Genomic DNA, 70,155 nt, shown 5'->3' with positions numbered 1-70,155 from the left:
TGAGCTGGACTTTGTATACATCTGTTGATAACAAACTGATTGAATATATTAAGGTGATTGGGCATTAGTTTGAACAACTAAGAATTTTTTTTTTTTTTCTGTAATTCTTTATAAACTAAAATTAAAAGACAAATTTCATTCAAATTATAGGGTGTTTAATAAATAGCTGTTAGTTGATAACTTATAGCTGATTAGGTTGGTGGATTTCACTAATTGGTAGCATTAGCTTGTTGTAGAAAGATATTTGATAAATTAGTTGCTAGCTGATAGCTTATCACATGCAAAATGACTTTTTTCAAAAAACTGATCGAAAAAATTGATTTGAGTAGTTTTTTGAATTCTAACATTTTGAGACAATAAACTGTTGTAAAAAAACTAATTAATCAAACACTTATTTGGTTATTTAATCAAATCAAACAACTAATAATAATCAAATAAATCAAAATTAACTAATAAGCTAACTAGGTTATAAAACTAATTTGTATAATTAGATTAGGACTACCAACTTTTTCATAAATTAAAGAATGAACTTTTTTTATGACTGCCAAATTATTGGAGCATTGAATGTGGTATCCAGCGCCTACGTAGTTAGGTCTTTAAATTAGTTTCACGTGGAACTGCGGATAAATTAGGCATATTAATAGTCATAATTAAAACGTTTTGGTAAAGATAATGATATTTTTTTCTTGGCCAAACAACAGTTAATATAGAATTTTTTTAAAAAAAAAGTAAATATAATATTATTCAATTTTATTATGGAGATAAATATTTATTTGGATTTTAAACTTTTGGTTAAGGTACATAATTTCATAATACAAGACACAAAAACTCACAACATAAGACATATACATGCACCAGAGTTCATAATACACTGTGAACCTTGGTCCATGGTATAAAGATCGGAAAGACCGTCTCACATACAAACTTGCCTAAAAGTTTTTAGTAATAACTAGAGTTTTGTTTAAGGAATGCTTCAGAATTTTTTGAATATAAGCTTTTAAAGTTTATTATTATTATTTTTTTTTGGAAATGTATTTATTGGTCATATTTTCATATATTTATTAAAATTAAAAGTTCCTATCTCATAGTTTTTGGGGAGTGCGTTAAAGTTTTTTAAATATTATTTTTGAATTTTAATTAATGTTTTCTTCTTCTTTTTTTAAATGTATTTTGTCATTTTTGTTATACATTTATTAAAAGATTAAAAGATTGTGTCACTAAAAAAATATACAATATTCAATTAAATTTTGGGTTACCTCCTCCACTAGCTAGGCTAGTACCAAACAAGCTAACGGCTCTCACTATGAACAATTGTCAATTTAGACCGTTCTCAATTCCCTTTAACTTGAGATAGTTTTCACTTTAGACCGTTATCAATTCCTTTTGAATCTTATCAAACACCAAGTATAGCTCTTACTTTAAATTGCTCTCAATTCCTTTTGAACATTATCAAATATCAGAAAACCCTCTTCCTGGTAGCCATTTCCTATCACGTATTGACCTCTCAAAAAGAGCACCAATAATATGACATTCAAGTAAAAACTCTAACTCCACCATAAAAACTATGTCAATAGTAAAAATTTAATCTAATTTAAAGACTACTTCACACAATCTCTTGTGAAACTGATATATGATCGTATTATTATTTTTTTTCCATCATAAATTTTGCTGAAATGTCAAAGGCTTTGTAGAAATGTTATAATAAAGTAAATTTATTATGACAGAGAACATTAAAACAATACTGTCATTGCAATATTATAGCATGTTGTTATAACACAGTTGGACATATGTCGTTGATAGCAATAAATACAAGACAGGACTACTAGCCGGCTGCCTGCAATTACATTCAACTATTATTTTATGCGATATGAACAACTTTTATTAACTAACACTTGGCTATTTACAAAAAAAAAAAAAAAAAAAAAAAAAAAAAAAAAAAAAAAAAAGTCTCTAGTGCATAAGTGTGCAATAACATTGGAGTGTTTGGTAAATAACTGTTAGCTGATAGCTGTTAACTGATTGGGTTAGTGAATTTAACTAGTTGATAAATAACTGATTTGGTAAATAACTGTTAGCTGATAGCATTAGCTGATTATAAAAAGATGTTTGGTAAATTAACTGTTAACTGATTACATATATAATGACTTTTTTCAAAAACCTAATCGAAAAAATTGTTATGAGCAGCTTTTTGAATTTTGGTGTTTTAGAGCACTAAGCTGTAATAAAAAGGTAATTAATCAAACAGCTAATAGTGGTCACTACTGCATAAGTGTGCAATAACATTGTAAATTATGAATGCTATAATAGCAGCCTATGGAGTATTGATTGTATCTAAACAACAGGAAAACAGAGCAGCATGGTTTCTTTAATTCACAATAATTACAAGAAACCAACCAATAAAAAGTGATGTGATTTCCTCTAATAAAAGCAGGAGCCCCAACATTTTAAAACTTCCAACTAACATCAACTACTTGCCCTTCAAATTCTTAAATCCCCATAGGTTGGTTCACTCAAGGTTTCTCCCTATCAATCACAGCTAAACAACAAAATTTTCTGAGTTTTAATTAACAGGTAGTTGTAAGATTTAGGAGGTGAAAATGAAAGCAAACAGAGCAGTTGTTGTGGCCGTTGCATCTGCTGCTACAGGTACTGTGATTCTGGCGGGAATATGTTTCTGGTTTTTCTATAGATTCATGATGGCTCGGCACCGCAGAAAGAATATGTTGGGGTCAAGTTTTCGTCGAGAAAATTCTGGTTCGGTGACTCTCCAAGAGTTCAGGGGAGTTGGTGTGAAAGGGGTTATTGTGGATGATAATGGGTTGGATTTTATTTACTTGAGACGGTTCGATAATGGACAGGTTACGAGCTGTTTTTCAAAGATATGGGTGAATCCCATGGAAGAAGAAGAAGAAGAGGAGAAGAGGGTAGATGGTAGAGGAGAGAAGCCAACAAGTGTTCCTAAGCACATTCAAGAAGCCCCATTACTTCAACATCAAACCAATTTGGACTTTGCAAAAGAAGAAAAGGCTTTAGAGGAGTCACCTTCGCGTGTCAAGAATGTTCTTCCCCAGCCACCGCCACCACCACCACCACCACCTCCGCCACCACCTCCACCCCCAACGCCACCTCTTTCTCCGCCAAAAAGAATTGCCAAACCTCCAGCAATGCCAGGGAGAACAAAGCCTTCCGCTCCACCTCCTCTGCCCCTGTCCTTGAAGCCACCTGGAGAAAAAGGAAGCAACCATGGTAAAGAACAAGCTTCAACAGAAGGAAACGCAACACAAAACTGTGAAATCCAGATCAAACTGAAGCCACTGCATTGGGATAAGGTTATTACTAATGCTGATCATTCATTGGTATGGAATGACATTAACAGTGGATCTTTCCGGTATGTGCTTATTTCAATAAAGATTTATCAATCCTTTTTGATCATTCGCGTGGAAAACAAACAGTTGTTTTAGTATATTATTTCTTAACTTCTATGCCTATATATCAGATTTGATGATAAACTTATGGAAGCTCTCTTTGGGTACAATGGCACTGATTCTCAGAAATCCCCTCAAGGAACAAGCTCAGGTGGTGCAAAGCCTCCACCTTCTAAAATCTTCATTCTTGATCCTCGGAAATCACAAAATACAGCAATTGTAATCAAGTCTCTTGCAATCTCACGCGAAGAAATCCTTGATGCCCTACATGAAGGAAAAGGACTCTGTGCTGATACCCTTGAGAAACTCACCAAGATTTGCCCGACAGAAGAAGAAACAGTGAAAATACTCCAATTCCATGGCGACCCATCCAAGCTTGCTGATGCCGAGTCTTTTCTCTACCACATCTTGAAAGCAGTCCCCTCTGCTTTTACCCGCTTCAATGCCATGCTGTTCAGGTCCAACTACGATCCAGAGATTCTTGGCCTCAAGGAGACTTTGCAAACGCTTGAACTGGCCTGTAAAGAATTAAAAAGCCGTGGAATTTTCTTGAAGCTTCTGGAAGCCATTCTCAAGGCTGGTAACCGAATGAATGCAGGGACTGCTAGAGGAAATGCTCAAGGGTTCAACCTTAACTCCCTCAGGAAACTTTCCTATGTGAAGAGCAATGATGGGAAGATAACTCTACTTCACTTTGTTATTGAGCAAGTGATTCGATCAGAGGGTGAGCGTTGCTGTACCAATCAGAAAATTACGGTTAGTGGACATGACCAAACGGGCAACAACACAGATGAACAGAACTCAAGTAGAGACTGGGAGTACCTGGCACTAGGACTGCCAGCATTGAAAAGTCTGAGCACTGAATTCTTGAATGTAAAGAAAGCTGCAGCCATTGACTACAATACTTTCATGACTACATTTTCCACCATAGAAGTCCGGGTCAATGACATCTGCGAGCTTCTGACACACTGCAGAGATGGCGAAAGAACAGAATTCATGCAGGTGATGAAACAGTTTGTGGAGGAAAGCAACGAGGAGCTTAAAGTTGTGAGAGAAGAACAAAGAAGAGTAATGGAGCTGGTGAAGAGAACAACAGAATATTACCAAGCAGGATCTTCAAAGGATAAAGAAATGCAATCGCCACTTCAACTGTTTATTATTGTGAAGGACTTTCTGGAAACGGTTGATACTGTTTGTGTTGATATCACTAAGAAATTGCAGAGGAAGAAGGTGGCGGGCGCTGAATCTTCCCCACCATTGTCTCCTAGACTGGGAACCCCCATGATGTTCAAAAACTTGGATGCATTTTTCACACCAAAAAATCAAGGAACATTATCCTGTGAATCAGATGATGACTTCAGATGAACAATCATGCTCATGTAGAATTTGATTAAGATAGTGGAAATAGAAAGTCTGTGTAGTTCTGACTTCCAATCATTGTAAGTTGATATAATAAATTCAAATTTTGAACATCACCCCATGCAAAATTTTGAACACTATTCTTTGGCTGAAGTGTGCATTGAGCAAAGAAAGCTCAAGCTCCTTATCTAAGGACTAAGGCATCACCTGTTGGTTCAACCCTCTCATTTAATATCATCTGTGACATGGATCCAAGTTTTCTGACCTAAGCTAAAACTTTACTTTTATCATAAACCTTCCACCTTAGTACTAACAATTACTGAATCTATGTATGAGCTGAATTCTCAGCTGTCCCACCCAATAGAGGTGCCTACAATTCAGCAAGAAAATTAGTCACTGTGTCCGACGGTGAAACCCTGGGTACACCCCCCCCAAAAAAAAAAAAAAAAAAAAAAAAAAAAACAGTTCTATTGGGTGTGGCACACAAAGGAGCAGTTGAACACAAATCGCTGGGTAGTCCTTGTCCAGTTTAAATTAAAGGGCAGGCATAGTTAAACTTGGGGAGTCAGGGTTGATATAGGATTCATATAAAAGGCAGTTATGCCATAAGGAGAAGACATTCTTCTGATACCAAGCCACTGCCTGTGTGGATCAAATATTCAAATGCAATAGAATACCCACAAGTGGGATTAAAATTGGCATCCCTATGCAAGGGAATGGTGTCAAGACATAATTGCCATTGAATGAAACTCTTACTATGTTATTAAAAAATAAATAAATAAATAAAACAGCCGATCAAGCAAATCTGACTACATAAAACTGAAGAATTCCTTTTAAGATACAGATCATCATGAATATTAAGGAAAGGGAGAATGGAAGCGAATCTAGAAATGAGAGATAAACAAGTAGGAATAACGGTTAGGGAATCAAATACAGTAGCAATGTAAAGCCCTTTCTGTGCATGCAAGCCGAAAAAATAATGATATTTTACACTAGAAGTGTTCAAATTTTGGCCATACAGCCACAAAGATGAATTTCTATGGTCTACTCAGAATTTTTTTTTTTTAAAAAAAATCAAAACAAGAAAAAAAAATATTAAGGTCACTAGTTTAGTGTTACAAATCATCAGTGTTGTTTTAGGGTGGTGGTTGCCAATTTATAGACATAAAAGAAATCAAGCAATATTATAAAGATGATGGTTGCACAATAAGTTGACTAGGTGTGTTTCTTGTATGTCCCCCACAAATCTGTTCACTTTTCTATATATAAGATTCTTTTTTTTCTTGGTACTTCATTGAAGCCACACAATGTACTTCATGCCCAAAAGCAAGCAAAAAACACAATAATTGTTAATGCAGTGTCATCTTCTTTTATATATTTCATTTTAAGGTGAAAGGGAAGTATATATGTACACGGGCAAAACATAGACTATAGTTAAAACAATTTTAACATCCATTATCTATGAAATTAGATCCAAGAGAAATTATAAAATACAAAACAATCAACCACCTTAATAATTGATTCAAAATTTGATAGTCAGGCAACAAAGTGCCAAGGGCAACAAGGGCAATTTCCTTGTAATCAAATTCAATGTACTCAATTTCTATACCTCCTTACCTCTAATTCACATAAGAGTTTACTATATCTGCACAGGCACCCCAAATATGAACCAACAAGAATAATTCCCTCTAAGCTTTCAGAATCGTGTTCCTATATCAACATTTAATACTAGTATGAAAGTGTCAAGAGTCTAAAACAAGTAAGAACGACTCAGCTACAGAGAAAAAGATATCCAACATACATATTCACGGAGAAGACTCTTCTTTAGGACTTCTATATCATGCTAAAAGAACGAGCCAATTGAGATTTAAGGCTGCCTCCATCCACAACTGCCTCTCCCTCGATAGGGTTACGGTCATACTGTTTCCTGCAACCAGGACAGCGCCCATCCTCCTCAAGAATCCTCTTGTGACAGAAGAGGCAGAGTTTAAACCCGCATGAACAAGGGATAAAACTTGTATCTGTCAAATCCAAATCTTCAATGCATATTGGACAAGAAGTGGGTACTGATAAATTCTTTTGAAGCCATACTGACCCTCCAGAAATATGCCGATCTGAATTCAATGGGAAGCTATACTGTTTGGGCAAACTGGGAAGATTGTGAGGGCGAAATGCATCATCAGCCCTCCATGCTTGGTAATTCACATGATGTCTGGGTGTCAATCCACCACTCTTTTCAACATTCGAAACTAGCTGGCCCGAGAACTCTGTCTGAGATATTGATTGCACAACATTATAATTTTCCGGTGCTGTTGAATCCAGACTAGGGTTATGCTGCTCCTGCTTCTCATCTGTGGCAGCCAAAGCATCAGCAACAGCCTCCCAATCATCCAAGCACCCATCATCCCCTTCCTCATCTTCACTCATGCTCCCTGAACAACACCCTCCGCCACCACTGCTGCTGCTGCTACTCCGGCTGCTGCTTCCAGTGAAGTTAGTCCCGGAATCATTTCCTCCCATGATGCTACTGGTATAGCTAGTGGGGCTGTTAGCAGGTGAATCCAAGTCGCTGCAATCGCGCACCAATCCATCATTATATTCCCCCACCCTAGTCTTTAACTCTAACTTCCCGATTGATTGGACCCTCTCATTCACAACTTCCACCCTACTACCATGAGTCTCCCCACCACCATTCAGCTCCTCTTTAGGACCTTTGTTCTTCACTATAGAAAGACCCGATCACAAAAAGAAAGGAAAAGGAACTCAATTAAAATAAAAATAAACACCAAACAGATACAAAACCAATGAATTAACAATAATTGAAACTATATAACACAATAACTAATTTCTTAATGCCTGAAAATATAATAGAAACTTGTATACATTCAAATGAAGAAGAAAGATTCTTGACAAACCTTGAGATAGCCACTGCTCGCGACGAGCATCAAGCTTGCTCTGCTTCAATTTTGCCAAACGATTACTCTGAAATTTTTCAAAAAGAAAAATGTACGGTTTACAAAAAAAAAAAAAAAAAAAAAAAAAAAAAAAAAAAAAAACAAGAATTGACTTAATCACATTGGAAATGTAAATAGACCAAAAATACGCACTAAATAACTATCAGCGTAGACAAAGAAATATAAACTACCCTCTTTTTCTTGGAAAAATCGTTGGGGCTAGCAGAAGCAATGGGGACCAAAGCATTGGCGATTGAATCGGAAAACATGGCTGCCACAACTGAGTCGACTCGGTGAATCGATGGAAAAACCCTAATTTGATCGGATTTAGAACTCAAAATATTGCGAGATAAAAACAATGCCCGATTTAGAGAGAGAGGTGGGGGATAACGGAACTGGCTCAAAAACGAAGCCTTTAACTAGGTGAGTATATATTGCGATTTTGCCCTTCGTTTTACCATATATTTACACCTGGCCCACCTGCTGATATTTTTTCCATGACAGCATGGAAATTTGGAAACGGAAGATAGAAAATAATATATGACCTTCCTATTAATAATTAGTAAAACTTTTATCAAGTGTCGTAATTATATTGATATAAGAATAGTCGTTCTTTATCTAGCTTGATTAGTGTGGGGCTTAGTATAGCGGTTCTTTTATCGCTAGATGTCATAACTAAATGCGACAGTGTAGTACAATGATTCTAGGGGCAATGCTCATAGAAATTGGGAGTATTATGTACAGTATTACTCAAGAAACTGTGAAATAGAAAATGAAAAATAACTATTTTAAAAAATATTGTTAAAATGATACATAGAAGAAATGTATAAATATAAAAAATTCAAAAAAATTGTCAAATAGGCCCTCGAATTTTAGCTGAAAAGTCAATTAGTCTCATCAACCTTTTAAAGGTGCAATTACACCCATCAACAATTCATTTTGATGCAATGAAGTTCAAAAATAGGTAAATGACATGCTATCACAGGTCATTAGGAATCCGACCACCCTCCAACAAAAACTTCAGGCAAAAAAGGTGACCCGCGACCGGTGGTCATGGAGAAAAACCAAGGTTGCCTTCTCCGGCGAGAAGGCGACCTTGGTTTGGGTCGCCTTCTCGCCGGAGAAGGCGACAGTCGGTCACTGGTCACTTTTTTTGCCTGAAATTTTTGTCGGAGGGTGGCCGGATTCCTAATGACATGTGATAGCATGTCACTTACCTATTTTTGGACTTCATTGCATCAAAATGAATTGTTGATGGATGTAATTTTGCACCTTTAAAAAGTTTAGGGGGCTAATTGATTTTTCAACTAAAGTTCGAGGGCTTATTTGACCATTTTTCCAAAAATCGGCTACATTTGTAAATATTTGTTCCTAAATATACATAAATATTAATTATCTATTATTTTAATGATTACGGTTATAACATTTAAAATCGTGAGTCTTTAATGCAAGAAACTTAATTGGTTCCTATTCAATTTTAGCCAGATTATAATTATCTATATTAAGATTTGTGTACAGACACGAACAAAAAATATAAAAACAAATAAAATGTAGAAAAATAAAGGAACCAGGCTGATACTCTTTGATTCGTGGAGTCTCTCCGTGGGTTAGAAAAGTGAAGACTTGCTGGAACGTTGATTCCAAGATTCTTACCAACTCAGGAGATGTGGAAGCTTGAGTGTGGTGTGATTGATTAGGTCATAGTTGTATGTAAAATAAATACAGTTGAGTGTAATCTTTTGTGTGCATCTAGTGGAGTTGGGTTTCACTTTTGAGTGACGCCGCAGACGTAGGAAGAAGTTGCTCTGAACTATATATGTAATCATATTGTGTGTCCATGTTTCCTTTATTTTTCTGCATTTTATTTGTTTTTATATTCTCTGTTTGTGTTTGTGCCTGACACAGGTCCTAATACAGACAACTAATATGGCTTAAATTGAGTAGGAATCAATTAAGTTTCTTGCATTTAAGGGTATTGTTATCTTTTCATAGTATGCGTGCCTTCTTCCTCACAAAGACGAGTATATATGCTGATAAAACCTAAATGAACGCTAAAATTCATATTTGCTATTCTCTCTTAACCTCTAAGAATTGTTATCCAACAAGGCAAAATATTTGTTCTTTCCTCCATCTTCAAGGAGGCGAGAATACACATATAGTGAGTTGATTACTATTCTAAATTGTTAATGTGACTAGCAATTGACTCTACAAGCATCTTGGACGAATGATAATTCGAGTGGAAGTTATTGGAAGTGTGCAAACTAAAATGTGAGTTTTTTTATTTTATTTTGTGTTATTGTTTTTAGTAAACAAAAATAAAGAAAGTTTTTTTTTTTTTAGAAATTTTGATTCAATTTTGGAATTGTATGTGAGGACTGGGGAAGAACTTTGTGGTTTTGCTAGATGGTATAATCCTCATATGTGCGCAAGGTCGAGGACAATTATTTTTGGGCTATTGAGTAGGGTCAATCGAAATGAATTGAAGAAGAGATTGCAAGGCTGAAAATGATGCTAAAAGCTTGTGCTAAGGTTGATGGCCAAAGTAGCAATACTGGATAGGGGAATGGTATTAGGATATAGTTGTATTGGTTTTAGCTATGCATTCAACAAGGTTCCTATGTTGATGTACCTAGGATAAACAAGGTTCCTGTATTGGCTGCTAGATAGTAGTGGTTATTGTAAATAGGGGTGAGCATCAGTCGGTTTCGGTCGATTTTCGGTTAATAACCGAAATAATCGAAAAATTCATGACCTTCGCATAACCGATCGAAATAACCGACGGACATTTCATAACCGAACCGATCGAAAACCGAAAATTTCGGTCGGTTTCGGTCGGTTATTTTTAACCGAACTTAATTACCTAACATGCTGAAATTTCTTTAAAAATTTAGTCTAAACTCAAAATTTTAAACACTAAAAACACATTACTAGTTAAAATAGTCGATCATATAAGAATTTCAAAATCATATACCCAAAGTTGCAATGTCCACACTCCAAAGTCCAAACATAATCTTAAAATTTAAAGTACAAAATAAAAGATAAACTGTAAATTTTAAACAGAATATAATTAACAAATTAAATTTGCATAGTGCATACATATATGTTTTGTAGTAATTAAACAGAATATAATATGTTATATATGTTTTAAACAAAATATAATATGTTTTTTTTTGGAAACAAATATAATATGTTTAGCTACATGCATGCGGCATACTCATATGTTTTGTAATTTTATATTTTATACTTTAAATTTATAGCGTAAATTAGTTTTGGGCTAGTAGATGACATAAAAGTAATGGGCTAAGTCAAAATGTGTGGGCTTCTTCTTCGGTTTTTCGATCGGTTAATTTGTTTTTGGTCCATAACCGATAACCGACCAAAAAATCGAAATGACCGAAATTTTTTTAAGGTAATAACCGATAACCGACCGAAAACCGAAATTTTCAGTCGGTTCGGTTATCGGTCATCGGTTTTTCGGTCGGTCTTCATTTTTTGCTCACCCCTAATTGTAAACTCTTTATGCAAATCGTTGTTAATGAAAGCACATATTAGCAATGTATATCAATCGTTGTTAATGAAAGCACATATTAGCAATGTATATCACCATCTAAATTGCAACATTTAAAAACCACAAACATTACCAAAGTAATAGCAATGAAATTAGACTTAAATGTGTAAAATGATTAGTTCAGTACTTATTTCCCAATTGTTTCTTCCCCAATATGTTTGCCTATGGTTTTCTTTTTCCTTTACCTATATGACTTGGTTTAATTTATTTGGTGGCATGACTTCTTTCTTTTTAGTCCACTATCACTTTTAACTCCATTAACCAATAAAAGACATCTTACAATTAACCTTTCACCTGCTCATTTGCCTCTTGCGTCACAAGCAGTTGTAAACATGACACATTGAAAATTCTAAGTCGAAACAAATAAGAAAATCCTCCAAAACAGCATCTATATGGTTGGAATCGTGAACAAGATCACAGGAAACTTAAGCCACGAATCAATGGCAGGCACTATGCTAAGGTCGTCGTGGCTCATGTCAAGGTCATAACTCATGTTGAGGCTCGTGCCAAAGCTGGCCGAGGCTTGTGCCAAGGCAATTGAATTACCTACAAGTAGTCAAACTCGAAATAATTGATAGAAGACAAAAATCTATAGTCATCAATAGCCATAAAAGGGAACAACAAATCAATAGCAAGAAAAGCAAAAAATAACAAACAAAAGAGAAATACAAAAAATAATAATAAAAAGAATATCAATGACAAAGCAGGGACCTCGGAAACAGTCCGCTCCGCTCAGAACTAGCAGTACTATCATTTACCTCTGCCATTAGGTAAAATTCAAGGCATACCTAATTGCATTGGCACCTCAAAACCCACAAAAATTAAAGACTATTGAGGATGCTCTAACTAAATGAATATGCATATTTTCTCCCAGATGCTCTATCGGGCCAAGGTGTTGGGGACCCTTGGGATTGGGGATTCAACATTTCGGGAAGAATATGCCTATTTTCTAGTGTTAGTCGTGACTGCTCTCAAAATTAACAAAATATTTTGACCGTTGGCACCTCAAAACCCACAAAAATTAAAGACTATTGAGGATGCTCTAATTAATGAATATACATATTTTTTCACTCTGTCGGATCGGAGTGTGGGCCTTGGGACTTGGAGATTCAACCTTTTGAAAAGAATATGCATATTTTCTAGTGTTACTTGGTGCTGGTCCTTAAAAATAACAAAATATTTGAATTAACTCTTTTTATCTACAAGTGAAAATGATATAGGAAGAATACATACAAAGGTATAATGAATTCCACTACATACATACCCTCCTCACAAGATCTAACACAAGCAATTGCTATATTATATTGTTGTTTTTGATGCCTTTCTAGCAAGGATAATCCAACATATGATCCTATAAAACACAAAAAATGCAAGCATGATCCCAACATTTTCCCACCTACTATCCTTATCAAGCCCCTTGCTCTTCAACACATCATTCCCAGTAAGCAAACACTTAGACTTATCCTCCCCACTCCAAGAAAAACACTTGTCCCTCAAGCTCCAATACTCATTTGTGAGCAAAGCATCCAAAGGGTACCTATAGAGGGAAACATAGTACATGAAAATCCAGTACTTTGGGATGCATTCTTTGGGTATGAAGTAGCCAGAGAAGAGGAAGAAGGCCCCAAGAACAGTGCAGATGAGGGAGTTCCCCGAGATGAAGTCCGGGGAGATGGCGCTGAGGAAGAGGACTAACGAGCTAGCCATGAGCACGATGAGCCACACCACAAGGGTGAAGAAGGCGAAGGCCGGGAGGGAGGGGTTGAGGCCCACCATCCAGTAAACCGGGATGGCGAAAAGGATGGCCACCGCGAAGAGGAAGGGGAGGAAGATGAGGGTGTTGGCCACCATGTAAGATGAGATCTTGTAGGATGATCTTGAGGCTTCTTTCATTATGACTCGCCGTTCTTGGAGGTAAATTGGGAGAGCTTCAACTGTGGAGGAGAGGAGGAAACTAAGGCTAAATGCAAAAAGCCCTAATCTCTCTGCAACCCCATTTTCATCATTCTTCATCTTAATATACACACTTCCTAACCCTAACCCCCCCACAATAGCCTGCATTGTTCTTGCCAATAAAAGCTGCTTTGTTCTGTAAATAATCTTCCAAAACCTTGAACAAAGCACTGCTATTTCAAACAAACTCGTAAACCAACACGACTCGTTTCCATGTTGTTTATAGTTGTCACCAATAATCTCTTTGTCCCGGTCACTATGAATGGCTTCTTCCCACCTCAGATAGGCTGCAGAGTTGTTCGAATGAGCTTCCAAATCAGAAATAACCTCCATGGAAAACTCGAGGGCGTTTAGCTGGGACGGGATTTGAAACCCCAATTGGTTTATGGTTTCCTCAAGAAGCTCAAGAGAGCCGGAGTGGACAACAGAGCCATGGGAGAGAATGAGGATATTGGAGATGTAATGGAGGATTCTATAGCTGGGCTGGTGAATGGATAGGATTATGGTTCTGTGTTTAGTTGTGGCCATAGATGAGAGAATCTCAAGGACCTGGAGAGCTGAGGAGCTGTCTAGCCCAGAAGTGGGCTCATCTAGGAGGAGAATTGAAGGGTCATGGATCAATTCTATGCCAATTGAGACTCTCTTTCTCTCCCCACCTGAGATTCCTCTATGATCTTCATCCCCAACGAAGTTATTCCCCACATGAACAAGCCCCAGCTCCTGCATTAGCCTCTCGACTCGCTCTTCCCTCTCCTTCGGGGTCGAGTTTTTTAGCTGAAATTTTGAACTGAACATGAGGGTTTCCCTCACGGTTAAGAGGGGGAGAAGATCATCTTCCTGGGCAACAAACCCACATATGTTTCTCAGCTGAGCCGGCCTGGTTACTGGGCTGTCGTTGATGAATATAGTCTTTGGGTCCAAGTCTTTGTCCTTCACCCTGCCAGAGATGATGCGGAGGAGCGTCGATTTCCCGGTCCCGCTCGGCCCCGTCACGGCCAGAACCTCCGAGCTCCGCGCCACGAACGACACGGATTTCAGAATCTTGACGATGGGTTTCTGTTTCTTGAAATGGCGGGAGAGGGAGGAGGGGATAATGAGGGATTTGTTGGGGTCTATGCTGTGGGAGAGGTTCCTGACTCGCAGCTCGTGGGCCGGAGCGGCGGATGGCGGCGGCGGTGGCCGCGGCGGGGAAGAGACGAAGGAGGAGGATTGGCTGGCGGTGGAGTAGTCTTTGGCGGGGGAGCTGGAGTTGGAAGTGGAGAAGATGACGATGGGGTCCTCCTCAGGGGTACTGTGGAAAGGCTGCGAAGCCATAATCTGGTTTTCAGAGCTCATTATTATCATCAGAATTATGGGTGAAAAGATCGAGTGAAGAAGAAAAAGAAAGAGGCTTAAAGTGATGGTGAGATCAGATGAGAGATAGGTGGAGTTTCATGAGTTTGATGAAAGGAGGTTGAACAAACCAGATTGTTTGCGCTATTGGATAATAAATACAGGTGAAGATCAGAGAGAAGTGTAATATCATATCCATCCATTGTTTGGCCAGCTACAAGCTTTGACTATACTTAACTTGCATGCATGAATGATGTATGTATGTAGTGCAGAAATGGGGGTTTTTATCCTCAGATTTTGCAGTCGCTGAACTCTAACCTTCTAATTTAAAGTTCCATTTGGAAAGCAGGAAAATAAATTTTGAAAAATATTTTTTGAAAATGAATATTTTTCATTAAAAAAATTTCATTTCCAATTTTTAGTTGCACTAAAAACTTGGTGTGTTTGGTTTATTTTCTGGAAAATGAGTAAAATTATATAATTAAACATGTCAAAATGGCTTCATTTTCATTTTCCGTTGACTAGATTTTCCTGTTGCATCCAAACACTGAAAACTCGAAAAATATTTTCCAGAAGTCATTTTCCTGCTTTCCAAACGGATCATAAATACATAAAATTGTAGCCGCTGATTGTAGGACTCGCGATTTATCTATGCAATGACTTGGGTTTAGGATTAGTCAGGCAAAATTAAGATCACCTAAGTAATTGTTGACTCCTAACCGGAGCAGCTTAATTGCAACCTTCTTAGTTGTCGGTCAACTATACCTCATTGTAGTCATTTGCCGGTTAGAGTCACAATGCATGATTTATTCAATCACTACAAGAAAAATGCACAAAGAGTGCTGTCGTTTGGAAAAAGACAACAGTTTTGTTCAAAATCGTTGTCATTGACGCAACACTTTTGTCAAAGACAACAGGTTTTTAAAACCGTTGTCTATGTGCATTTTTTATAAAAGACAACGGTTTTATTTAACCGTTGTCATTGGTGTGTTGTCTTTAAGCGCACTTGAATACACAACATTACAAAGACAACGGTTTTTTTAACTGTTGTCTTTGTGCGCTCTTTTTCTTTAAAAAAAAAAATGTTATCTAACTGTTGTCATTGGCATGTTGTCTTTAAGCGCACTTGAATACACAACATTTCAAAGTAAAACTGTTGTCTTTGTGTGTTTCTTTATTTAAACAAAAAAAAAAAAAAAAAAAAAAAAACGGTTTTATTTAACCGTTGTTGTTGGTGTGTTGTCTTTAAGCACACTTGAATACAGAACATTTCAAAGACAACTGTTTTATAAAACTGTTGTCTTTGTACGGTTTCTTTTTTAATTTTAAAAAGACAACGATTTTATTTAACTGTTGTCGTTGTTGTATTGTGTTTAAGCTCACTTGGGTAGTGTGATGAGTTTTCCTCATCACAAAAAATAAATAAAATAAAAAATAATAAAATTGCTTATCAAATATAGAATATCCTCAAACATCTTTTATCTTCTTCTTCTTTTTTTGAAAACCAAACATCTTTTATCTGATCTATTGCACCTAACAATCTAACATTGCTGCTGCTAGTGTTCAAGTCAATATGTCAGTACTGAACAATTGAACATTGGTAAAACCCTATTGCATCACAATGAAGATCTGGAATAAAATATATAATAAGTTGAAGTATGATTAAAATCCTTAGCTTTAAAAAAATACTCAAAATAAATGATTATTATTACTATGATACCATGTTATTTTATTTTATATCTTAAATAATGAAAGATGTAAATGATTGGCTACCCTGCGAGGCTTAACTCAATAGTTCAAAAGTCACCCTAAAAATCTTGCTATAGCGGTAAGGTGGAGGTTCGATGCCGCAATTTACCCCCTCCCGCCCTCTTGGACGGGCTGGGTTCTATCTGTGAAAAACATTATGTATGTAAATCACTGAATGGGCACTAATTAGTCTCTTTTATACGGAGTATCAAATTATTCTTCTTTGTTTTAATTAAAAGTATTATCAATAAAAAAGAATACCATAAAAATTCCTTTTAGAGTAGATAAGAAAAACATTTCAAGTTCAAACAGAAACTATTCACAGAAGCTTCATTTTAAATATGCAGGTCACCAACCAAATACTTGTACTATTATATTGATTTTGAAAACACCATCATTATTAGTTTATTACAGAGTACTATAAATAAAAAGCAGTGCTAAAATATTATTTACAAAAGTACCATAACCCTTTTATATTTATAGTAAAGAATAAATGTATTTTTAGTCCTTTAATTACTCTGTGTTTTTTTTTTTCAAAAAGGTTAAATCCTCAATCTCAAGAGTCTCTCATACCCCTACTTTGTGTTTTTTTGTTGCGATATACATTTTAACTCTTAAAAATGTTACATGTTTAACCCCTGAATCAATACAACAATTAAACTATATTACGTAGTAAAATTTTACTTAATATATAAATATTTTAGTACTTTTTAATGTTCTTCTTTGACTATAATATTCTTTAGTCTCGATAAATAGGAACGATGTACCGTAATTAAAGAAGAAAATTTTAGAGAGGAATGTTGTCAATTTTTTATTTTGCATATAAAATATCAAAACCGAATAAAAATAAATTATAAGGAATAAAGATAATAGACTTTTAAAATACATATTTACTAAGTAAAATTTTAATATAATTAAATAATTTTGTTCTTTTAAGAGTTAAAACACAATTTTTTAGAAGAGTTAGAGGAATGTATTGCAACGGTAAAAAATTAAAGACTAAAACAACTAGTAAGGAACAATTGAGGGACAAAATTTATAGTAATAAGCTCAGTATTCTTTTTATTTAAAGTAACAAGCACAATGGCTCTGTTTGGCAACGCTAAGCTAGGAGCTTATAGCTTATTTTAAGCTACTAATAAGCTATAAGCTCTGTTTGGTAATGTTCCCAAAATAAGCTCCTAGCTTAAAATAAGAGCTTATTTTGGAACGCTACTTTAGGTAGCGTTTCAAAATAAGCTCCTAGCTTCCTAACTTTTTTTCCATCTTTACCCTTATTATTTTAAAGTAATGACATATTTTAACCTTATGAATTAAAACCCTTTCTCTTCCCCTATCTCAACTTTCACGTCAATCCTTCCTTAGTCATGTTTCCTGCTAAACAATTATGTTGAAACTTTAGCTTATTATTATTATTATTATTATTATTATTATTATTATTATTATTATTAAATTAGCAATATGGCTTCATTCTCAAATTGAACAAGAGTCGCCAACGAAAATTTAAGTCACACCTCTAATATCTCAAATTCAAGTAGTAATATCTCCATCAACGAAAATTTAAGTCACACCTCTATGGAGATGAAGGAGATTCGCAACAATATTGCTACTTCATTATGGGATGCTAGATCATGATCATGCTAATAGTTTTATTTTAAAAAGTGTTTACTTTTTTTGGAAGACGAAATGTTAAATTTTAATATGTAAACAAACTAATTTAAAGTTTATGAAGATGTCCTTTTTAGTCTTTTTACATTTATCAGCTTATCAAAAAGCTAATTTTACCAAACACTTTCAATCATAACAGCTAGCTTAACAGCTCTTCAATTTTCAGCTCTGAGCTTATAGCTTTTCAGCTTTCAGCTCCTTTTCAGCTATCAGCTCCTAGCTTATAGCTTTTCAGCTAGGTTTGCTAAACAGAGCCAATATCATTTTTATTTATAATAGTAGTCACCGACTTCACTGTAATTTGTGCGCGTTATAAATTTTTAAAAAAAGAGTCAAATACACCCTCAAACTTAATACAAGAAGTCAATTAGGTCGCTGAACTTTTAAAAGTTATAATTAAGCACATTAACATGTTATTTTAGTATATCAGAACTTAAAAATCCGGTTGGTGACCGGTGATAACAACTTGATAGGGTTCCGACTATACTCCAACTATCTCTGGAAAAAAAATAAAAATCAACAACCATCCATTGATAGCTGGTTTTTCTCCAAAAGTAGGCGAAGCATTGTCGGAATCCTAACAACCTACTATCACCGATTACTAACTGATTTTTTGGCTTCGATGCACTAAAAGGACATATTGATATACTTAATTACAACTTTTAAAAATTCAAAACCCTAATTGATCTCAGTTCGGAGGTGTGCTTAACCATTTTCCCTAAAATTTTTCAATAATCAATATAGCATAGAGTACAGAACTTTAATGCGGACTGATCAATGAACCCTGCTCCAAATTCAAATGCCAAAAGCCTATTGGCAAATAACCTCAAGAGTAATTTTGAGTTACAGGGTACATGCTTTTCAACTTAGGCAAATAACTAGAAAGTTCTCATCAACAAAGCCACAGGAAAAAGAGATTACCAAAAAAAAAAAAAAAAAAAAAAAAAAAACAACAACAACAACAACAACAACAACATCCCCCCCTTCCATATATTTCTGCAAATATATCTCTTTTCCTGCTTTGCATTTACAATCCCTCAGCCAGCTCTGCCACCCCATAATGTGACAGGAAAAGATACCTCGCCTGTGATACCAAAGCAGACAAGTAAGACAAAACGAAACTGAAGGCACACGATGCAATAGGATTGTACATGATGCCTCGCTAGTTAACTTATGAGAAAACGGTTAAACCAGGGTACAGTCGGATCGTTTTTCTTCAAGCAGAAGTTAAAGGATGAATGAAGACTACGGTGACCAACGAGTGCAATTAGATAAATATGTTATTCTTAGGCAAATAAAGATGACCTCTCCCAGCACCTCCTCCCGGCATATTCTCCCTTTCTGATATTCCTCATATACCATTAGAAGGGCGTATCGCCCATCCTGCACGCTCTGTAATGACATTCAAAAAAACGAAATCTCAACTGAAGCATATGTGTTCAGATTGTAAAATCATTCAATCTGGTTTCACTTGAGAAAGTACCTTCAATTGGTCAAACAAGCCAATTGCTCTAGAAAGTAGTTCCTTTGGAACGGAGCACTTTCTTGAAGGATTCAATGGATAATCTCCAACACCTGTAAGGATATTAAATCCAGCAAAAAGATCTGGGTAGTCATATACGAGTAGCTTTCCCTTTAATACATATTGAACAATATCAATTCTGCAAAACAAAGAGGTTACATTTACTAAAACTCATTCCAGTTACTAAGTCGCACAAATGTCACACAAATGTCACACGGTTGAGCCTCAGCTTTTACTGTGTTGTTGCAAAAGAAGAAAAGAGATGTTGCAAAGGACATGAAAACTACTACTAGGGAAAAACTCAAAAAAAAAAAGACTTACCATGAGGCGACAAGGAAAGAGAAAAGGAACGGAGAGCGCCACAAGAAGGAAAAGACGGTGGAAGCGGAGACAGAGAAAGAAACGGAAAAAGGGATCAAAAGAGAAACATGAGGAAGGTGAGTGTGGCTAGGGTTAGAAAAAAGAGATTCAATTTAATGCAGATATTTACTTGAAGTAGATGAATAGTTTTTCCTAGGGTGGTGAGAAGTCTAGTATTTATTGATAACATGCCAGAGTGAGGTAGTGGGCTTTGCTCAGAACAGGAGGACGACGCCAGAGCTTTAACAGCGCCGCCATCAGAGCCACCACGCGCCGGCGCGTGAGGCAGATTCCGGCGACTTCTCCGGCTGAAAATTACACCGGTCAACTCGCCTTAGTGTGTAGGTTCAGCCCATGTATGTTTTGTGGAGTTTTGGGTTGTATTCTGCACTTAGGCAAGGCGAGCACATTAGGCGTTCGGTCTCGACCGACCGGACGCCTAGGCGACGCCTTGATAACACTGGGGTTACCAGGATTTAGGAACCAAAATTTCGCACGAATGTCGCACGGTTGAGCCTCAGCTGTTACTGTGTTGTTGCAAAAGAAGAAAAGAGATGTTGCAAAGGACATGAAAACTACTACTAGGGAAAAACTCAAAAAAAAAAAAAAAGACTTACCATGAGGCGACAAGGAAAGAGAAAAGGAACGGAGAGCGCCACAAGAGGGAAAAGACGGTGGAGGTGGAGGCAGAGAAAGAAAGGGAAAAGGGATCAAAAGAGAAACATGAGGAAGGTGAGTGCGGCTAGCGTTAGAAACAAGAGATTCAATTTAATGCGGATATTTATACAAGGATATTGTAAATTCATAATCAAATTCAAAAGTTAGACAACATTGTATTTGCAGTGCCGTATCGATTTAATATTCACAAGTTAACACAAATTACAGTACAGCTATAGTTTTTTGGGTAACAATTAGGCCTCAAAATAATAATCCCTATCCATACCTTTCATCATATGTGCCATTAGTTGGATACTTGAATTTGAGAGATTTTGGCCTATTAAATTTAGTCCAAATCCATATATCCCAAATCAGAAAGTTAAAATATCAGACCTGTAGAAAAGATACAAAGATCAATTCCAAAATGAGTTCATGTTTAATTTAACAATTTTCTAACAAGAAATATACAGGATTCAAGCATAATTACATATGAAAACAGTGTCTGAAAAGATGGCAAGGTAAGCTCACTCGTATATTTTACATATGATGATTAAAGATACAACTATGAAAAAACAATTGTTTCACTAATTATAAATCCAATCAAGATTTTATTCAAATCTTATAGAAGAATCACCAACCAGCAATTTACTTATTTGTACATATTAATCACATGGCTTACTGTCATAAACATGAAAATACAGACTCAGAAACTTTCCAAGAACTTCACTAATGGCTATAAATGTTTTTAACAGAAGTCTACTATAATAGTCAAGCTCTGCTCCTCGTGTTTGAAACTTTGAATATTAAAATTCGAACACCTCAATTCAAGTCAGTATTATAAAATTGCAAAAGAAATCAACAAAATTCAATATGTGAATTTAATATTATGACATACTACTAGTCTACTACAGGCCCAATGAAAAACATGTTGAAATTTTGAATCAATTCTAAACCACCAATGCATATTTCATAGAAATCTTCAAAAATAAATTATACATGTTTGAAAATTTGAATAATTGAATCCAATCCAGAAAACTTTCTATTAGGCAAAGTTTGCTAATAAAGATGCAAACAACTTTACCTCAACTTTTAGGGAGTTTGGGGGCCCAAACCCATGACCTAATAGTCAATGGAAGAGCAACTAGACCAAGCCCAACTTATATATACTTGAAAATGAAAAAATAAAAAAAAATAAAAAAAAAATTGAAGAAAATGGGCATTCAAGTACAAGATGCAGAAAGGAGAATTTAACTAACTAAAATGGAGAATAAGTTAAATCAGAGGAAATCGAAGTTAGTGTAAAATAAAAGTGAAGATAGCCTTGTCAACTTACAAACAAATGGATGACAGCCATGACTTATTCTTAATGTTATAAAGAATTACTAGAATTCACATAAGGGAGGGAAATACACATACCATTTAAATAGGAATTAATGACTAAATATTAGAAGGATAGCGCAATCTCTGTGCAAAATCCAACGACCCTTATAGCATATTAGATTAGAATTAAACCTTTATATTTGTACTTTAGATTTACTAACACTCTACAAGTGACCTTTCTATGGCTTGGAAGATGATTGTTCAGATCTTTACTTCCGTCTTTCCTTTTTCAAGCAGGTAATAAAGAAGCTACTGTTCTACCCATGGCCTTATAACCCCATATGTTACGTTCTCTCTTATTTTATCAATGTGGGACACTCCCCACTTGCTACTGTTCTTATAATTTGAATCCAACCAATTAGCTGGTCTAACTCAGGGCCTTATAACCCCATATGTTCTCTCTTATTTTATCAATGTGAGACTCTTAACACTATCCCCACTATCCGGGCCATTTTGAATCTAACAGCTACAAAGTGGACCGAGCATGCTCTAATACCATGTTATAAACTAAGATTGAGCTAGGATCACACAACTGGGCTATAATGCACATGGCTAAACCACACTAAATTGAATACAACCAATTAGCTAGTCTAACCCATGGCCTTATATACCCATATGTTCTCTGACTTCTCTCTTATTTTATCAATGTGGGACTCTTAACAAACTTAATTAAATACAAAAGGCCAAGTTTAAAATTGTAAAAAATTTTAAGGAAAAGAATCGAACAAAGGAAAATTAATTTGACATTCAAATAGTATACATGATGAGAAGTTAAAAGGTAAAATGGGGTAAAAGGGTTACCAGGATTTAGGAACCAAAATGTCGCACAGTTGTCGCATGGTTGAGCCTCAGATTTTACTGTATTGTTGCACAAAAAAAAAAAAAAAAAAAAAAGAGATGTTACAAAGGACATGAAATTGTAACAATAGGATTTTTTTTTCTAACATTTATTAAAGAAAACACAAGGATTTAGAAACCAAAGGATCAAGCACTAGCCTTCTGTGTTGCACAATGAAAGAGATGGTATAAAAATTATTAGAAATGAGAAGTGCAATTGTCGAGGACTCCAATGATATACTACTACTAGGGAAAAACTCAAAAAAAGACTTACCATGAGGCGACAAGGAAAGAGAAAAGGAACGGAGAGCGCCACAAGAGGGAAAAAACGGTGGAGGCGGAGGCAGAGAAAGAAAGGGAAAAAGGGATCAAAAGAGAAACATGAGGAAGGTGAGTGTGGCTAGGGTTAGAAACAAGAGATTCAATTTAATGCGGATATTTATACAAGGATATTGTAAATTTTCATAATCAAATTCAAAAGTTAGGCAACATTGTATTGGCAGTGCCGTATCAATTTAATATTCATAAGTTAACACAAAAGGGGGGGAAATACACATACCATTTAAATAGGAATTAATGACTAAATATTAGAAGGATAACGCAATCTCTGTGCAAAATCCAACGACCCTTATAGCACATTAGATTAGAATTAAACCTTTATATTTGTACTTAAGATTTACTAACACTCTACAAGTGACCTTTCTATGGCTTGGAAGATGATTGTTCAGATCTTTACTTCCGTCTTTCCTTTTTCAAGCAGGTAATAAAGAAGATACTGTTCTTATAATTTGAAAATTTTGTTTGAAACTTTGGCATATTGAATTTGTAAAACTTGAGTAACCTAATTGATAGTTTTTACAAAATGAAGAGTGGAAGGGAGAAACTTTTCTTAATAGATAATGATCATAAGAAAAAACTATTTCTTTCATTTTATAAGATTTATTTAAAAAAAAAAAAAAAAAAAAAAAAAAAAAGGATCGTTCAAGATCATTTCTTGTTCATCGTGTAATACACAACTACATATTTGTTCAGTCTTTCTAATGCTAAAATTTCAGAAGTGTAAAGACTAATCATTAATGAATGGGTAGACTATAATTGTCTGTGGAGTAGTGTGGTGCATTTTACGTGCAATTTAAGGTGATAGTTGGTAGGATCAAAGGGTGTCAATCATCAACCAAATGCTTGGAGATACAAAATTGGCTCGTAACAGGGCAGGTAGTTCTCTAACTATTCATCTTTTTGCACCTCTAAACAAACATCTTTGTGTACCTTAGTTTAGAGTGCCATGCTACAATATGGAAAGATATAACACAAAATTTGGGGACCAAGAAACCAGCTAAATTTAAGAACATAAAGTTAAAAGGAAACTCTAGGTGTTAAATGTATGAACTGCTACATTTATTACAGGATACTTTTCTGTATGTTTCCTGCTAGATAAAAAATGCCCCTTTGATTCCCACGTAGGGTTAACTTTCAAAATGCACATGGTAGAAGGTAAAGTCCAAAGACCAGATCCTAAATTGTAACCAACACTAGTCTCCAGTGTCTCCATATTGCGCTTTCCTCGAGGCTTTTATTTCCCTCTACTGCTTTATATATTTGTATCCAAGAACTGTCTCCATACCAAGGAATTTCCAACAAGCTTTATGCTTTGTCTAACATTCTCAACCATCAATTTCCCCATGATTTACTCAACTAAACTAAGGATAATACCAGAAGAGTTCTTATACCTCATTCTTGTACTCTTGTTGCCTCTTCTACTTCATTTTCACTCAAACCTATCAATCCCACAACCATTCTTTCCCTTCTACTGATACATGTTCTTCATCATGCATTTATCTGAACTGCCAATATCCCCAAGTATCATCTTTTAATGCTGTTTATACTTCTCATAACTCAAAGTAGACTTTGTTTTTCTATACCCTCTAAGACACACCACCACCCTTCGTATAATTACTAAAAGTTGGATAAATGTACACTATCTCTAAGTCCATTTAGTAAAGCAATTCCCCTTCCCAAGTGTCAACTGCCCTGCATAAGAAACATCAAGTAGAGACGTAGAGTCTGATACAAGTGGTTTGATACTACAATCAGACAAGTTGGAACATTAGCAAGCCAAGTAGCCAACAAATTAAAAACGATATTTTTGAAGTGATTTCCTTTGCCTCTTAATTATTAGTCTATAAATCCTATTGAGAAGCTTTACAGTTGAATATTAAAGCTACTCATTTTTGTTAGTATTTCATGTTCTATAAGAACAAAGATGAGGGACTGATGGAGTTGCTACTCCATTCACCTAAGATTTTGCATTGCCTGCTGGAATTATCACAAGCAATTGTGCACACAACATATATATAAAGCTAGTGGCATTCTTTGTAAAAACTAAAACGGCAAGAATGTTCACCTTTCACTGGTTTGAGGATGTTAGGCACCATGTCTCCTGATTAATTCCACCAAATTTATAGCGAAACTCTAGTCTAATACGGCGATGTTTCTGGCAGTTCTAAGCACTACTCTTCCCACGGCTCCCTCCTCATCATCTCCACCACTCCTTCCGGTGGAGTATTCTTCATCACCGCCCGTATTCTCATCTCTGAACTCCTCACTCGAGAACCAATTACCCTAGAGATGCAGCCCATTATCCTTCCCGCGCCAAAAGCCCTTGATTCGCCACTCGCCAGAGCCATGTCTTTGCGGTGAAAATAACACAGACGGTAGAAAATGCCGAATCATAAATCAGGGTTGGATTTTTTTTTTTTTTTTTTTTTTGGTCTCTAAATACAAAAATAGGATGCTTTTGAAAAGTTTGATGAATAAAAAATGGACTCCACAATGCATGTTAGTTTTTTTTTTTTTTTTTGAAAAATTAGTTAAATGTAATAAATTATGATATTATTCAGGTATGTGTATAGTGGAAAAAAAGGTAGTATTATACGGTTGAAAGTATACTTGTTATTAACCTCCTTCTTTAATCATTTATAAAGCATAGTAGTTAGTTAATTAGTAGCATGGTTGCAGTAGGAGCTAGGCGCTAGTCGGGCGGTCGGGCAGCGCCTAGCGCCTAGGTGGTCTAGGCGGCGCCTAGGCGGGCACCAAAAAATTAAAAAAAAATAGTGACAGACTTGTAGTTTGACAATTTTAATGAGGTTGTTTTCAACATTCAATCAAATAACACATCTAAATAAATGAAATAATAATAATTTATAAGTCATAACATCATAATAATATTAAAATCTATAATTAATGAAAGACGACATAGGTCAAAACCGAACAAAATCAGTCAAAATCAGACAAAATTGGTTAAAATCGGACGAAATCGGTCAAAATCGGTCGACTCGGCCGAGTTTGGCCGCCTAGGCGGTCGGCCAAGTTTTGGCTGCCTTTAGGCCAAAACGGCAAGGCTCGGTGCCGCCTAGCGCCTAGGCGGCCGAGTTTTGCAACCCTGATTAGTAGTAATTATTACATAATAATTTAGAAGAGTTAATACCTAATATAGTCCTCGATTATAGTAATTTTACTCGATTTGGTCATAAGTGACTTTTTGTGCTCAATTTAATCATCGACTTTGATGATTTTACACATTTTAGTTATTTATTAAAAATTCTGATAGTTGACTGTTAAAAATAGGATCTAACAGTAATTTTCATCCTTCATCCCATTTGGGATGTTCATTCTTCTTCCCCTTATTAAGCTCCACGCATAAATGCAAATCTTCATCCTCAAATCAACTTCAACCCTAAATAAATAAATAAATATTTACATCACAAACAAACTGGAATAGTTTACAAGAGCAAAAACATAAACATGTTGGAAGAGTTTACATCCTGGAACTAAGCTTTTTATGACGGAGTATTATTATTTTTTAACCGTACGGAAACTGCATTATTTTCATGTAGTGATGTATATTAAATGTATCCAATTCTTTCATTTCTTATAAGGCTCTACGATTTTTACCACCCCTATATATAAGCCATACAGTTTAATTTCTTCCATCCCCACTCTTCATTCAACACTGTTGACTTTCGGTGTGTGTGTGTGTGTGTGTGTGTGTGTGCGCACGTACGTGTACGTGTGTATGTGTGTGTGTGTGTGTGCACGTGCGTGTGTGTGCGCGTGCGCGCGTGCGTGTGTGAGCCCGAAAAGAAATGCACGATGATAAACATAAGCCACAAACATCAGGCAAACAATCAACTCAAGTAGGGTTTCTTTGTGCGTACCATATTTTAGTGTGCATTTGCTTTCAATTCTTCGTCTCACATCCCTGTTATTACTCTTTGCCAATTTATTCAACAATGGTTGAGTTGTGTACACTTTAGGATTTCTAGGGCTTAAGGAAGGAAGAGAGTGGATATGGGGAAATTACTGTAGATGAAGGAGAGGGAGGGAAAATTAGAGGAAATAAGGGGAAGAGTAAGAAGTAATATGACTAAATATGATAAGGGGTGAGAAATTATCATACTAACGTTACTTCTAACAGTCAATTAATAAAATTTTTAACGGAGAATTAAATTGCGTAAAAACATCAAAGTCGATGACTAAATTAAGCACAAAAAGTAACTTAGGACTAAATCGAGTAAAATCATTATAGTCGAGGACTATATTAGATATTCACTCTAATTTAAAAAGTTAAATGTAATTTGATGTGGTAAATGCAGTTGTGTTCGCGAATACATAAAACTGATGAGATCGGACCGTAAACGGATCTTTCTCTAGTCTGCTTGTTGGTTTAAGACTTAAGCTCATATGATGACATGAGATAGTTCCGAGCTAAATAAGGCTAAAATAGAGATGTCTAAAAGTCCCCATCCCCATATTTAATGTGGTATTTATAAGAAGTGCGAGGGAACACATGTGTGGCACGTCAAACGCACGCACATGAGAAGGTCGCTCAGATGATGACATGAGGTAGTTCCAAGCTAAATAAGGCCAAAATAGAGATGTCCAAAAGTCCTCCTCTTCGCATTTAATGCGGTATTTATAAAAAGTGCTAGTGAACACATGTCGGCAAACTTGTTAAAGCGAAAAAGCGCATCAAAGCGATGAGCTTGGGCTTTGCTTTAAAGCGAAAGCGCAAAGCGAAGCGTCGCTTTTTCACATAAAGCGACGCTTATTTAAAAAAATTAATATATACTCAAAATACTCAAATACTAATGTAAAATAACATAAATAAAAACTCCTAATGTCACAATATCGTAATAATACAAAGTTTAGTCATCAAAATAATGTCATTCAAGTCATTTAGTCATCAAAATAACACATATTCAACAATCAATAATCAATAATTCAATAATAAGGGCATAAATCTTAATTGAATTAATTGTAAATTGAAATTTAAGATTTTAATTATAGCATTTTCAAAACTTAATTGAATACCAAAAAATGATAAAAAGACACAAAATGTGTACTGTGAAGTGTAAACAATTAATGCCAAGTGTCCAACCAAGACTCCAACTCTATTCCTATTTAACATTTTAACCTCAGACTAGTCTTCTTCTTCAAGTCTTCAACGGCGTAATTCGTAAGAAGAGAAAGAGGAAAAAACAGAGTGAGACGCATGGGCGATTTACCTTGGGATTCTGAGTTCGGCTATTAGGGAAGAGACGGTGCGAGGTGGCGGCAAAGCAGCGACGACGATGGTCGAGGCAGATTGGCAGAAAGAAGTGAGGGACGGAGAGGGTGAGCAGAGAACGGAGGTCTGAGGTTTGTTATCGCGACTTAGGCTTAGGTTAGAATTTTGTTTTTGTTTTTTTGACCGTTGACTTGCGCGCTGCATGGTAAAGCCTCGCTTTCACCGCCTTGCCGCTTTGTCGGAATTGTCGCCTCACCGGAAAAGCGTGTTCAAGCGCACGCTTTTTCACACGGCTGCGCCTTGCTGGAGCGGAGTGACAAGGTGTCGCTCGCCTCAGCGCTTTTAATAAGTTTGCATGTCGGTCTCTCAACATGTGTGGCACGTGAATCGCACGCACATGAGAAGGTCGCTCAAATGATGACATGAGGTAGTTCCAAGCTAAATAGGCTAAAATAGAGATGTCCAAAAGTCCTCCTCTTCGCATTTAATGCGCTATTTATAAAATGTGTTAGGGAACACATGTCGGCAAACTTGTTAAAGCGAAAAAGCAAACCAAAGCGATGAGCTTGGGTTTTGCTTTAAAGCGAAAGCGCAAAGCGAAGCGTCGCTTTTTCACATAAAGCGACGCTTATTAAAAAAATTAACATATACTCAAAATACTCAAATACTAATGTAAAATAACATAAATAGAAACTCCTAAAGTCACAATATTGTAATAATACAAAGTTTAGTCATCAAAATAATGTCATCAAGTCATTTAGTCATCAAAATAACACATATTCAACAATCAATAATCAATAATTCAATAATAAAGGCATAAATCTTAATTGAATTAATTGTAAATTGAAATTTAAGATTTTAAATATAGCATTTTCAAAACTTAATTTAATACCCAAAAAAAAAAAAAAAAAAAAAAAAAAAAAAAAAAGATAAAAAACACAAAATGTGCACTGTGAAGTGTAAACAATTAATGCCAAGTGTCCAACCAAGACTACAACTCTATTCCTATCTAACATTTTAACCTCAGACTAGTCTTCTTCTTCAAGTCTTCAACAGCGTAATTCGTAAGAAGAGAAAGAGGAAAAAACGGAGTGAGACGCATGGGCGATTTACCTTGGGATTCTGAGTTCGGCTATTAGGGAAGAGGCGGTGCGAGGTGGCGGCAAAGCGGCGACGATGATGGTCGAGGCAGATTGGCAGAAAGAAGTGAGGGACGGAGAGGGTGAGCAGAGAAGAGCAAAGAACAGAGGTCCGAGGTTTGTTATCACGACTTAGGGTTAGGTTAGAATTTTGTTTTTGTTTTTTTGACCGTTGACTTGCGTGCTGCATGGTAAAGCCTCGCTTTCACCGCCTTGCCGCTTTTTCGGAATCGTCGCCTCACCGGAAAAGCGTGTTCAAGCGCACGCTTTTTCACACGGTTGCGCCTTGCTAAAGCGGAGGACAAGGTGTCGCTCGCCTCAGCGCTTTTAATAAGTTTGCATGTCGGTCTCTCAACATGTGTGGCACGTGAAACGCACGCACATGAGAAGGTCGCTCAAATGATGACATGAGGTAGTTCCAAGCTAAATAAGGCTAAAATAGAGATGTTTAAAAGTCCTCCTCTCCGCATTTAATGCGGTATTTATAAGAAGTGCGAGGGAGCACATGTCGGTCTCTCAACATGTGTGGCACGTGAAATGCACGCACATGAGAAGGTCGGAGGCTTCGCTGGTCCCTCTGCATGCCTTGAGATTCCTGACTTTCTTGGACTCACTACTTGATGCGGCCCAACATAATGAAGATCCATCAAGAGTACCAATTACCAGGCCTAAGTCCAAACGATTAAGACAACTCTTCATTGGTGATATTTAAAGATGGTGAAAATCCAAGTCAAGCCCATTTGCAAAAGATGAAGAAGAATTCAAGGCTTTTTATAATTGTTTAAGTGCTGATTTTGGTGATTAAATTAGGCCCAACTCAGCCCTATTATTTTTGGTCATCATTAATTTAAATTGTTTGGCATATAAGAGAAAACACTAGTTGTATTTAGAAATGATTCCTTAAATCCTTTTCTAAATAAAACTCTATTTACTTGTTTTCTAGATTAGGTTTAGGACTCTTTTTTCCATTGTATTTAGAATTATAATGCTGCCCCTATACCTATAAAGGGCACATCCATATCAGTTTCAGGCCGGCTTTAATTCAATAAAATTCTTAAGTTTTTCTTTACACTTGTGTAAGAAACCTTATGGCTAATTGTGGACTCAATTAGTGGCTAATTGTGGACTCAATTAGTGGCTAGTCGTGGACTCGAATCAATCTTCCTTTCTTCAACCTTAGATTTAGGTTCGTGGACTCGTTCTTGAATCGAAGGAAACTAAATCCGACTCTAGTTGATTGAAGATTGCATCATCGAAGTACTTGAAGCTACAATGGGATTCTTCCAAGTCTTTGAGGATTCAAGACAAAGGGTTTCTCGTGAGGTTTAAGGTATTTCGATCCATCTCTATCTCTACATTGAGAGCATTCTTGGGACAATATTCCATCTTTATTTGAACCTTGGACTAAGTTCATATCACTACTACTGGGTTTGGTTGCGGGAACATAACTTAAGGCCCCAAGTGGTGTAGGTCGGATGGACGATCTCGACCTAATATGGTCGAGTGAAATAATAAAAATCAGGCACTGCCTGCGAGCAAACCTTTACTCGGGTTTGCAAACGGGGTCGGATCAACGCGCTTTCAGCTTTACTCGGTGGGATGCCCCGGTACCGAGCACGTATACGGGATGATACGGTCGGGAATAATCATGACAACATAACAATGTAACACTTTAAAACAAATGTATTTGATTACCATGACAACATCATTTCAACATTACAAACACAAGAACAAAGCAAAGAGCAGAAAAATCAATTCCCTTCTATATAGTATTGGTGCCAAGGATGCTTAAATGTGAACAAAACTTTAGACATAGCTGTCAATCAACGATTTTCGCATTTCATCGACAATAGCACTAGGTTGAGCCTCCCTCAACTTGAACACGCTCTCAATGACAGACAACTCCGTTGCGGTGGTATCAGAGCCACAGAACGCTGTCCAGTCATTCACTGTCAATCCGGCAGCAATCACGTCACTCCCACGATTCACAGTTCCAGCCACCAGAGGAACCTGGAGGAGAGTTGAAAGCTCGTCCAAGTCTTCAATAGATGTATGAGGATGTACCTGCTCAAAACAAGGGCAATAGTGAAATCTGGTAGATGGTTCAAACTTCATCTATATCTGATGCCATTCAAATTAACTATTTCGTGATAAGAAGAGGAAAAATTAGAGGACAGGAATTATTTCCACAAAAGGAAATACCGTACTTACCAATCCACCTCTATTAGAAAAAGCACAATAGCTGCCAACAAGGATGTTTCCGGCAATTGTCTGCCTAAAGACTTCAACTCCAAGAACATCAGCGATCAACTCTTCAGTTTCCTAATTAAAAACCCATAAAATAAACGCATTGCAGAAATAAAATAATGATACAGATAGTTGGATACAACATGCACTACCAATACAGAATATTCATGTGGTAGGAGTGATCTATTGACATTGAAATTGGTTGGTTGCAAAACTCATCCATGAATTTGGTCACACTCCCCACAAACAAAATACTTTTCCAGAGTTAACAAATTACACATCTCAGACAGCAAAACTCAATAAAAAAAAAAAAAAAAACAATAAATTAAAGGGTGTCAGACCAACACGGAGAATAATTACGTAATATTTTTTTAATTAATTTCTTTGATCTGTGACTCATGTTTCCTCATATCTCAACCACAAATCAGCAAGACACACAAATGACCAAATATAACCATTCGTGATCCGACCCAATGTTTTGTTAGTATCCCATAGTGACAAGGAGGCACCCAATGCCATAGGTAAACAGTAAAGGTTTCTTGAAAGGTTTTTAAAAAAGTGAAACATGTTGACAAACAGCATACAAAATTTAAAAATCTTTCACAACAAAGTTTCCCAACCTAAAGAAATAAATGAAATTTGATCCTTACAAACTCTTCCAACTAAAAGAAATAGATGATATTACCCTATCAAGATCTGTGTGTGTAAGAGCAACATGGTCATTGCAAGCAATGCAGTTGCCCAGAGCAGACAATCTCTCATCAACACGCTGAACAACAACACCATCTGGCAAACTGTTTCTCAAGTGTTGAAGCTCTTCCAACGGAAAGAAGACACAGAACCATGCAATACAAGTCAGTTTAATCTTTCAATCATGAATAAGGAACTTATCACATGGTGTTTAATCCTATGAAAAAATGATTAACACAAGAAAAATGTAAATAAATATATACAGTACTTAACAGCAGTTATGAGTATTATATTTAGGAAAAATATTTTTTAGAAAAATGTTACATTTAGGACCTTAAACAATGAATGAGCTTAATACAATTTCTCTAAACACCCATATACTAAATTTGAAGTATTTTGAACATTTTTAATCCTGATTTTTTTAAAGAATTAAGTGTTAAATTTGAACAATGCATAAGCTCAATAAAATTCCTCTAAGCACCCAGATACCATATCTGATCATCTTTAAATCTTCTAATTCATTTACTGAAAACGCCATCAATGTGTGATGAATAGAACTTATTTGCCCAACTTGAGCTTCTCAAAAAAGCCTCTTCTTCAAGATGCCTCAACTCTTGAGGTTCTTGAAAAGGAGGCTTCTTTTATTAAATCTTATCTACCCTTATTTAAAAGCTTTAGTGTTAGGCCTCGCTTATATGTTTAAGCGTACCACAAATTAAGCAGTGTGGTATGGGCCATTCAGACACTCAACCTAGTCAAGTCCCAAGTCCTGACAACCAATAAATATCAAACCAACATGATGTACTATAACTTCATAGAATGGCCACACACACTTGCAGAGTTGCAAAATTGGACAAGTTACATGAAATGAAAATTTTTAAAATCAAATATTCAAAGATAAACATCCTAATTTGAGTGTTAACATGACACTCACACACACACACACACAAAAAGCAAGCATTTGTAATTATGAAGTTACCTTGGTCAGTAGTAGTATGAGGCAAAATAAGCCCATTTTTGTTTCCTGCAAAGTTAAAAACAGAATAATAAGAGCTAATAAACAAGATAATGTTCCTGCATATCATTCTAAAAGCCATTTCTAGACTTGCCAGCACAAAGCCGTCCAACTATCCGGGTTCCACCTATGGAGGTTTTAATTACTGGAATGACATCTGCGAGCTCAGATTCGAACGTGCTACAAACAACATAAACATGTAATAAACAACCTCGAATCAATACCTTCTCAAAAATCAAAATACAGACTAGAAACTATTTATTATTATTATAGCTATAAAAGAGTCAAACGAACCTGTAAAAGTTTTCTGATCCACCTATGGCGACCAAGCAATAAGCATTTGTCAGCTTGGAGAAGACCCCAATTTCACATGAATTCTCGAACTGCAACCCTGCACCAAAATCAATTTCGAAATGAATGTTTGAACTTTATAGAACAAATAACAAATTATTCACAAAATCGTATTTTTTTTTTCTTACTAGTTGCCATGGTATTAACCAAACCAGCGGCTTTCAACTTCTCTGAAAGACTGAAACAATTGGCGGCCCTCGTAGCTCAAAACCCTCTCTGGTTCTCTGCAAGCCGCGAAAAAAACCCCTACGGCCCTACCAGGTTCTACTCTGCAAAACCCTTGCTCTCCCCTACTGTTCCACCTGAGAAGGTTAAGAGGAAAAGGTTTAGGCCGGAAAATGGGTAAAATGGGTCTTAGATAATGGGCTAAACTAATTTGGGTAAAGATTGGGCTTACAATTTTGATGACTAAATTGGACTTGAAGTTTCAATTAATGTATATTGGGCCAAACCCATTTGATCCCCATATTTGAATTTTGGATTAATTCTGCAATTAGTCCAAGACTATAAAATATATAAATGTTGGTTCATGAAATAGTGAAATAACATTTTTGAAAATAGGTGTATTCTATTATTTGTTTTTACATTTTATTCCTACAAATAGTATTCATGGAATTAGTTATTCCCTTTTACAATGAATAGCCCTTCTTAAGGGTTCTTAATATTAACTATTCCTGAATTCTATATATGAGAGAGTTCATGTGAAAATATATTATCACGTAAAAAGTGAAGACTAATATAATTTATCCATCTAGATAGATTTAAGGATGGCAATTTTTCTTATCCCGGGCAAGGACGAGAATGAGAAAAAATTTCAAAAAACGGAGACGAATATGAGGAATGTATGTAATTCCCCGTCGGGGACGGGGACAGGGGAATTGTATATAAATAAATTTTTAAAATTCAGAATTAGGTTTTCAGTTTTAAAAATTAAAAACTACACTAATTTAATATTTTGACTAAGAGTTGACCGCCTAATTCCTCGCAGGGAAGGGGATGAGGACTATTTTCAATTCCCCGTCGGGGATGGGGACAAGGTCGAAAGTATACTCCCCGCCCCGTTACCATCCCTAAGTAGATCTTAGGTTGAGAGTTACTGAAAATTAAGGAAAATATCAAATGCGAAGGAGGTTTTCAAGTAAAAAATGAGATAAAATTTCAATCATTGATCTAGCCAAAATCAACATCTGATAATGAAGAAAAAATTTTAAAAAATGTCATGGCATTACAGTAATTTTGCGTAAGTTCAAAGCTCAAAGGGTGTAAGTTTAAAACTTAAGGTGCGTAAGATTACAGAGTAAGTTTATAGCTTTATGTGTCTGTATAACACTTAAAGTGCTTAAATTTAAAGCTTAATGTGCATAAGTTTATAACTTAAGGTGCGTAAGTTTATAGCTTATGATGTGTATTTTAAAGCTTAACGTGTGTCACTCTATTGTTTAAGGTGCATATGTTTAAAGCTTACGGTGCATTACTTTACAGCTTAAGGTGCATAAGTTCAAAGCTTAACGTGTGTAAGTTTATAGCTTTAGGTGCCTGAGAAGTTTAAAGTTTAAGGTGCGTAAGTTTATAATTTAAGATGTGTATATTTATAGTTTAAGGTGCGTATGTTTAAAGTTTAAGGTGCGTCACTTTCTAGTTTAAAGTATATCAATTTAACTCTTAATGTGCGTATGTTTAAAGCTTAAAGTGGTCACTTTCTAGTTTAAAGTATATCAATTTATCTCTTAATGTGCGTATGTTTAAAGCCTATGGTGCATTATTTTCTAGCTTAACATGCATAGTTCGAGACACTTGATCATCGACATCCATGTTGATAGGAAGCACATTTAAAAAAAAAAAAAAATCATTCATTTTGAATCGTTGATCCAGATTAGCCAAACGGCTCATATCTCACACAATTTTTCACCTATGAGACCTTTCGCACGTGAACCATCCCCCCTCCCCCCACACACATATAAAATCTACCAAACATGCCATTAGACCATCCGCACCCATGGAATTTTGGCAATTTCAAAGGCTTGTTGACATTTTTTTTTGTCCCAAAATGTTGAATCCCCAACCTTAAGGGTCCCCACACTTCGACCCGACAAAGCATGTGAGAGGATGAAAATTACGGTGACTCAATGGTTCAGTAAACAGGGTCAAATGACGGAACCAAATGGCGGTGCGCACAAAAAATTTGTTCACTTTAGACATAATTTTCACACTGTCACCGCGGTCGAGGTTCGAATGTGTTGCAATTCCGGTGTTAGAATTCCAACACCATTCAATGACAACTTGCAATTACGGTGTCAGAATTGTAACACCATCCAATGACAATTTTTGGATTTATTATTGTTATTTTTATTATTATTAATACTTTATTTATTGATAAAAATAAATTTTTTTATTAAAGTGATATGAGCTATATGTTCCTACAAATTAATAAAAGTAATATAATTATGAAGAAAACAAAGGTGCTTTAAAAAAAAAAAAAAAAAGAAAGAAAACAAAGATAAAATAGTCAAACTATATCATTTTGTATTCTCATCTTCCATAGAAAATAAAATCCTTGATCTAATCAAAAATTTTATTTTCCTCAAATTTAAAAAATTCATTTTTCAATAGAAAATGAATTTTATAAACCAAACACAAAAAAAAACCAACAGTTTCCTCCACTTTAAAGATTTATTTTTTTTTTGGAAAACATTTGCCATAAACCAAACGTCTCCTTAGCTTTTGTTTTTTATATTTAAGAATATATTTGGAAGTAGTTGCCCCACTAGGCCACATTTGTGTACGTGGCGATCAATTATTGGATGACAGGTTTGCCTCGATGTTGGCGTCCCCATCGAACACTCTCTCTCCCAAATAAAGCAGCAGCAGGTGCAGGGCGATAGCGTTGAAATCTGTCGCTTCATTTTCTTTTTTGGTGTTTTGTACTTCAACACAACACAACAGGCAACACAGCTCTCTTCAATGGCTTCTAGCCGCTGGATCAGGCCCGAGGTTCCTCCTCTCTTTCTCCCTTTCTATATATATACACTTGAATCGGAGTATGTGTGTGTTTTCGCCGGAATTTATGTGATTTGTAATATGGATATGTGTGCGCCTTTCAGGTTTATCCACTGTTTGCGGCCATGGGCGTAGCTGTCGGAATCTGTGGATTTCAGTTGATCCGGAATATCACCACCAATCCTGAAGTCAGGTCTCCCTCTCTCTTTCCTATATACAACTTTCAGTTTATAAATTTTGTTCTTAATTATATTGATATATTGATTGATTGATTGTTTGATTTCCTTTGAATAAGCTCTGAGAGTAGTATATCTATATGATCTCTGTTCAGTTTCCATGGGATGTATATCTCCGATTATTTAGGTTTCTATTCTTTTTATTTAAAAATATTTATTTATTTATAGTTTTTTGAAATTGAAACTAAATAAAATCTGCGTATGATTTTAAGCTACGAATCGTTGGACTTAAAAGGTATGTCTAAATCACTGCAAATAATCAATCTAATGAAAAGTCTGGAAATTCCAGAGCTAACTCTGGGAAGCAGTGTGCTAAGAAACCATAAATAGGGGGGAAATGCAGAGAATATAGAAGGAAACTGATAAGAGATTGGAAAGGAAAACGAGAGTTCATTACATACTTTTCAGGAAGATAAAATGAAAAACAACTAACAAACTCTAGCTGAATTTCCGGATCAGGCACTGTTCCTTCCCTCCAGCTGTTGATGCACACTCTCAATTCATACTCCAGCAATGGTCAAAATGAAAGCTTTCCGACATGTTTTTCTACTAACCCAAACACCACCATTTTCCTCTTATTCATTCGGGAATGTAACACTCATGCCCCTGCAAGCTCATCCTTGTCCTTAAGGATTAAAATGAGGGAACTGAGTCTTGAGATGGGTATAATCTTCCCATGTAGCCTCCTGACTTAAATTTGCCCACTGAACTAACACCTCAGCACTAGCAGCACTGTTCTTCACCATTTCCTTTTGATTATAGCTTTAGGTTCTGTAAGGAGCTGCCCATCGGACTAGTGAGGGGAGGTTGAACCTCAGCTGGATGGTGTTTAGCTCAGAGACATGGAAAAATGGATAATGAGCTATCCAGAAGGCCCATAGTATTTGGAACCTAGCCTAACATTTTTCCTGATACCAGCTGAAGTCTGCCACTCTGCCTTTAAGGCTGTAGCTTGAGATAAACCCAATCTCCCACAAGGAATTCTTTGTCATTCCTTTTGTTGGCATATTGTTTCACTCTGTTTTTGGCCTTCAACAAGTGACTCTGTTTCTTAGCAAGTTGTTAAGAGGCTTGCCGATTACACCATATCTTCTCACAAATCTCCTGTAATAGCCAGCCAACCCCAAGATGCCTCTTAGACGCCAAATGATGTCGTTCTACTAACCCAAATGAATGTAATGCTGGAGATTTTGCATTGTATAATGTCCCTTCATTTGATTAAATGAATGTATCAAAGTGCTGTTGATCAGACAAGTAACCAATGGGTATGAAAAATAATGACACATGTGGCTAAGTTACAAGATTGGTAGCTTGGTTCATTTGGTACACTAAAATGATCAAAACTTTATTGCTTCATTATAATTAATTTGACCTACTAAGATTTTTTTTTTTTTTTTTTTTGAATGCTACTGACTCTATTACAATGTAGTATCTATTCATAACTACTTTCTCAACCTACTGAAGCACAAAGAGCCAATAATGCCTCCACTGAAACTCGAACTCACTACCTCCCACATGGGAGTCCAACCCGGGTGCCATCTGAGCACAAGGTGCTTGGCCACTAAGAAAAATTTAGTCGTTCTTAATTTTAAAAATGCATTATTTTTCCATCTTGGGTCAAAATCATTGCTATCAATGCTACGTGGGGAAGAATATATAAATTGAAGGTGAGAAATTTTGATTCTATTCTTAAGTACTAATAAAGGGTGCCTAGGCAACAACTATGCACTAATGTGCAGTGATCTCAACTTGCATTTTCCATTGAACTGGGAATAACAATGTTCATCACTTTTGGACTTAGACAGCAGACCTTACCTACCATCTTAATATGCATTTTGATAGGGTTAACAAGGAGGGAAGAGCTGCGGGAGTGTTGGAGAACTATGAGGAGGGGAAGAAGTATGCTGAGCACTCTCTTAGAAAGTTTGTCCGCAACAAGAGCCCAGAAATAATGCCATCCCTCAACCGTTTCTTCAGTGACCCTCAGCGCAATTAATTGCCTGGAACTGTAAGCATGACTCCCAAGTTATGGGATTTGAACTCCTGTCATTTATGCTGGGATAATAATTGTGTTTGTGTTATAAACATTTGTGTTTGAATGGTTGCCCCCAAGAACAGGGTGCATCAAGGTAATGTACTAAGAACTTATCTTCATCTACTGAATTTGGGTTCTGTAAAACATGAAAAACGTGGATGTTGTACCCCCACTTAGAGTAATGTGATATTTACAGTATTCTCTTGTTTTTCTAGATGACAGTTACCTTAGGTTGTGGTTAGTTTATGGGTTTACACACTAGGAATGAGAGTCAAAATCATAGCTAATGTTTGGTTGATAACTTTTTAAAATACAGTTATGGAATTTGATTTTTGGTTATGTACAAAATACTTTCACCAAAACTTATATCATTACCAAGTATTTGATTTCGATTTTGATTCTCATGTGCGAATTAAACACACCCTTAGTTCATTATTAGTTGATATTTTGACCAATAATATACACGACTATAGTCTATAATCCTCATTAGAGCGTCCTCCAGAAAAAGAATTTTTTTTTAAAGCCACATGCCCACATAGGAGAGAGGAAAGAGAAAAAAAGAGGAGAGAAAAATGAAAAACAATTGTTTCAGAAAAAAGAGAAAAAATTTAAATTTACTTGTATAGTTGGCTCGTGCAGTGCATGTGTCATGTGTCAACTGGGCGTGCATAGTGCGCTCAATGCATCGATTGGTGCTTTCTTTTTCTTTTTTTCTCTCTTTGCGCAATCCCCACAAAATACTCAACTTGGTTCAATTTTAATTTCTTCTTTTTCCTCCATCTCACAATATTTTTCTTTATCTTGACAAAAAAAACTCCTAAAAAATCACAAATGGGGATACTCTTAATATCAATATGGTGAAATTGAAAAAAGTTCTACAAAGTGCTTTGAAAAAAAAAAAACTTTAATTACTTAAGAATAAATGAGAGTGACTGAAGTATAAAATTTTTATTAAAAGGTCTGTTTCTTCAGAAGTGCTTCAAAAAACTTTTCAGTAATTGTATTTCTTTTAATTACTTAGAATAAATGAGACTGACTTTGCAGTTTGCAATATAAAAGTTTTATTTTAAATAAAACATATATAGTTCTGGTTATTTACATTGTTTATATGTCAAAACATTTATAATCCGTTTGCTTCGTTGGAAAATATTTGAAAGAAAATAGAATTGAAACATTGTTTATATGTCAAAACATTTATAGTCCGTTTGGTTCGTTGAAAAATATTTGAAAGAAAATAGAATTGAAACATTGTTTATATGTTAAAACATGTATAGCCCGTTTGGTTTGCTGAAAAATGAAAATGAAATTGAAATTCCATGAAAAATAAATTCCAGAAAAATTGATTCCATTATTTGGTTGGTGGAAAAGAAATTACTAGAAATATAAATTCTATTATTTGGTTAGATTTGGATTTGTAAGGAATAATAAGTATAAAGGCAATTATACCCCTAAATAATAATAATAATAATAATAATAATAATAATAATAATAATAATAATAATAATAATAAAAGTAATTTTAAAAAGTTTGTGAAGACATAATTGTCCTCATGTTTTCCATAGAAAACAAAATACCCTTTGGGGGTGGGGGGAAGAAAAATATTTTACATCCAATTAAATAAAAGAAAATCTAGTTTTCTTCAAATTCAAGGACAATGTTGGAAAAATCGCTAGGCGCGATTTTTGTAACACTGTCTAAAGAAAATATTTTCCATCCAATCAAACACCTCCTTAGAGAGTATCTATTAGAAGGGATTGGATGCAGATTAGTCAACTTATCCCCATTTGAGGGATGGCAATTTGAACAGAATTACGTACGATAGGAACTCAGAAATGTACAGACGGTTCTAATTTCATAATATTAGGAATGAGTAAATACCGGGAGGTCCTCCGACTTTGATGGCACTGTCACTTTTAGTCTTCTACTTTTAAATTAACCACTTTTACTCCTCTTACTTTTTGTTTCTAGCCATCTATGGTCATTTCGTTAAACTTGACCATCTAATGCCGTTTTCTAAAAGATAATTCAGTCCTTTCATAATTAATTTATTAATTATTATGTTTAATTTCCTCACCAGAATAGTCAAACAATGGTTTCCCAAGCTATGAACGTGTACAAAACCAGCTCATGAATCAAAATGGCGTACAAAAGCTGGTACGAAGGTTGTGCCAAAACGACGTCGGGATATCTCAGTATGACTCGGCAAACATAATAATTAATAAATTAATTATGAAAGGATTGAATTATCCTTGAGAAAACGGCATTAGATGGTCAAGTTTAACGGAAGAACCATCGATGGCTAGAAATAAAAAGTAAGAGGACTAAGACTGGTTGAGGACTAAAAGTGACAGTGCCACCAAAGTCAGAGGACCTCCATTGGTATTTAATCTATTAGGAATAGAAACACGTCTCTTCCAATTTGAAACCAGATGGTTCCAGTTCCAAACTAGAAAAAAAAAAAAAAAAAAAAAAAATTTAACATGTTTTGACATCTTGCAATCTTTCCATCAATTTCATTCATTAATGAATAAAACTTCATTTTTTTTATAAGAATGACAACTTGGTATATATAAGAAAAGATTATAATTTATATCTCTTCATAACATATCAACTATCAATGTCATTCCTGAATTATTAGTGGTGTAAATGTTGTCCCTCAATTTTCAAAACAATACATACATTGTCTCTCCCGTACCATACAGAAAAATTGAGGACCAACATTTACACTACGGGAGTGTCAAATTAACACACTCGATTGGAGTGCTGGAATGCGTGCATCACACAACAAATGGGGCAGTTTTTTTTTTTATAGGTCCCACTTTGGAGACAAAAAGCATGTACTTAGCTAAGAACCCAACTACTTCTCTCTGCTCCACATAAACATTACTCTGTACTTCTTAAACCTTCCCAAAAATCATTGATGGGATGCTCTTAGTGCCTTCTACATTATTACATAAATAGATGGGAATTAGGGAACAGAACTACATTAATAGTTTAGTACAGACTTTGAGCCACTATAGGATTGCTTGAGACCAAGTTGACCTCCCTGGGCTTGTCAACTAGTAGATGACATGCATTAACACAAATAACACAACCATCTCCAAGTAAACTTCCCTCAGTACAAATCTTAGGGTGGAAAATGCTGGACATCCATTGCATGCCTTATTCCTCGAAGAAGACTTTTGGCCGCTTCCTTCTCCTGTATTAATTGCCAAAATGTTATAATTGAAACATGGTTCCATCTCAACTAAAAAAGCTTAAGCTATGCTCAACACGCCCCCTCACATGTGCGAGCTGGTTACTTTTGACAAGCTCCAAGCAACACGTGGACCATAGTCTCTGACGCATTCAAACTCATGACTTTTGACATGGGGATTGAAGCATTTGCTCTATCTCAACTAAAAGCTTAAGCTGATAGTTGGATTGCACGTTTATGGTTATATATTATATGCTCAAGAGTTATAAGCAACACAACTATGGGTATTTTGCCATTTATAAATGTGAAAAGGTGGATATAACTTACAGGACCCTGGCAGTCAAGAAGGCGGGTACAATAAATCTCTGCTTCTTCAAATCTCCTTTGAGCTTTGTAATATTTGACAAGAAACAGTAAGGCTTCAACTGTGTTGGGTTCTTCCCTCTCCTCAGATTCCAACCTCTCTAAATGCTTCTTGTAGTAAAACGCCGCCTCATCAGAACGACCTAGTTGAGAATGTAATTTCGCTAGCTGGTCAAGTGCGATTGCTTCTCTGTCATTTAAGTTTGCTGCCCTTCCGTAACATTTGATTGCCTCCTCAAGCATATTAATCTGCTCCGTTTTGTAACATTCCGCCATGGCAATCCACAACCGAGAATCATTTGGCTGCAAGAACACCGACTTCTTAAAATAATGAAGAGCATACAAGGGCATTCCCAGCATCTCGTAAGCTTGCCCTAATCCATACCAGGCTCGGTAATCACATGTGTTTATGTCCACAGCTCTCCTATATGCATCAACCGCTGCTGGGATGTTTTTCATTTCGATGTACTCATGGCCCATTAGTGTCCATGCTGACAAATAATTTTTATTCAATTTGAGTGCCCTCCGAAAATACATAACCGACTTCTCATGATGCCCTTTCAAACTGTAGTAGTTCCCAATGATGCAGCAGGACTCTGGCCTGTATTTATCTGTCAAAATTACCCGGTGGGCAAGGTAACTTAAAGCAGAAGAACACTCCTTTGCATACAGCACATTGGAATACATATCCATGTCATCAATTCTATATGGATCATTTCTTAGAAGCTCTTCAAATATCACTTCCACTTGTTCAAATTCCCTCATGCTGTATTTAGCTTTAGCAATCTGAGCCTGAATGTAATTGCTAAAACTGAAAGTTCCCTGTAGATGTTCGTACTTTGTCAAAGACTCATTATGCATTCGAAGTTCTTGGAAAGCACTAGCAAGAAAGAATTCTTTCATCCAGTGATAACTAAGATTAAGGTTGTTCAATGTCTCGATCGTGGTGCACAGGGATTGTAGCTCAGTCCAAGCACTCCAGTTCCATGGATAGCTACTCACAGACTCCACGAGCACTGTCCGAGCAAGATTGTCATTGCCTTTCTGTTTAAGAACAAGACCGTACAAGTAAAGACCAAAGGAGTCAATTGTCCCATTTTTGCGAAGTGTTGACAACTCCCTCTCAAGAGAAACTAGTTCTTGGTTCACAACATCACTCTTGCCTAAGGGCCCTTCAAGTTCTATCATCTCTTCATCTTTTCGCTTCTCACCAGCCTTCAAGGAACAAAAATAGGAATAAAAAAAATACCACCAAGTATCTTTCAAGCCATATAGTAATAAATGATACCGCATTAGTCATTGTACACATAGTATACATAGCATCCCTCAAAACATCAGTCATCTTTCTGGAGAATCACACAAACTATAATAATTGAATCCATAGTTATCAAGGCGGACTTTCTAGGTGAGATGCCACCCGACTGCCTAGTCTAGGCGACCGCCTAGGCAATGAGTATTAAATAAATAAAAAAGTATATATATATATTGAAAATATCTTGTCTTGGGCAGCCTATTTGCTGACCTATTTACTTCAAGTAGATGAATAGTTTTTCCTAGAATAGTGAGAAGTCTAGTATTTATTGATAACATGCCAAAGTGAGGTAGTGGGCTTTGATCGGAACAGGAGGACGACGCCGGAGCTCGAACCACACCGCCATCGGAGCCACCATGCACCTCCACGCGCCGCCGATGTGCCGCTGCTCCGGCACCACGCGCCGGCGCGTGAAGCAGATTCCAGCGACTTCTCCGGTTGGAAATTACACCAGTCAACTCGCCTTAGTGTGTAGGTTCTGCCCATGTATGTTTTGTGGAGTTTTGGGTTGTATTCTGCACTTAGGTGAGGCGAGCACACTAGGCGTTCGGTCTCGACCGACCGGATGCCTAGGCGTCGCCTTGATAACACTGATTGAATCACACAACACATATTGCATATGCAAGAAACAAATCATTTCTTCAAATTTGATGAAACAAGACAGATTTGATTCCCCAATTTAAGAGAACACATCTTGTACCACCTAACTGACCTAAGGCCTAATTCTAACTGCAAAAGACTAACTAGGTAATAATTAATCATTGTTGCGGAATCAACTCCATCCAAGTTAATTTGTTTTAAAAGACTTTATCTGGCAATTAATATAAACTATTTATGGATGCAAATACAAGGAGTGAAAAAAGACAACCAATTTCATAAATGCTGACAAAAGTAACCATCAAGAAACAGCAAACACTATTTGCTTGACTTAAATGCATATAGAGGTGAAAAGGGGTAATAATTTGAAACAAATTTCATGTTTTTTTATTATACATTAGGTTTCACAGCTTACGCTAAACTAATCCTAAGCGTCCATGCCACTACCCAAGGGCGCGTGAGGAGTTAAATCATGAGTCGCCCAGTCCGTCATGATCAAATTTCATCTAATTTACTTAGCATCAGTGTTGCAAAAATCGCGCCTAGACGCCGATTAATTGGCGTCTAGGCGCTCTAGGCGGTCTTCCAGGCGCCTAGCGATTTTTTCAATATTGCTTAGCATTAGACTTAATTCCCTCGGGTGCACTTAAGACATTTGCAATTATACCAAAAGTCAAATACTTTCTGAGGGGCATTAAAACCCTACCAAATCAGCACTAATAGTTATGAATCATATGTATGTTAATGAATGCTATATGTAACTTCCAATTTAAAGAGCATAAAGGCCGGAAAAGCAATGAAATTGGAAACTATAACTAAAAGCACAAACCATGAAAAGGGCGTAACACCGCAAGAAACTGGCTTTATTGCTGGTCTGATCGCGGAGCACATGCGCGGCTCTCCGGTACTCCCTGCAATCAAAATAAGACTTAGCAAGCAGGTAAAAGTCGCTATCCCCGGCCTCGTATTCATCATCATCATCGAGCACCGACGGCGTGGCCACGTAGGACACGCCCGCAGAAGGGGTGCTAGAAAAGGTAGCCTCTCCGGTGGCGGTGCGGAAGCGGCGGAGAATGCTGGAACTGCCGCGCTGGAACCGGGTGAGAGATGTGGGGTACTTTGTCGTGTCTTGCTCAATTCCCATTAGCTGCTCCGCTGCCCTGTGCCAAAAATTCAAAATTTTTTACAGCAACAACAGAATTATAGAGATTTTAGGGTTTATGCGAAGGAGGGTACCATTTGGAGGCGGAGTAGAGGCAGCGATCGCTAAGCTGACGGATGGCAGCACGGAGCTCGTTTCTGCAATTCTCTTTGGTTCCCATTCAAATTTAAGGATCTTTTACACACTAAGATGGAGAATTACATACGTATATAAGCAGTAGATATGTGTAAGTAGAAATTTGTAGGGTTTCAGGGGAGGGCGTCGGGGGAGTGAGCAGTGGTGGTAGTGCCGGAAACCGCGCTTCAGGATTTTCAAAAACACAAGTAATTAAGGCAATTATGAGTTTATGAGTGGTACCCGACTACCCGTACCCAAGTCCACTCTGGTCAAAACTCCGCATAGTTGACGAAAAGGAATTTCGACTTTTGAGAAATGATATTTAAATTTTTTTGAGTGATATGGGAAATACGCGGCTATGATTCTAGGATGGCCCGTTTGGTTCACGGAATAAATTTGGAGGGAATGGAATATGTAAAGAATAGAATATAAATTGTATTCTGTTGTTTGGTTCGCTGAAGCATTGAGAATTGTATTCTAATGTTTGGTTGGTTAAGAAATATGAATGGAATATATGTTTAAAAGACATAATTGTCCTTGTAAAAAAATATTATTTTTATTATTATTATTATTATTATTATATTGTTAATATGGATCGTCACAAATCAAAAGTTTGATTATATTGTTAATATGGATCATCCCAAATCTCGAGATGATCAATTTGTTTCTATATTGTCTTCTTCTCCCAAATCCTATATTGTTTTCTTATTATACGCAGTGTTGCTTCCTCTTTTATCACACTGTTTTTGCATTAATTTATATTATTAGCAAACGAAGTCCCCAAGACCATCTGTCTCATTCGATGCCTCCAGGCCGGCGAACCACTGCCAAGACCTCCAGTTGCCTTTGTCAGGCCTCTCGGATTCCATCGGGACCAAAATCATGGTGATCTGATGTCAACGACGCAAGTTCGCAATCGCGGGGCAGTCTCTTCTATGGCTGCTCCGGTGGTCGTACAGGCCGGCGATGGTCGTCCTCAACCTCCAGGAGTCGACGCGGAGTGATGGCCACGATCGGACTGTGGAACAGCTGTCTTTTGCGATCTCTGGAGGCGCGACTCTAGCTTTGACTGTGGCGGCGATCCCGCGATGGAGGATGGTTTTGGACGATCGGGTGGGGATTGAGGGATTGGTACCAAAGTCCGGAAAAGGAGCTGCTCGTCGCCGTCCAGATCTAACACTCCTGTGCCGACCCGGAGAACAACGTCATTGATGAGAGCCGCCGGTGAGTCCTCGAGGTCTGAGGTGTGCCGACCTGGAGAACGATGATGAAGAAGGAGAAGCAGATCAGATTAAGGTAAATCAGATCCCGCCCAGTCTCTGAGGTGTGCAGTTCATTCAGCCTCATTATTTTTTAGGATTTTTGTCTGTAAGCTAAATCAGATTAAGTTATGGAGTAGTATAATCAGATGAAGCAGATGATGCTTATGTTTATGTTTCTGAAACTTGACAATCTTAAATGAAATTTTTATTGATTATGTTCATCCTCATTATTTTGATGAATTTTTTTTTTTTTTTTTTTTGTTTGTTGTTGTTGTTGTTTGTAAGCTAGTTCAGATTCAGCTATGAAATAGAATAAATAGAAGATGATGTTTTACATGTTTAGTTTGTATCTTAAAGACAACAAAAATGGCACATATTCACTTGTTTGAGATTTGACAAAACTGAAGTCTTATCGATTATCGATTAGAAGGTCTTGTAATGGCGTCTTAATTGGCTGCGTTGGCTGTTCAACAACGTAAGAAAATGAGCACAAACCTCCATATTTGTATATATAATGCTGCGGATATACATATATAATTTGTAGAAGTTAATTTGTAAAAGCTTGATGAAGAATTCAAATTGATGCAATGGCGGATGTTGCAGACAGAGTATATATATATATATATATATATATATATATATATATATATATATATATAAAATTTGTAGAAGTTAATTTGTAAAAGCTTGTTGAAGAATTCAAATATGATGTAATGGCAGATGTTGCACAGAGAAAGATAAGCGTAGAAGTTTATGTTTAATAAAGGGTAAAAATGAAAATAGATTATAAAATCTATTCCAGTAATAGGCTAATACTAGGGGGCCTGGTATTAGCTAATAGCTATTACCTTATTTGAGGTAATAGGCTATTACTAAGAATATTATTCTTGGTAATAGAAATGGTTACCAAAAAATGAATAGGTCTATTACTGGGAATGCTATGCCATTCCCGACCTATTCCGTCAACCAAACGGGGCAGGAGTGTAATATGAACGGAGTAATTGGGAAAAGAATTGAATATGCCCTTAAATTTTAAGAAAGTATAATTAAAATTTGAGTTAATTATTAAAATAATCTCTTGACTATAGCGAAATTATCGATCCTTGACTATTTTTATTATCCAATTAAGTCCTCAAACTATGAAAATGTTAACTAATTTGGTCCTTTGTTCGATAGCCGTCTAATATATGTTAAATGTGAGGGTAGTGTAGAAATTTCACTTTGCCTTCGCCATTTATACACTCGACAAAGGATGCTCGCCGTCGAATCCGGCGACTCTTCCCTTGGCGATTGGCAGAGGCTGAAGTCGTACACTAATCTATACTAATATAAATATTAATTAATTGGTACAAAATTAATAAAGCTTAATTGTTAACAAAATTTCTTATGAAAATTAACTAATATATAATGAATTGGAAAAAGAATTAGTTAACTAATTATATGGAAAAAGAATTTCGTTGAAATTTTAATGAATTTGAAAAAGAATTAGTTAATTAATGATATGAGAATAATATATTAGTTAATTGTCATATAAAATTTTAGTCAATATATACTATTAATTTTGTAATACAAATGATAATTACCGTACACTAATCTATACTAATATGAATATTAATTAATTGGTAAAAAAAATAATAAAGTTTTATTGAGAATAAAATTTTATTTGAAAATTAACTAATATCTATTGAATTGGGAAAATAATTTTGTTGAGATTTTCCTTTTTCCTTTTCTTAAGCGTGTATGTGTGTGTGTATATATATATATATATATATATATATATATATATTGACTTTAATTTGTGGTACTAATTCATTAGATATTCATATTAGTATATATTGACTAATATATTACAAAATTTTATATAGAAAATTCCGAAATTATAATATATTAGTTAATTTGCATATAAACTTTAAAACAATATATACTATATATTAATTTTGTAATACAAATGGGATTCTAATATATATTACTTACCGTATGCTAATCTATACTAATATGAATACTAATTAATTGTAAAAAATTAATAAAGCTTAAGTGGTAACAAAATTTTATATGAAAATTAACTAATATATAATGAATTGTTACCACAAAAATTACTATTACGCAGAGTAAGTATTCTGCATATGTAGAATTCAAATTAGTATTATTGGTGCAAAATCGGTATTTAAATTATTATTATTATTGGTGTAAATAATAATTAATAAATTATTATTTATTTATAAAATTAATGCAAAATTTCAAAGGAATTTTTCCATTTATTCTGCATAATTTGTTTTCATTATTCTCACAATTATAATAGTTTAATTATTATAAGAATTTGGTATCCATTTTCTATTTTTAAGTACATATTAACTTTAATTTGTGGTCATTAGATATTAGTTAATTTTCATATAAAATTTTGTTAATAATTAGGCTTTATTAATTTTTTTATGAATTAATTAATATTCATATTAGGTTGGGCAGTAAATTTTGAATAGGAGAATTTTTCTTGTATTAATAGTAAAGATTATTTAGTTTATAGGAATATTGATTCAAAAAATAATGTGTATACAAATTAATGAGCAATGTTACAAACCCCTAATATATTTTCCTTACAAACTTTTCATCATGAAGTAACATAATCTTATTTGTTGTTAAATTCATTTTTAATTAGTAGTGTGGTCAATGAACGAATTCCACATCCCGAGTTTGAAGGGGAAAAAAGCATTTTCCAAAATTAATATGCCGTTACATAATAATACTTAACAAATATGTATGTGTACGAGTATTTTTGTCTTACCATGTTGAATCATGAATAAACCAACTTTTTGCATATTGTAAAACACTTGAAAGAGTCAGTTTCGTTTATGGAAAATAATTGGATTTAATATATAGAAAACAAATTATTTTAAATATATATATATTCTATTGTTTAGTTGGTGGAAAATAAATTGTATAGGTGTTAGTTCACTTTTTTTTTTTCAAAACATTGTCTTTGGTCATAGTATTATTGTGGCGAGATCATTTTTTGTCCATCGTCAACAAAGGTGTTTAAATTGTGTTAAATGCAAAGACGTTTTGGTCTATTCAGTTTTGAGTGTTAAGTATTCTGTTTTTTTTTTTGTTTGTTTTTTTTTTTTTTTTTGTCATAGATTTATATGTATTATTATATTTTTAATCTTTTTTTTTCTCCCAAAACATCCATGTTGGTCATAACATTATTTTGGCATGATCATTGTTTGTCCTCGTCAACAAATATGTTTAAATTAAATTAAAAATAACGTTATTAACCACTCAAAATCATAATTTTTTTTTCTTTTTTTGGTGATAGAACCACAAGTCTTATGGATTTTTACGAAGTAAACTTTGCACTAAACTTAGGTTTTTTCAATTGCATTTTTATTAATTTTGCAGGAGACGTATGTATTAATTAATAACAATTTTATTACAAAGAATAAAACAGGACTTTGAATAGTTAATATACTCATTTAAACATATTTGTTGACAGAAGACAAAGAAATAGCCATATCACAATAATATTAGGATCAAAAATATTAGGATCAACACTAAGATTTTGAAGAAAAAAAAAAGAACAAAAAAAAACTAAAAGTAATGGAATAACACATATAAATTTATGACACAAAAATGACTTAACACTTAGAATTAAATATAGGACAAAATGACCTAGTTACTGTACATCTATTTCTTCCAAATATTCAAAGATTCAAAATACGTACGGGTGCAGTGCGAAGATACTTGCACCCATTTACCTCTTCCCGTACTCACCCCATATGTAAGCAATTAAATATGAGTAACTATTAGGTGTGTATAGAATTATCATCCCTATTCTTATAGTTTTTTTAGCCCATGTTTTGAATGTTTTGGGGATGATATCATGATAGCTAGAGTATGAGTAGCGGCAAGTGAGTGAGGGCAAGGGAGAGACCATTAGATATGCAGCAATAGCATGCTCCATGTTGAGAACAACAATTCGCATGAATAATTCAATTGGTCATATAGATAAGGTTTAGGAAGAATAACAAGGGATCAAATCTCACCAGCGGCAATGTGGAAGCAACATCTCAAAGTGAGAGGGGGTCCTTGATTTACATCCATCCCAGATATTCTTTCGGATTGGGAATTCAACCTTTTGCATCGGGCTGCAATTATTAATGTCGGTGCGTAGAATTTATTTACTCACTTTGAGTATGATCTATATATTGTAATTACCGAAGTTGGACTGTTTGGTTGGATGTACTTGCAATTCAATTACAGCATAATTCTTTGGCCATCTGAATTACCGTGGTTGGTTGGGGGAATTGCAAATCCATCAAATTGTAATTCACTCATTTTGTTGAATTGCAATTCATACACTCCCCCATATGAATTGTAATTCAATAAAAAAAAAAAAAAGGAAGAAATAAAATATTTTTTACTCTTAATTATTATTAGTATTTTTTTTTTTGTTGAAAAAAGCAACTCAACTTAATTATTATTAATATTATTATTATACAATGACATTTTAGTTTTTATATCACTTATTTTTTTTATCATTCTCAACAATTCTATTTATCTTTATTAAAATAATATAATTTGAATTCTTACTTTATTCATGTAAGTTTGTGCGGGCAAATCCATAAAGGGGAGGAGTTGTGGATGAAAATCCCATAGAGGGTCTTCACCATTTACTAAACTTGGCTGTCGATAATTGCTGCGAAGGAGAAAGGTTTTGGGTGTACAATGGATGATATATAGTGAACAAAGTTGCGGGTTTTATTAGGAATTCTAATTCTTAGTCTTCCTCATATAAAATTGTCCAAATAAACTTGATAGAATTTTTAGCATAAATACATTTGAAGCACTTCATGAATTATAATGCTTCCATTCTCCTAAAGGGTGATACAACATTGATAAAAATTAGTATAGTGAAGCTTTGAGAAAAGTAATTTAGTGGGTGAAGTTTAATTCTCATACCAAAAGATCATAAGTGAGAAAATTTCAATTTTGGTCCACTGACTATTGGGGTTGTGTTAATTGCAACACTTGACTTTCAAAAATGTTAATTTAGTACCTTGACTATGCAATTCTTATCAATTTTGGTCACGCTGGCCAAATTACCGGCCAAATGTGACCAAAAAATTTTAACTCATTAAATAAAAAGGACAAAAGAGCCAGTTCATGTTTTTTTTTTTTAAAAAAGATATTAAAAATTTGCAAAGTTTTCCAGCGACAAAACCAATCCACACCGCCGCCGCCGCCGCTTTGTTTCCCTCTTCTTCATCATCTGCCGCCGCGGAATCGTCGTAGATTCATGAAAAAACTGATAAAATTGACATGGAAAAGGTGGGGGATATAGATACCAAATGAGAAGATGGTAGTTGATAAAAAGGCATAGAAAAACTCTGCAGTCATGGATGGGTTTCAGAGGAAAAAACGGATTCAATGTCCCAGTTCATGAACGATTAAATCCCATGTGTTTTGGGTTAATTTCTTTCGTTTATCTACTGGAATGGCTTTATGATTTGTGTTTTTTTTTTTTTTTTTTTTTTTTTTTTTACAAACAAAGATGTATATTTATTCATGTCCCAGTTTTGTCCGATGGTGATTTGAAGTCAAAGATACTGTTCATAGATTTGGAGTCTTCGATAAAGACAAGAATTTCTAGCGGCTTGATTTTCCGTTATTGTCAAGCTTTTCCGGCAATTCCTTAAGGATTTCTCCGGTGTGTTTGGTGCCGTGTGTTCTGTCCAAGGTTTTCCGGCCGCTCCCGATGTATGAAATTTCCTAGACGATCCATGCTTTGGCTCTCCATGTTCCATGGTAACTAGAGGGGAGGGCACTGGACTTGCAGTCACGATTTACCGGTGAATTCAAGAATCAAACCCCATTCCCAAGCAGAATCAGAATTGGAGTTCACCCACGAGCATTCTTGATCAGGAGGATTTAGAACTAGATGGAGGGCGAGGATTCGATCCATACGCCTTCATCATTAGATTCTCCGTCAGGAAGGGTAAGAAGATTATGGTTGGGTTCGCCGGAATTGCGGGAAGGGAATGGGTGGTTGCCAAATTGAAGAAGAAGAAGAAAACATGAAATGACGACTTTGCCACCTCCATTTAAGACTAATTGTTGATTTAAAATTTTCCAGTCATATTTGGCCGATAATTTGGCCGACGTGACCAAAATTGATAAGAATTGCATAGTCAAGGTACTCAATTAATATTTTTGAAAGTCAAGTGTTGCAATTAACACAACTCCAATAGTCAGTGGACCAAAATTGAAATTTTCTCTTGATTCCTACTACCATCTTTTTAATTTAATTTATTGAAAAAAAAAAAGAAGAAGTTCCAGTGGTATCAAAATACTGTATCAGCCTAGCAGACATTTTATATATATATATATATATATATATATATATATATATATTTATTTATTTATTTACTCATATGTATTAGGCAATCTTCATTCGTGTAATATTCTTTTATTTTAAAAAGTCATATCACTAAATTTGTAATTATTTACTATTCACTCTCCATCTATATAATTTTGGCCTTGTTTGGTAAAAAATTGGCCAATAAGCCAATTTTGGCTTATTTGACCACTATTAATTGCTTGATTTAGTTAAAATATCAATATAAATGTTTGGTTAATTAGGTTTTTTGCAACTCTAAAAGGCTAAAATTAAAAAAGCTACTCCTAGCAACTTTTTCAATTAGCTCTTTGAGAAAAGAAATTATTCCAAATAGCTATCAGGTAACAACTAATTTACCAAACACTTTTCTACAATCAGCTAATGTTATCAACTATTTATACCCTCTAATTAACACAATCAGCTAACAGCAAACAGCTATCAGCTAACATCCATTTTACCAAACAGGGCCTTTATCTTCTTTATAAAAAATATCCCACTATTATATCATCTTATAATTTTTTTTATTTTATTAATAAAATAATACTAATAATATAATAATAATACAATATATAAATGGACCCACCTTTTGCCAATTGCAATTATGATTTCTGACTCCTAAATTGTATATTGAAAATTATTATATCTCCGAAATTTAACTCTCATTTTCAAATTATTGATATAAATATTTTTCTTAAGATCCATATGATGAAAATAATCTATAATTATTGACCATATCAGAAAATAAAAGTGATTTAAAAATATAATTTAGAAGTACATATAATAGAACTTTGGTAAAGTTTTTTACACTTTTAATCCCACGATTATGATGTCACTAATAACTTTGATCCGTGACTTTTAAAACTTGTAAAATTAGTTTATGACCATGACTTTCTTAGCAATTTGGTCATTCCAGTGCATTTTTCGTTCAATTTTTGTCGAATAATTTTATTCCCCATTTTAACACGGGTAATATTGTCTTTTCCATCTCACAAACTAATGACATACATAAATAAACAGTTAAAAAATCTTGACGTTTAGCGATGAGGGTGAAACTAAAAGTGGAATTGAAAATGGGTGACTTTTAATTTAAATCACCGTACCACTGGCTGTGTTTAATTAATTAATTAAGTATTAATGTCATTAATTTGTAAAATGGAAAAGAGAATATTACCAATGTTAAAATAGGTAATAAAATTTTTCGACAAATAGGTAAGTACAAATTTTTTAGCAAAAATTGAACGAAAAATACACCGGAAAGATCAAATTTGTTAAGAAAGTCATAGTTATGAATCAGTTCTATAAATTTTAAAAATCATGGATCAAAAATGTTAATGATATCATAATCATAAGATCAAAAGTACAAAAAATTCAAGTGTGGTATATTTTGCAACTTTGCCAGAAGCCATAATGGCAATTGCAACGGTGACATTAAAAATAAATAAAAAAGAAACTCCACACCAGATTGAAGCAAACCTGACACGTGACCACATAATTTAATAATGTACCATGGTTTCCCATCTAGCCCTTCTTGCGCAAGCGGCGAATTCCCAAACTTCAAACAATCCACGAGGCTAAAATAGTAAATTCATTAAGAACACGCGCAGGAAAATTTCGTATTCAAACTCCCGCTCGAAGTAATAACGAACAATAGAATTCAAACTTTCAAAACCCTCCTTTTTTTTCTTTTCTGTTTTCCCACCCCGCCATTGTCAACAGCTCAACCCTTTCTTAACTGCCCCAAATTCAAGCTACTTCTCTCTCCGCTTCATCGTTAAAATCTCAGATCTACAGGCATACGTGGAAGCTGAATTCGTGGAGGAGAGGGTTTGGATTTAGATCTCTGTAGCAATGGCTTTAGTTTCTTCTGCTTCCAAGGATTCTGGATCTGTTTATTGCCGTAAACAGAAATCTCTCGGCCTCCTGTGTTCCAAGTACTCTGTCTACATATCTTATTTCATTTTTCACTCTAATTTGTGTACAGGAGTTGATTTTGATGGTATGCTTATAAATGCCAAATATTAAGCAATATTTTGAATAGTTACAGTGACATTGATAAAGACAATTCAGTTATGTTTTAAAAGTGTATAGAAATTAAGGATTGTATATAATCTTATTCAGTTAGTTTTGTTTATGCACATGAATATACCTATATCTTCAGCTAAGTAATTTGTTTGGATCTGAAAAGTTAAGTGTTTCATGCGAAAATGTTAAATTCTATGCCTGTATTTGTTGATGTAAGCCAAGTTTGTGCTTATTGTTGTGTGTTTATGCAGTTTTTTGAGCTTGTATAACCGTGAAGGTGTAGAAACTATTGGGCTTGATGATGCAGCAAGGCAACTAGGTACTCATCTAATTTTCAATTTTTTTATTTATTTATTTATTTATTGCATATGGTTTATTTTAAACATTTTTTTGTTTGGAAAGTGTATGTGTTGAACTTGAGGTGTTTTTGGTTGTGGTTTAGGGGTTGAAAGGAGGAGGATCTATGACATTGTGAATGTTCTTGAAAGTGTTGGTGTAAGATCTTATAATGTGGCATTAACTTTGTCTTTGGATCCAATTAATTACTTGGATTACTGAGGGTGTCTTCTTCTTTTTGCTTGACCTCAATTGTTCAGGTTCTTTCAAGGAAGGCAAAGAATAGGTATACATGGAAAGGGTTTGAAGCAATTCCTAGAGCTTTTGAAGAACTAAAGGTAACAAGACATATATTAGCTTAGCTAGCAGCTTAAACTGAGCAAGGAATTATCAATTCTGTTTTCTTTTCTCATCTCAATTCAATAAATTTGATAATGGGACAGGAGGAAGGTCTAAAAGAGAGCTTTAGTGCATATAGTGGAGATGTCTCTGTCCAAGTATGTCTCTTTAATTTGAACTCTGAATGCAATACTTGTATATATGCAGTTACTTGTTCCTAATTCTTTATTTTTGCAATACAACATATTTACTGTTTCCTGATTTCCATGTCTACAGGTTTCAGATGATGAAGAAGATGACAGACACTCAAACCCTAATGTTTCAAGTCAGAATGAGAAATCAGACTCCATTTCTGCTCCGAAGCTGGCAGACTCCTCTAAGCCTGGTATTTTCAGATGCAATTCTTTTTTGTAAAGTGACCTTCATCTTTTACCAAATTGACTGATACATTGAGTACTTTAAGCAGACAATAGAAGGGAGAAATCTTTGGGGCTTCTTACACGAAATTTTATTAAGCTCTTCCTCTGTACTAATGTAAGTTGAGTTTTGATTTCAAAGCTTTCTATTCTGTGGGAAACTTGTCAGTAAAGGAAGTAATTCTTATGCTATGGTTGCTATTTCCTCAGGTAGATATGCTTTGCCTTGATGAAGCTGCAAAGATATTACTGGGAGATGGAAGACCTCCATCAATAAATAGAAGTAATGGTCTTAAATTTAAAACTGAGTTTGGAGGATTATTTTGCATCTTTTTTTGACAAGTCATGTATTTTGTAAATTTGTGCAGCTAAAGTTAGAAGATTGTATGATATTGCTAATGTTCTGTCTTCAATGAAATTCATTGAGAAGGTAATAAACATGTACTTGAATTCGATACATTGCAGATTTTTAAATTTCACCTGCCAAGTCTATTTATACAGGATTTATGTAACTATGAATTTTACATTTAGCTTCACATAGACTAACACGAACCTTGGCCTTTTGATTTCATGCAGACTCATCACCCTGCAACAAGAAAACCCGCATTTAGATGGTTGGGGTTGAAAGGAAAATCAGAAAACCAAGCAGCAAATGCATCAGAGGACAATCTGGGTTGCAACCAGTCCAGGAAGAGGGTATTCGGAACTGAGCTCACAAATACAACTACAAAGAGATACAAATTGGATAAACCAACGGATGCGTTTGGCGAGTCAATGAAATCAAAACTAGCAGCACAAGTCAAATGTGAGAATTTGGAAAATGAGTTTGACAGACCAAAGCAGGACCTTGGTTCAAGAACAAACAGAAAGAGTTATGAATTTGGCCCTTTCGCTCCTGTACCTGTGCCTAAATTTGAAGCTTCAGAGAGTGGTGAGAGAACAAAGGTGATTCGTGAATTGGAAAGCTTAGCATCAACCTATCACCCTCAGTATCACAACCAAGGTATTGATTTCAACTTTCCACAAATCCTTTTAAATACTCCCTAACTAGTTACAGGAGTGGAAACATCGTGACTTACTGTGTGAAAGTAATCAACTTCATGTATATTATATAAAGATAACTGAAATAAAGAATCAAGAAAATCACACTACATTCCTGTTACCGGGTTTTCATGCATATTTCAACTTAATGGGGTTTTCTCTGAATGTTAGATAAACTACTGGTATTATGCAGGAACAATATACTCTGTATTTCTTTGGCAGTAAATTTTGTAGAAAATTGAATTAAATATGAAGATTTCATCAGGGGGGCATTTAGGAGAAAGGGAAACAGTCCATGTTTTAGAATGCAGAGAAGAAATTTCACTTCAAAGCTATGCTAATGGACTCTGTGTTGTTTCTGGTGTTTCAGCATTAAGGGATCTCTTTTCACATTACATGGAAGCATGGAAGTCTTGGTACTTGGAAATTGCTGGGAAGAAACCAATTCAAATGCTATCCTAATGCTTACAACTTGTAACACATCTTCTAACACAGGAGGGGGATGATCTGGTGGGTTTTCTCTGTTCCTGTTAGATATACTAGTTTATGTCTGTAATTTATCGTTACTCTCCTTGTCCATCACATGATTTTAAGATTTGTGCAATATAAAATTTGCAAAGCTAACTATGACCAGTCGTTTTATAATTCCTGAATTACTCCACAGAACACAATTATGGACTTAGTGCAACTGTGCAAGTATCATGTAAGTAACAATCCATGTAACCAACAGAGATCTAGATACAGATACAACTTGTATTGTAAAATATAACATAAAGACGATGCATACTAGTAGAGAGCCACCCTAAACACCAAGAACAGCTCCGAAAAGTAGCTCATACATGTATGGAAAAAGATCTCACCTTAAGCCGTAAACTGGTATAGCTCAGTATCCGGAAGCTGGGGGGCTAGCACTCTCTTCAGCATCCCTTAGTAATCGACGATGATAGAATAGTGCCGCCAGGTTGATGAGGATTAGAGTGAAGATGATGAGAGAACGGGCGGCGCCCTTTTTCTGTGTGCAGAGGGATGAGCTCTCCATCAGGGGTGGGTTGAGAAAATGAGAGGTAATTGGGTAAATTGGATCGGAGGTAGAGGTAGAGGAAGAGGAAGAAAGGCAGGCAGAGGTGGTCATTGTTGGGTTATAAGGATGCCTTTATTCCTGCAATATTCTCACTCTCAAAAATTTTATATCATTTTGTAATTTTTATTTTTTTTATTTTTTATTTATCTCTCTACAATACTTTTCTACTTTCAAAAAGATTTCACATTCACATCAAAATAAAAATGAAAACTAATATATATATATATATATATATATTATTTAAGTAAAAATTGCAAATGACTGTCTTAGTTGTGGAGCCTTTTGTCAGGTTAGCAAATTTGTTGCAGTAGCAACTAGCAAGTTTGCTAATCATGTCATTATATAAAAAAAATTTATTTTTTTAATGTGCCATCTCATCTAGTAAGGAGAAGATTGATTGGGATAAGGACAACCTAAAGCGCTAATAGAAAAGTCATTCAACAAAAGAGATTCTCATAGCCCTACAATTCAAATTTCATTAGAGTCGCGGTCTCTGAAATTTCCTTTCATAATTGTAGAAACAGTTTTGTTGTTGGAATCCATCACCCTTTTTATCTTAAATGAACGAAGGGTCATGGGCGCGTAACAAAAAAGAGTAGTAGATCATATTCAATGAGGGAAAGAGAAGAATCAAAATAGAATAATTAGAATCAATAGTTTTTGATTCATTGTTGTATTGGATTGAGATCCAAAGGTTCTTTATCGATCTAGTTACTAGCTACAAGGATGAGGCTTTTTAATATGTAAAGAGAAATGGAAAAGAGAATAGAAATTCCTAGTTTTAGTCTAGTTGGACGATTGTGTGATAACTTTTTCATTATTTTCGATCATTCAAGATATTTTGTGAAGGAACCTATTATTGAATCTAATGAGTTAAACTGAAAGTCAAAAGAAAAAATTGATTTTTATTTTATTACCGCCTCGAAAATAGATTCAATACAAAAAATAGACGAAATGATTTTCAAAAAATTTCGTTTTTGAATTTTGAATGAAGTTAGACATTTGCATTCTTGCAAAGCTGCTTTTTATAAAATTATTATTAGATTATTTATTAATAAAAGAAATATTTTTTTAGGGGTGATGTGATAGTGAGTCCATTTTTGAAAAATGAGAAAGAATTATATGGATAGAGAGTAAATAGTTAATAATTGGAAATTTAGTAATGTGACATTTTGAAAGTGAGAGAAAATTGCATGGGTAAAGATAGCCTAAGCTATAACCCTTTATTACTTACCAAATTTGGTCATTTATGCGGATTATATAATTATCAAATTTCGTTAGCAATTTTTTTTATGAAGTTAATTTTGTTATTTAGTATCAATGGTTAAAGTTCACTTTTTCCATGGGAATATTATTTTTAATAGTGAATATTAATTCTAAATTCTAAATAATAAAAATAACTGTATATGTTAATGGAGTTTAACAATTATATAACACTAAGGGGAAATGCAACATTTTGAATAATTGAGAGGTTAAATTTCTTTAAATTAATTTACATGGACCAAATTTTTCAAAGTGAAACAATTCAGAAGCCAAAAGTTTTATTTTCCATAAATAATACAGTATTGGTTGCATTAAATTTTATTTAAGTGACCTGACTACATTAAATTAAATTAGTTAATGCTATGATAAACCAATTCAAAAGTAGCAAGTGAACAAGGATGGGACATATATCATAAGCTACACCATTAGAATAAAATTTAGTGCAAATAATCTAGGGTAAAACCCACACACTTGCTAGAGCAGATTCTTAGTTTGGTTTCTCGGTTTAAAACGCTTGTGCTCCTACTTGTATCCAACATCTTTTCCTGATTACTTAATTGAGTAGGCTTTATTTCAAAAAATAAAAAGGGTAAAATGATTTGACATTCACACCATTAATCATGCATGTCAACTCCCTCCACAGTTGGTCATTTCTCGCATTTGTGAACACTATTATAATATGCATCGAGCTCATCCTGATGAGTGGTGACAACAGATAATGGAACGCAATTAACAAAGAATGTAAATGAGAAAATAGTAATGGAATCATTAATTTCTTTTTCCCTAGGAGATAAGTAATAAGGTTCGACTAGTTACAAGCCATTGTTCAAGTTGTGCAGTGGTCTAAATGCCTTATTATTCTCTAAGACAATTGCACATAGCATTCCATCAACATAAGTTCCATCACTATCAGCTTCGTTTCTTTACTTCGAAGGAGGCTTGTACCAACCCCAAGGTTCATCGGAAACATATGTCGTAATCTGCTTGATATTGAAGAAGCTTTCTAGTCCCCTGCAAGTCAAGTACAACTAATGTTAATAATGTCATAATCTTAACCCACATGGGCTTAGCTCAATGATTCAGTATGCAGTATTTGAGAGAAGGAAAATAATGTCATAATCTTAACAAGTGAGAATGACAAATACAAGTTTATGTGTAAATGAGGATTAAGCTTTTGCATTACCATTCCCCTAATTCACGTCCAAAACCACTACGCTTCTTGCCTCCCCATGGTGGCTGCCAAAAGCATGGCTGTGAGCAGTTGACCCAGACTGCCCCTGTCTGAAAAGCCTGCAAATTCGAGATGGATGACGATTATGTAGAGATTAAGCTTTTGCAGCAATGTGGAATTTCCTCAGAATAAATGGTTGCTTATTGTGAATAAGAAACAACTCACCTTTGCCATACGCTCACATCTTTCAAGATCTTTTGACAAGACAGCAGCAGCTAAACCATACCTATGGAAAATTACCAATATAGAGGGGAATAAATTTCAGAATTGGAATGTGTGGAGTTGTTAAACCCATATTATTATTATCACTAATGTAAGAGAAGGTAGGAGGATTTAACTCAGTGTCATTGGCTAGTTCAATGGCTTCCTTTTCTGTCTTAAATGTCTTGATGCAAAGAACAGGTCCAAATACTTCTTCTTTCCAGATTTGCATGGAGGTATTCACATCAGTAATGATTGTTGGTTCAACATAATAGCCTTTTTGCAAGTGCTGCAATTCAATTACACATAAGTTTCACCGAAATCAGATTGAAAAACATAGAACTTTATATTTAACAGCTTATCCCAAAAAAAAAAAAAAAAAAAAGAAAGAAAATATACCTCAGGGCGCTTTCCACCATACAAAATGGTAGCACCTTCACTTTTGGCAGTTGATATGCAATTCATCACCTTCTCATACTGAAGTTTTAACAACATTTTTAGCGAAATTCAAAAGTGCTCATCATGAGTGCTATAGTGTTTTTAACCATGAACTTGGCTCAGAAAATGAAACACCAAGGGTTCATAATTATAATGTTAAAAAGAAGATGACGGATAATAAGGTCAGGTGTCATTTCTAAATTCAAACACATAGCAAGCCTAATAATTCCAATTCCTTGATTTATTTTTTCATTTTAACCCATGGCCTATCTAAAGATAAGTTTTCATACTTTGAAACCTGGACTGGTTAATTAGCTACAAAAAGACAGGCCAATGGTCTCCAATCCAACTGTCAGTATATTGTTGTGCATAAACTTTCTTGTGCCAAAGTTCTCAACTACTCACACGCTCTTCTTCCATTCTCTATCATTCCCAAATCTTACTCATTTAGATTTCATCTCCATTAAGAAAATTTACATAAACCTTAACTTTCCTGAAGTCTTGGCACATAACATTTTGAATAGCAATGCTTATTAAAACCTCATCCCCAGATATGCCAGTCTCCCTGATAAGTTACCAAAATAATAATAGAGGTACCTTTTCTTCTAAAATATTTGGTTTCTAGTAACTCATAGCAAGACATTATACAAAACCTGCCCTTTTTCTTAAAAATGCACATTTCACGTAGACTCAAGCAATCTAAGAGTAGCATTAGTACCTGAGCCTTACTAACAATAGGACCAAGCTTACAGCCCTCCTCTAAGGGATCTGATATTTTAATATTTTTGGTCCATGCCAAAAGCCTGTCCACGAATCCAGCAGCAATGCTTTCCTGAGACATTGAGAATGATTAACCCAATTAATCTATTGAGTCTGAATCATAAGGAGAAATCATACTCCATAAAACAAATCTTCATGAAATTTGCAAAATGAAGCAAGCTAATAATATGATTTGAAGTTGACAGAATGATCCATGTGGCTCCATGTTTTGCAAAAAACTGTAAATTTTGTTCCTTAATCTTTTTGAACTGCTACTTGCCGGAAAATTTGCTACACATTTTTACTGAGCCACTTAGAACCCATCAAATTAAAGCAGAAATTTGCTACACATTTCTTACTGAGCTACTCTTCTTCTGGTCTTATTTCTCTTCTTCTGTTAACTCCTTTCTCTCTCAATTATTCATTAATTAGGTAAAATTGATTGCTGATAATGGTAAAGGAAAATAGTAGAGTAGTAAGTTGAGGATCTCTCACCATTTTGACAAATTATTCTCATCAATGGGACTAAATTCAAAGAAGGAACATAATCCAAACAAATTATAGTAAGTAGGCATTGGTTAAGCCATACCTGCAATATAAGACGAGATGTGGCACTACAAATTTGGCCATTTGTCCAGAAGCAACCAAAAAGCGCCCACTCAACAGCTGATTCAGTACACAGACCAACCATAATAGTTAGAGACAGATCTAATTTATATAGTTTCTATCATCAACAATGGATAACTTAATCTTGATTTGCCTTTTGGAAAACAATAATACTAACTGGTATGTAATATTCTAATTTTTAGATAAATGAATTTGACAAATTCTTTTTTCCTAATATCAAACAAGTAGGACAAACCTTTATCAAGGTCCCCAACATCCTCAAATATGACAATAGGACTTTTTCCACCAAGTTCCAGTGTTACTGGCTGAGAATTATCAAAAAAATTAATCACAAAAAAATCACATCACCATGCGTAATGAAAGAGCCAGTAAACAGTTCTTAATGATTAGCATACTTTGACAAGTGGAGCTGCAGCAGTCATGATTTTGACTCCTGTGGCCAAGCTTCCTGTAAATGAAACCTTTGCAACAAGAACAAAGTATTTAGCTGTGATACATTGGCAAGATAGAGTATGGGGCTCAATGAAATAAAATTGATAAATAATGAAAAAAATTAAAATGTACAGGAGATAACCTTGTCAACATGAGGATGAGTTGCCAATGGAGCACCAGCTTCTGGCCCCAAACCAGTTAGAATGTTAAGGGCTCCACGGGGGAGACCAACCTCTCTACAAATTTCACCCAACTCTAAACAGGTACTAAAATTGAAAACTACATAAAGTTAGAACTCAGGACAAAATGTAGCAAAATTAGATAGCCAGGAAGTAACTCAGATTAAAAAAAAAACTCACATAGAAGCTAGTTCAGATGGCTTAAGTATAGCAGCACACCCAGCTGCCAGTGCAGGAGCGACTTTCCAGATAGCCATCAACAAAGGATAATTCCTTCAATTTGAAAGTGAAAAGCTTTGAACCCCATAAACATTTTTTTTTTTTTTTTTTTTACAGCATATCAAAAGAAGTCTATCACAAAAGCATCAGACAAGACAAAGTTAAGAGCAGTGTGCCAGTGTTTCTTTGAAGTTCTTAGCTAAATGCACATGTATACCTTATGCAAGGAAAGATGAAATAAGCAGCTTCTAAAATATACCCACTGTAGTGTGCTTCATAAACAGGGAGTAAGTGGCATGATAACAAGACATCATAAAACATCCTATATTACTCTCCTGAGTGACAATATTACTTTCAATTAACTATAGCAGCCAGGTTAAGCAGATGGGAACATGATTGAAAGGTTCATCCCAAACATTATGTTGAAAACATTAGACGGATAAACAGAGGGCAGATCCTTTCACTAAACGTGATGAAATTGAAGCTGAGTTTGAAGCTTAGAGACTAGCTATGACCTTTTATAGATAGGCTATTAACACAGTGATAAAAAGAATAGCACTCAATGGACAAAGATGCTGATATAAGATACTTTTGTTAATGAGAGTGATTACAGAACCAAAATGGAGCAGGCAGAAATGATCTGAGCAAAGACTTCGTGCATAGTGAAGAAGTTTCATTCCGGATTCTGGCTGATCTATGTGCTTATAAAGAGATGCAATACGAACTTATGTAGTGGAATCACATACCATGGAGTAATCAACCCAACAACCCCAATGGGTTCTCTAAGAACATAACTCTTAATTGACTCCAAATGAAGAGGAATAGGAGTCTTTTGTCTTGAATCCAAAGCCTCAGCAAGGCCTGCATAGTACTCAATCGTTGATGAAACATCATCCTGAAAGATATGAAACACATATAAGGGCTTTGGATATCCTGTGAAGAGGAAGCTATTCATCCAGTGACTTGAAATGTACCATATCTGCATCCGCTTCCACCAACGGCTTCCCACTATCAATGGATTCAAGTGGTACTAGCTCAGGCTTCCTCTCCTTAACCTTCATGCAAAATGTAAAGTGTAAGCTGATGGAGCAAACACTACTAGGACACAGGTGCAAAACTAGCTTTTGGTTTTATTATTATTATTATTATTATTATTATTATTATTAAATTTGTTGTGTGTTTCTATATTACTCATAGTACATAAAGGAGTTGACAAATTCATGCAAAGGAGAATAATCAAACAACTAGCTGTCAAAAGAATGAATTCTCAAGGCCAACTGAAACGAAAAGAACTCAAAAGTTGACACATTGTACCAATTATTAATTATTACAATGCGTTTCGTATATACATAATTGTAGGTAGAATACACATAAACATAATACATAATACACATTAACTCTAAACACAATACACCTGAACTCTTAGGGCGCACAATACAATTTGCCCACATTGTACATAGAAGGCCCACAATTTCTCAGACCTAACTTTTTAGTGGGGAAGGCACAATACAATTTGCCCACATTGTACATAGAAGGCCCACAATTTCTCAGACCTAACTTTTTAGTGGGGAAGAAATCTACCCAATTTCAAGAATTCCAAAAGACACAAACTATAGAGTATAGACACAAACTATTCCAGATTGAATACAGTATATTAAAAATTCATCAAAACATCGCTAATTTAAAAATCCAAATATGATAATCATTCCTATTGTTGCTTCTAGAGTACTATACTAGTTCAGAAAACACAAAGAAACAAACCTTTGCAGCAATAGAACGCAAATATTTCGCCCGTTGTGCCCCTGTCGTTGAGCCCCACTCTCCGGCGAGAGCTCTCCGAGCAGCTTCCACCGCTATATTCACGTCTTCCGCTGTAGCTCCCGGAATGTCACCTAAAAGAGTCACACTTTCCATCAAAATACACTCAATAAAACAAAATAATTTCTACGCCACCCAAGTATTTCATAAAAATCAGATCCTCTTCTTCGATCACAAACCAATGACTAGTTCAGTAGCGGGATTAATAATCGGAAGACGATTCTTCTTGACAGGTTCTCTCCATTCGCCGTCGATGAACAGCATGCGACTCGGTATGCGGATATTCGTAGCCGCCATATCTCCCAGGTATGATCGCGATTATCACAGTTCAGTTCAGAGTGTTTACTCAGTAAGAACTCAGTTCAGAAGTGTTTACTCGCTATGATGAAAGTGACGATTGATTATATATATATATATATGTGTGTGTGTTTGTGTGTGTAACGGCTTTCCTTAAGAAAAGGTTGCCCAAAACAAACAAAAAACTGATAAGGATCAAACTCTTAAACCTTATCAAATTTTATCACTAAGAACACGCAAACTCTTCAACAGCTCAACCTTATTTTTATCAATTAATTATCTTGATTTTTTGTTTTACCAAAAATCATTATTCGTAATCATTCTAATTCTACTATATCATCAACAAAATATATTCACCAAAATTTAATATCACTATCAAATATTTAATTTTTACTCGATTCTAATTTCGATTCTGATTCCATATATGAAATTTTCAAAAGTATATAACTCAGAGGGAAAAGTGCTATTTTCTCAAATATATTAAAAGTATATTATTATTATTTTTTTGACTTTCTTCACTAAAGTATTTGCACGCTTCAAACAAAAACTTTCAAACTAAGCTTTCAAAATTCTATTTGATTCGCAATTAGTCGGGACCAAAAATATAATTTCTTCTTCTTGAACATACACAATCACATATTGTCTAACATGCTCAAAATATCTTCTTCTTGAAATATGTATAAGCCAAAAATATGGCTTATACATATTTCTTATTCTTTTTTTGATTCCCAGATTCTTTTTTTCTAAAATTAATGATTTTTTTCCTTATTGATCCACATGTTTAATTCAAATTTGTTTAAAGGGTTTTGGCAATGTTTATATGTGAACTATCCATATTTAAAAAAGGGAAAATGGCACTTTTTCCCCCTATGTTATATACTTATAGCACTTTTTCCCCTTCAATTATTTATGTAAGCACATTAGCCCCCTCAATTATTTTAAAAGTGGTGGTTTTCTCCCCTAATATATTAAATTGACATTTCTACCCTTAAAGTAAACATTTTATTTATTTTACTTCTCCAACAAATTATTGCGTATATGTAGCGATTACCACGGTTCGGTTCGAACTGAACCAGACACTATAGCAATCGAATTAAAAATTTTCAGTTATGATTCAGATCTAGAACCCAATATTTGGATTTCAATTTATTAAATTTAAGAATTAAAAAAAAAACTGGATCATGAACCGACGGTTCCGGATCCCGTTCGCGATTTTGAACCGTCTTTATTTTAAAATTTTATTTTTTATTTTAAAATAGTTTAAATTCAACAATAAATGTATTTTATTTTTTCAGTTTGGAACATGAACCGCCCATTCCAGTTCGTGATTTTAATAAACTCTAAATATCGCGTTTTGATTATAAATTGTAATTGGAATATTTTGGTTTGGTTACTATAATATCTGGTTTGAACCAAATTATAGTAATAATTTATTGGAGAATAAAAATAAATGAAATATTTATTTTAAGGGTAAATATGTCCATTTAACATTTCAGGGGGAAAAAGAGCCACTTAAATAATTGAGGGGGAAAAAGTGCTATAAGTATATAACATAGGGGGAAAAAGTGCCATTTTCCCTTTAAAAATATTTGCTCTTTGGTGAATGGTGATTCCTTGTGGACTGACGACTCATGGCTCTTAATCATTGGTCACAACAAGTGAGATTTTTATATTTCTTTGATATAATAGCATTTGAACTAATATGCTTTGCCAAGCTTTGCAATTAACTTCAATTTCAAGAAATATTGAATGCAATGCATCTTGTGTCATCTACTAAGTTGCTTATTCAAAATTTAAGAGATAGTGAATGGGATGAATTAGTTGCAAGTGTGAAGTCTTTTTGTGAAACTGTCAACATATATAATTGTGCCGAATTTTGATGCTCGATACATTGCAAGAAGAGGAAGATTTAGGCAACAAGATGAATTAACCATTGACATCATTACAAATTTGATATTTTTAATGTCGTGATTGATTCTCATTTACAAGAGTTGAGCAATAGATTTGATGATAAAGCAATGAAATTAATTATTCTCAGTTCATCGTTAGATCCAAAAAAAATGCGTATATTATTCAAAATTGATGACGTTTGTAAATTGGTAGAGAAGTTTTACCCTCAAATTATAGAGTTAAATATTTCCAGTTCATCATTATTCTCTCTCAAAGTATAATTAGTCTTCAAACTAACAAATTTTGTCTCCGTCCCTGCAAGAGAATCATCTGATTCTAGAAGCTTTCATATAAACACAAAATTTAAGTGTGCACGTGATGGGAAGGACATCCTATTCGTGATACATATGATATGTGCATGGAAGGATATCCTATTTCTTTACCGTATATATTTGATTCACAGAATAGGAATAAAAAATATTATCTATATCTATACTATATATAATAACAAAATCCTAAAATTTTAACTTCCCACTCAAATTTCTAAAAAATCTCTCTTCCTAATAAAATATATTGATTTTTACTTTCCCATTCGTACAATAATTCTGCGTTAAAATTCTATTCTAATATTATAAAATAGTGTAATACAATTCCTATTGTAATCAATCAATCTATCTATACTCTATACTATATATAATAACAAAATCCTGAAATTTTAACTTTCCGCCCAATTCCTAAAAAATCTCTTTTCCTAATAAAATATATTGATTTCTACTTTCCCATTCGTACAATAAATCTGCGTTAAAATTCTATTATATTATAAAATAGTGTAATACAATTCTTATTGTAATCAATCTATCTATCTATCTATCTATACTTCTATCTATCTATACTATATATAATAACAAAATCCTGAAATTTTAACTTCCCGCCCAATTCCTAAAAAATCTCTCTTCCTAATAAAATATATTGATTTCTACTTTCTCATTCGTACAATAATTCTACGTTAAAATTCAATTCTAATATTATAAAATAGTGTAATACAATTCCTATTCTAATCAATCAATCTATCTATACTATATATAATAACAAAATCCTGAAATTTTTCTACTTTACCATTTGTAAAATAATTCTGCGTTAAAATTCTATTCTAATATTATAAAATAATGTAATACAATTCCTATTCTAATCAATCAATCTATCTATCTATACTATATATATAATAACAAAATCCTGAAATTTTAAATTACCGCCCAATACCTAAAAAATCTCTGTCCTAATAAAATATATTGATTTCTACTTTCACATTCGTATAATAATTCTGCGTTAATATTCTATTCTAATAATATAAAATAGTGTAATACAATTCTAATCAATCAAGCTATCCTGTTCATATACTTTCTCAACCTACTGAAACACAAAGAGCCAATAACGCCTTCACTTAGGCTCGAACTCACAACCTTCCAAATGGAAGTCCAACCCGGGTACCATTATATATCTATACTATATATAATAACAAACAAAACCCTGATTCAAATACAACTTGTAAGATAATTGAATGATGGAAACTCCAAGAAAGCTCCAAGAATTGAAACGGTAACGGAAACTTTGTCCGATACCCTCTCACCAACGGCGACCCATCAGTCGCCGGAGGCACTTGGCACGCATGAACGTAGCTCGAAGAAACCCAAAAGAGGCAGAGACGAATCGCAATCCCTCACAACGCAGGGGATGCCAGACGACCCTCAAGATGTTACCCAAGACTTGCAGTTTGAACACGGCTTGAGATCCCCAGATTCAGGGCAATGGAAAACACCTTCTGATACTCCGACCCACACTTGGGCACAGAATGTAGAAGCCAACTCTCAGGCAGACGGCAAGAGCCCTGAAGACGAGGCTATGGGTGACGATAACTCCGAAAGTACCAACCCGGTCATTCCAATCTCTGAAGAAGAAAAAGAAAGAATTAGAAGACATTGGCGTCGCTCCCTCATCATCCGAGTTCTAGGAAAGAAGGTGGGCTACTCGTATCTGCTCAATCGCCTCCACAAGATGTGGAGACCGGAAGCCAATTTCGACCTCATTCCGCTGAATTACGAGTATTTTATCACCAGATTTGAGTC

The 70,155-nt window shown here is 34.9% G+C and overlaps 8 protein-coding genes and 3 long non-coding RNA genes across 12 annotated transcripts; 3 read left to right on the top strand and 8 right to left on the bottom strand.

Moving 5' to 3' along the window:
- Positions 1-2,597: 2,597 nt before the first annotated feature.
- Positions 2,598-4,903, top strand: LOC109191098 (formin-like protein 8). The gene is made up of 2 exons (XM_019341668.1): positions 2,598-3,388; positions 3,497-4,903. Exons 1-2 carry the CDS (start codon positions 2,598-2,600, stop codon positions 4,788-4,790), a joined length of 2,085 nt encoding a protein of 694 aa, XP_019197213.1. The 3' UTR covers positions 4,791-4,903.
- A 1,367-nt stretch (positions 4,904-6,270) lies between these two features.
- On the bottom strand, positions 6,271-8,149 carry LOC109191172. The gene is made up of 3 exons (XM_019341755.1): positions 7,930-8,149; positions 7,700-7,766; positions 6,271-7,507 (listed from the first exon to the last, which is right to left on the bottom strand). Exons 1-3 carry the CDS (start codon positions 8,005-8,007, stop codon positions 6,618-6,620), a joined length of 1,035 nt encoding a protein of 344 aa, XP_019197300.1. The 5' UTR covers positions 8,008-8,149; the 3' UTR covers positions 6,271-6,617.
- Positions 8,150-12,475: 4,326 nt separating this feature from the next.
- Positions 12,476-14,793, bottom strand: LOC109191070 (ABC transporter G family member 23). The gene has a single exon (XM_019341645.1). It carries the CDS (start codon positions 14,601-14,603, stop codon positions 12,606-12,608), a length of 1,998 nt encoding a protein of 665 aa, XP_019197190.1. The 5' UTR covers positions 14,604-14,793; the 3' UTR covers positions 12,476-12,605.
- Positions 14,794-18,782: 3,989 nt separating this feature from the next.
- Positions 18,783-25,536, bottom strand: LOC109191149. Its single transcript, XR_002055898.1, has 5 exons — positions 25,169-25,536; positions 20,834-20,940; positions 19,492-19,669; positions 19,314-19,400; positions 18,783-19,092 (listed from the first exon to the last, which is right to left on the bottom strand). It is a non-coding gene; the product is annotated as an uncharacterized LOC109191149 (long non-coding RNA).
- A 5,601-nt stretch (positions 25,537-31,137) lies between these two features.
- On the bottom strand, positions 31,138-34,092 carry LOC109191147 (eukaryotic translation initiation factor 6-2). The gene is made up of 7 exons (XM_019341727.1): positions 33,904-34,092; positions 33,719-33,815; positions 33,519-33,604; positions 33,389-33,433; positions 32,405-32,535; positions 31,684-31,794; positions 31,138-31,536 (listed from the first exon to the last, which is right to left on the bottom strand). Exons 1-7 carry the CDS (start codon positions 33,911-33,913, stop codon positions 31,279-31,281), a joined length of 738 nt encoding a protein of 245 aa, XP_019197272.1. The 5' UTR covers positions 33,914-34,092; the 3' UTR covers positions 31,138-31,278.
- LOC109191150 lies at positions 31,980-32,398 on the bottom strand. Its single transcript, XR_002055899.1, has 2 exons — positions 32,190-32,398; positions 31,980-32,014 (listed from the first exon to the last, which is right to left on the bottom strand). It is a non-coding gene; the product is annotated as an uncharacterized LOC109191150 (long non-coding RNA).
- A 2,556-nt stretch (positions 34,093-36,648) lies between the features above and the next one.
- Positions 36,649-39,257, top strand: LOC109191148. The gene is made up of 3 exons (XM_019341728.1): positions 36,649-36,766; positions 36,877-36,965; positions 38,851-39,257. The coding sequence occupies exons 1-3, from the start codon at positions 36,737-36,739 to the stop codon at positions 39,002-39,004; spliced, it is 273 nt and encodes a 90-aa protein (XP_019197273.1). The 5' UTR covers positions 36,649-36,736; the 3' UTR covers positions 39,005-39,257.
- A 2,683-nt stretch (positions 39,258-41,940) lies between these two features.
- Positions 41,941-46,020, bottom strand: LOC109191146 (anaphase-promoting complex subunit 8-like). The gene is made up of 4 exons (XM_019341726.1): positions 45,748-46,020; positions 45,341-45,671; positions 42,567-43,817; positions 41,941-42,242 (listed from the first exon to the last, which is right to left on the bottom strand). The coding sequence occupies exons 1-4, from the start codon at positions 45,831-45,833 to the stop codon at positions 42,171-42,173; spliced, it is 1,740 nt and encodes a 579-aa protein (XP_019197271.1). The 5' UTR covers positions 45,834-46,020; the 3' UTR covers positions 41,941-42,170.
- A 9,098-nt stretch (positions 46,021-55,118) lies between these two features.
- Positions 55,119-58,245, top strand: LOC109191064 (E2F transcription factor-like E2FE). 2 transcript variants are annotated; one of them, XM_019341641.1, is made up of 11 exons: positions 55,119-55,374; positions 55,717-55,784; positions 55,908-55,960; positions 56,062-56,139; positions 56,245-56,298; positions 56,417-56,525; positions 56,607-56,674; positions 56,767-56,839; positions 56,925-56,986; positions 57,133-57,559; positions 57,968-58,245. In XM_019341641.1, exons 1-11 carry the CDS (start codon positions 55,292-55,294, stop codon positions 58,057-58,059), a joined length of 1,167 nt encoding a protein of 388 aa, XP_019197186.1. In that variant the 5' UTR covers positions 55,119-55,291; the 3' UTR covers positions 58,060-58,245. The 2 variants fall into 2 exon arrangements, with proteins under 2 accessions (XP_019197186.1, XP_019197185.1); XM_019341640.1 differs by having other exon boundaries at positions 56,604-56,674.
- On the bottom strand, positions 56,947-58,553 carry LOC109191065. Its single transcript, XR_002055867.1, has 2 exons — positions 58,458-58,553; positions 56,947-57,142 (listed from the first exon to the last, which is right to left on the bottom strand). It is a non-coding gene; the product is annotated as an uncharacterized LOC109191065 (long non-coding RNA).
- A 2,130-nt stretch (positions 58,554-60,683) lies between these two features.
- On the bottom strand, positions 60,684-66,238 carry LOC109191163 (betaine aldehyde dehydrogenase, chloroplastic-like). Its single transcript, XM_019341745.1, has 15 exons — positions 66,025-66,238; positions 65,789-65,919; positions 65,002-65,082; positions 64,774-64,922; positions 63,989-64,081; positions 63,772-63,895; positions 63,593-63,658; positions 63,433-63,502; positions 63,160-63,236; positions 62,530-62,643; positions 61,773-61,850; positions 61,511-61,662; positions 61,338-61,398; positions 61,125-61,231; positions 60,684-60,952 (listed from the first exon to the last, which is right to left on the bottom strand). The coding sequence occupies exons 1-15, from the start codon at positions 66,140-66,142 to the stop codon at positions 60,865-60,867; spliced, it is 1,509 nt and encodes a 502-aa protein (XP_019197290.1). The 5' UTR covers positions 66,143-66,238; the 3' UTR covers positions 60,684-60,864.
- Positions 66,239-70,155: the final 3,917 nt, after the last annotated feature.

This window comes from Ipomoea nil, unplaced genomic scaffold (assembly GCF_001879475.1).
Source record: "Ipomoea nil cultivar Tokyo-kokei standard unplaced genomic scaffold, Asagao_1.1 scaffold1617, whole genome shotgun sequence".
Classification (NCBI taxonomy): Eukaryota; Viridiplantae; Streptophyta; class Magnoliopsida; order Solanales; family Convolvulaceae; genus Ipomoea; species Ipomoea nil.
This window is presented reverse-complemented; position numbering and strand designations above follow the sequence as displayed.

Bases quoted from the DNA above. Each gene is read 5' to 3' on its own strand.
- LOC109191098 (XM_019341668.1), top strand. From the start codon at position 2,598: ATGAAAGCAAACAGAGCAGTTGTTGTGGCCGTTGCATCTGCTGCTACA. The intron at 3,389-3,496 runs GTATGTGCTTAT...CCTATATATCAG, and splicing joins ATTAACAGTGGATCTTTCCG to ATTTGATGATAAACTTATGG.
- LOC109191172 (XM_019341755.1), bottom strand. From the start codon at position 8,007: ATGTTTTCCGATTCAATCGCCAATGCTTTGGTCCCCATTGCTTCTGCT. The intron at 7,767-7,929 runs GTAGTTTATATT...GAAAAATTTCAG, and splicing joins ATTTTTCCAAGAAAAAGAGG to AGTAATCGTTTGGCAAAATT. The intron at 7,508-7,699 runs GTTTGTCAAGAA...GTCTTTCTATAG, and splicing joins CGAGCAGTGGCTATCTCAAG to TGAAGAACAAAGGTCCTAAA.
- LOC109191070 (XM_019341645.1), bottom strand. From the start codon at position 14,603: ATGATAATAATGAGCTCTGAAAACCAGATTATGGCTTCGCAGCCTTTC.
- LOC109191147 (XM_019341727.1), bottom strand. The intron at 33,434-33,518 runs GCAAGTCTAGAA...TTAACTTTGCAG, and splicing joins AGTTGGACGGCTTTGTGCTG to GAAACAAAAATGGGCTTATT. The intron at 31,537-31,683 runs GTAAGTACGGTA...TGTTTTGAGCAG, and splicing joins TTTCTAATAGAGGTGGATTG to GTACATCCTCATACATCTAT.
- LOC109191148 (XM_019341728.1), top strand. From the start codon at position 36,737: ATGGCTTCTAGCCGCTGGATCAGGCCCGAG. The intron at 36,767-36,876 runs GTTCCTCCTCTC...TGCGCCTTTCAG, and splicing joins GCCGCTGGATCAGGCCCGAG to GTTTATCCACTGTTTGCGGC. The intron at 36,966-38,850 runs GTCTCCCTCTCT...GCATTTTGATAG, and splicing joins ACCACCAATCCTGAAGTCAG to GGTTAACAAGGAGGGAAGAG.
- LOC109191146 (XM_019341726.1), bottom strand. From the start codon at position 45,833: ATGGGAACCAAAGAGAATTGCAGAAACGAGCTCCGTGCTGCCATCCGT. The intron at 45,672-45,747 runs GTACCCTCCTTC...TTTTTGGCACAG, and splicing joins CTCTACTCCGCCTCCAAATG to GGCAGCGGAGCAGCTAATGG. The intron at 43,818-45,340 runs GTTTGTGCTTTT...TGTTCCTTGAAG, and splicing joins GGTGTTACGCCCTTTTCATG to GCTGGTGAGAAGCGAAAAGA.
- LOC109191064 (XM_019341640.1), top strand. From the start codon at position 55,292: ATGGCTTTAGTTTCTTCTGCTTCCAAGGATTCTGGATCTGTTTATTGC. The intron at 55,375-55,716 runs GTACTCTGTCTA...GTGTTTATGCAG, and splicing joins CTCGGCCTCCTGTGTTCCAA to TTTTTTGAGCTTGTATAACC. The intron at 56,526-56,603 runs GTATTTTCAGAT...GAGTACTTTAAG, and splicing joins GGCAGACTCCTCTAAGCCTG to CAGACAATAGAAGGGAGAAA.
- LOC109191163 (XM_019341745.1), bottom strand. From the start codon at position 66,142: ATGGCGGCTACGAATATCCGCATACCGAGTCGCATGCTGTTCATCGAC. The intron at 64,923-65,001 runs GTACATTTCAAG...CATATCTTTCAG, and splicing joins TGGAAGCGGATGCAGATATG to GATGATGTTTCATCAACGAT. The intron at 63,659-63,771 runs GTTATCTCCTGT...CTTGTTGCAAAG, and splicing joins CTCATCCTCATGTTGACAAG to GTTTCATTTACAGGAAGCTT.